The sequence below is a fragment of the Papio anubis genome, chromosome 11 (genome assembly GCF_008728515.1).
Source record: "Papio anubis isolate 15944 chromosome 11, Panubis1.0, whole genome shotgun sequence".
Taxonomy (NCBI): domain Eukaryota; kingdom Metazoa; phylum Chordata; class Mammalia; order Primates; family Cercopithecidae; genus Papio; species Papio anubis.
In genome coordinates, this window is record NC_044986.1 from 116,110,264 (window position 1) to 116,171,211 (window position 60,948).

At 38.2% G+C, this 60,948-nt stretch overlaps 1 long non-coding RNA gene across 1 annotated transcript; it reads left to right on the forward strand.

Annotated features, from left to right (window-relative positions):
- Positions 1 to 23,710: 23,710 nt before the first annotated feature.
- On the forward strand, positions 23,711 to 55,733 carry LOC103887293. Its single transcript, XR_002524177.2, has 3 exons — positions 23,711 to 24,805; positions 53,211 to 53,347; positions 55,222 to 55,733. It is a non-coding gene; the product is annotated as an uncharacterized LOC103887293 (long non-coding RNA).
- Positions 55,734 to 60,948: the final 5,215 nt, after the last annotated feature.

A 60,948-nucleotide genomic window follows, 5' to 3' on the forward strand; every position in this document is an offset into this window, starting at 1 on the left:
GTTTCCTTAGCCATGTAATGTTAAGATACTCAAGTGATTCTGGTGGCACAGGTTAGTCCCATAGAACAGAGTGTGTTAAAGTAATTGGTCTTCATAGGAGCCAGCTCTTAATCTCAAAATCATTAATATAAAATTTTAACTAACTGTACATACCAAAGATTTTGGAAAAATCCTCAGTACAGTCAAATCCATGGACATTCTTTTATTATAAGTTATTTTATACATATAGAGGTACATATATAAAAATCTACATCTACCTACCCTTCTATTCATCTACCCATTTGTCTATCCACATTTTCTCATGCTAATGAACATAAACTCTTTTTTTTTTTTTTTTTTCTCTTTTGGAGACCAAGTCTTACTCTTGTTGCCCAGGCTGGAGTGCAGTGGCCTGATCTCGGCTCACTGCAACCTCTGCCTCCTGGGTTCAAGCAATTCTCCTGCCTCAGCCTCCCAAGTAGCTGGGATTACAGGTACGTGCCACAACACCTGGCTAAATTTGTTTGTAATTTTAGTAGAGACGGGGTTTCACCATGTTTGCCAGGCTGGTCTCAAACTCCTGACCTTAGGCGGTCTGCCAGCCTTGGCCTCCCAAAGTGCTGGGATTACAGACGTGAGCCACCCCGCCTGGCTGGACATAAACTCTAACAAAAGATTACATTTCTTGAAAAAGCAGTCTCTTATCCTTAAATCAAAAAGGAACTCTGATACATCTACCAATCAATATAATTTGATTGAATTAGTGGAAGATTATAAAGGTATTTTGAAAACAGACATCCTCATACAATTAGGGTACCATGTACATGTAGCATTTAGATGTGGGCCATATAGTTTAATTCACAAAGTAGGAAGCTTTAAAATGGGTAGATTCTTTTATTTTTCAATGGCAGATGCTGTCTATTTTGAAAAGTAGCCATTGATTTAGTGTAACAGAAGTAACGTGAAATATTATAACGTGAAATATTTAAGTTGGGTAAGATGCATAGTCACACTGAACAATATATCTAAATAAAGTATAGAACAAAACACCAGACATATAGCCTGTTCACAACTGCATTTCATTTTCTTTTTAAATTTTGGCTAACTGAAGTCAACAAAAGTTCAGTTATTCATTACTCTTTATTTTCAAATTAAATGTGCCAAAGTATATTTTATATATTTATGCATTTTTCAAAGAGCTTAAGGTAGCTGATTTATTCATGAAATGTTGAGGGGACACAAACAAATCCCCAAAGTGATGCTAATTTGTAAATTAAATATACATAAATTAATCCACATAACTCCGGGAACAAAATAATTCTTAGAAAAATGCATGGAATTCATTATGAGCCATTAAAGAAGCATTCAGTAATTACTAGCAGTGAGAACAATTTATAATATAAACTTAGACTTTTTTCTGTTTTGTAATGATGAAGCTTACCTAGATTTAGAGAATCCAATGGCTGTTTGTCATATTTTCTTGAAAGAATCATTTCAAATTTTCTGCTCTTCTTATAGAAAAAAATAATAATACTAAATCTTCAAGATATAGGGCTTTGAATAGAAAACTTTCGACATGAATATCCTTAATGCAAGAGCTCCTTCATAGTCTCAGTCTTTTGTTAGTTGAAAAATTAGCTCTCCTTCATGTTCTTGCCTAACATTGCATTTTGCTCCATAGAGAATATTGTGTGAATGAGTTTAAACATTAATTCACTTGCCTCCATCATAATGATAGTTGCATGTAATATCTCTAACAGACTACGGACTCTCATACGCATGCTATGTTACCTTGGTTAGTCTGAGTTACTTCAAACCTATGAAATGAACTCTCTCACCTCCATTTTATAAGTGAGGAGGTACAGTAATTTTCTTTCTGTTGGGGGTCAGCAAACTATGCTCTAGGGTCCAAATTTCCCACCTTATTAGTAAATAAAGTGGTATTGGAAAACAGAGAAGTCAGTTCATTTCTATGTTGTTTATGGGCTACTTTCTCTCTATCACAGCAGAACTCAGTGTTGGCAACAGAGAACATATACTTGGCAAAGCAAAAATGCGTACTTCAGGCTCTTTATGAAATGTTTGCTGATCCCTGCTCTGCCCTAGGTCACTGACTTTCAAACCTAGGGTTTTCTTTAGCTAACACCTGCTCTTTTTACTATACCATGATACAAGTCAAAGGGAAAAAAAAGTTAAGAGGAGGAGTAAATTATGAACTTACTTATTTTTAAAACAAGACTTTTTGCCTTGATAATGTGCAATAATAGAATGAGGGTTTTAGGTTTAAATTTTTTCCTAGAAAGGTATTATCACTGTGAACCTAGACCAGGTGTGTAAATATTCATGGACTCAGACATATCACTTAAAATTGAAAATAATAATACCTGATTTTTGTGAACCCAAAGGTTTGGGACAGATAGGTTCTTTATAACTCTATTTTCTATTTTTCTTAATTCCAATTCCCAGGCCAGACCTGTGGCAAGTCTAATTCGCGTCATTGAAAATGATCTAAAATAGTTTGCAATATAGTTTTTAATTATCATTGTAAGTGAAATATGCTTAAATGAACAAAGTAATAGACCATATATTTATGACCCGTAGTAGTTCATTTTGAGTCATTAGGAAACATAAACAATAGAATTCAATTAAATACAAATAAATTCTTTTTTTAAATTTTTTCAAGCATTTCTTCATGTCCTCTAGAGGATAATAGTGATTGATATTTGTATAGCTATTAATTTAATGTTAGAATCACTTTTACATATATTGCTTCTTTTGAATTACCCACATACACAAACACACATAATATACAAACAAGTATGGCCTACTTAATCTAATTAAAATTTAATAAACAACTACAATGTATAAATTACTATCCTAGGTGTTAGACATCAAATGCATATGTTCTCAAGGGGAAGAAAGATCATGAAACACGTTTTTTTTTTTAAACGATATTAAGCAAAAAGTTTTACAAGGAAGTTAAACAGGGCACCATGACAGACACAGTTTGGAAAAACTGGAATTGCAGATTTGGGCAGGGTCAGGTGATGGAAGTGGCTCAGTGTGGCACGAAGACTACACCGCAGCACCTTGACATTATCGGCATTTTAGGCAAGAGGGTTCTTTGTGGTGCTGTCCTGGGCATTGTAGGAAACGTAGCAGCATCCCTGACTTCCACTCACTAAATGCCAACAGTAGCTGTGTGTTCCTTAATTGTGACAACCAAACCCATATCCAGATGTCAGATATCATTTGGGGGCAAAATGACCCTTTGTTAAGAATCACAACTTAATGAATGGACAAGAAAGGCCAAAAATGAATCTAGGACATGAAAATAGATTAAATGTCTATTTGAGTCATCCCGATGAGAAAGAGTAGAAGAGGAGGGAATGAGATGAGGGCATAATTTGGAGGTAGAAAGTAGAGAACCTGATGGATTGAAAGTGGGCTGTACAACAGCTGTCCAGCTTTAACGGGAAGAAAAATCACCAGGAGAGCTTGTTATGAAGTCAAAATTAGGGCAATTTTGAATCATTTGGTATAAAGAAAGGGTATAGGAATTCAGTTTTTAACATACATCACATTTTGAGAAAAAGTGGTGTAGACGTAGAAAACAATTAGAAGAAGGGCTGGGAATAATGAGAGAGTAACACAGTTTCTAGGATAACCAGAAGAGTTGACCAAGAAATCATAATAAAGTGGGATGTAGCACTTTGCGGGCTGGGAATGTATGAATAAACCTTGGTGCCTTGGTAATTAAAACCAGAGATAGTTTTGCTCAGGAGCTTACTGGGCAAGAAAACGCAAGAACATGCCTGTTTTCTTGTAAATGAAGGCATTTGCTTATTTTTCAGAAGTAAACTTCTATAAGCAATGGCTTATAAGACTATTTTCCAGAAATCTGTAAACTTATACCATCTTTAATATTGAGAGAAGGATTCTCTAGGCCTGGGTTACTCTGCTGCTTTTAACAATTCCAGGAAAAAACAAAAAAAAAACAAAAAAACAACTATTACTTAACAATTGTCAAAAAAAATATGTATGTCTCCTAAGAACATTTTAATAGGTATAAAGTGAGGTTATCTGGGGAAACATTTCATGCTCATGATTTGTAGGCTTAACATTCCTGTTTTCAAATGGCAAGAGGAGAAGAGCATTTCATATATATTTATAACATTTCTGTGGCGTGAAATTTTCCTCCAGGGAGCTAACGCCTCCAGCAGCTTCTAACTGGGTAAGCGCAGATAGCAAAGGACCTAATGAGCACATATTATACATTGGAGGGACAGAGTGGTTCTCTATTAGGTCTTTTGCTATCTGTGCTGATCCAGTTAGAAGCTTCTGGAGGCTTTAGCTCCTTGGAGGAAAGTTTCAGGACACAGATCATTGCCTCTCAGTACTTCCTGTGGTTTATTGTGCATGACTCATGTTCAAGAGTCCTGTGGTTGATGTTACTAAAATGAAATGACCCTGCAGGATGACAAAAATGATAAATACAGTCTTATAAGTCAAACACGTTACCTCCGTAACTTCAATTTTTTGATTTTAGATCTTCCTAAGCCATCCATAATGTTAGGCTTCTTATGCAGTATTTATCAGTGCTAGAATAACTATTTTGTGGGAAGGAAAGAGAAACAATTTATTCTTCTAAAATATTCACTGCAGTTTTAAGAAGGAGTCAGAGAGAAGCATTTTTAAGCATTTTGCTCAACATTTGCTAATAGCTGGTAAAATAGAAAACAAGGTTCCTGAAACTGGCATTTCCACTAGTCATGCATCTCCATTTTGCTAAAGGAAACATACTGATCCAATTATAAATATTTTATAGTGTCTGTAATTTTCTTTAAAAATTATCCTACATAGTATGCAATTTGTGCTTAAATTATGAGCTAATGGAATTAAATTAACGTGTATACTCTAATTGGATATACACATTCCAGGGCAGCAATGGTATTTTAATTAGCATGATGGCAGTTAGAAATAGCTTTTTTTATTGATGAAATGTAGTGATGTTAAAGATATGTGGACTGGATGGAAATGTTGCAGGCACTACCATCCTGGTCTGAATAGTGTATAATGATGGAAGTGATGCATTTTCTCTTCTCTTTGAAATGGAGGCCTAGGTTGGGATTCTCGTCTCCAGGATGCCTAACAGGGATTTCATTTCACTAGCATTGCCTTGCCTTGCCATGTTAATAAACGTATGTCCTTGTAGGAGAATTAGTCTGAAACTCTTTTCTTGGAGCCACATATCTTATAGCATAGATACCAAGAAGGAGAGCTAACAACATATTTCACTGGCTCTAAAATGTGCCTCTAAAAGATAATGTAATACTTCCTTAGGAACACTTTTACACTGTTGGTGGGAATGTAAATTAGTTCAACCATTGTGGAAGAAGCTGTGGTGACTCCCCAAAGATCTAGAACCAGAAATACCATTTGGCCCAGCAATCTCATTACTGGGTATGTACCCAAAGGAATATAAATCATTCTGTTACAAAGATACATGCACACAAATGTTCACTGCAACACTATTCACAATAGCAAAGACATGGAATCAACTCAAATGTCCATCAATAATAGAATGGATTAAAAAAATGTGGCACATATATACCATAGGATACTATGCAGCCATAAAAAGGAATGAGATCATGTCTTTTGGAGGGACAAGGATGGAGCTGGAAGCCATTATCTTCAGCAAACTAATGCAGGAACAGAAAACCAAACACTGTATTTTCTCATGTATAAGTGGGAGCTGAACAATGAGAACACATGGACACAGGGAGGGGAACAACACACACTGGGGTCTGTTGGTGGGTGGAGTTGGGGGAGGGAGAGCATTAGGAAAAACAGTGCATGCCAAGCTTAATACTTAGGTGATGGGTTGATAGGTGCAGCAAACCACCATGGCACACATTTACCTTTGTAACAAACCTGCACATCCCACACATGTATCCCAGAACTTAAAATAAAAATAAAAACTAAACAAAAATACATCAGGTGATAAGTCATGCAGTTCTAAAGGCTATGATTCATTCTGTATATCTGAGTTACAGTGTTTGTAAATTCCTGAGTTATCTGTAATTATTAACAATAAGCGTGGGTATTCCTTAACGTTAAGTGAGAAAGTAAGTTTGACATATCAGAAACTCACTGGGAAAAGCACTGGGGTCTGAAGAGCATTCTTTAAAGGAAATTAAACTCTGAACACTAAAACAGAGTCCAGCAGAGGAAGTCAAAATAAGGCATTGCAAGTTCTTAGCAGAATGGCTGATTTCCGGGATTACTTTACTCTCTTTCATAGAGAAACAAAGAATTTGGAAATCAAATGTGCATAAAGGAAAACTACATACTTGAATTTTTTGGTCAACCAAAACACACTACATGTAGATAAAACTAATGGTGAGGAAGCTTATGAAAATCAAAGTAGTAAATAATTTAGTTCTCACCAGAGATAGTCTTGAATTGACTTGTTTAGGATGTTTCTTAAGAAGTTATTTCATTCTCCAAACTCCTCAAGATGAAAACATAAAGAGGAAAATAACAAATTTAAAAATATATAACATTTCTTAAATCAGGACATATACAATCTCTGTTCTCTAGATAGTAGTCAGGAAATATGTGTTATTGTCAATACATTCTGGCAAGATAAAAAAGTGCCAGCAGTTTAGTCTTGAAATAAGAGATAACAATGTGGACTCATTGAAGAAATATTGCAGCAAGAACCTTGATGGAACAGGGGATTATTTTGCAAGGGCAAATGGGGAAGACCCCTGACATTGATGCTTTTGGTTCCCAACTTGATTTAAAAGAGAGAAATTTTGAATGCGAAGATATTTTAAGAACACATTAACTAATATACTTTCCATATATTTTTCATTTTATATATACAAAAGAATAATGTACAATAATTTTTAAAAACTTATGTCTACATCAAATAGCTCTTTGACCAAGCATAAAAAGATTATAAGTGGTAATAAAGATGTGTTCCACAGTTTAGCAGCAAATTATTTTCTTAGTTTTGAATAAAACAACAGTTTGTCTTAAAATGGATGGCATTTTAGTCTGGGCATGGTGTCTCACACCTGTAATCCCAACACTTTGGGAGGCTAAGGCAGGTGAATCACTTGAGGTCAGGGGTTCGAGACCAGCCTGGCCAACAAGGTGAAACCCAGTTTCTACTAAAATTACAAAAAACTTAGCTGAGTGTAGTGGTACATGCTTGTAATCCCGGCTACTTGGGAGGCTGAGGCAGGATAATCACTTGAAGCCGGGAGGCGGAGGTTGCAGTGAACTGAGATCGTGCCACTGCACTCTGGCCTGGGTGACAGAGGGAGACTCTGTATCAAAAAAAAAGAGAAAAAAAAAATCACAAAAGGATGGCATTTTAGAATTTATGAAATATGGTAATTTTGAATGATGGACATGTCTCAGTTTACTTCTTACAACACCCTGGCCGAGTTGAACACTTCCTCCCAGATCCAGACAACTAGATCGAAGGGTGTCACTCACTCTTGGGAGCTCACAAACTCTAATTCCAAAGCCACTTGGAAATAGTCTCAATTTTTTTTTTTCATATCCTCCCCTCATTCCCATACCGGTGCATCTGTGCAAATTCAGCCCCAGAAATAGCAATAGCTCCTCAAGGTAAATATCCAAATGAACTATAATAATGATCCTGGGCTGTGCTTCAAATTACTTGATTACTTTACAATTCTTCAAATTACTTTAGGGTATGCTTTCAAACATAAACTATACCCGGCAGGGGGTTATAACATTAAATGGCACAATAACTGAATTATTCTGTGCTTTAACAAATTACAAAAATAGTCAAGTTTAAGACACTATGAAATGAATGAATCCAAGCTACTAGCCCAACAATTAATGCTTTGCTATCTCTTGTCTGAATAGACAACATGGGATCATTTTGTGCCTATCAACGTATCAAAGTTTTAAATTTAGGACCCCACTTTCCCAACACAAGGAAACCAAATCCTGTTGCCATGGGGTTTTGTTTTAGTATAAGGTTTTTCTTTCTCTTTTCTTTACCCCTTCCCTCAGATGTTTAGATTTTGCATAGTCGGGGATGATTAAAATATCAAAATACAAGCTCAAAGGAGAAAAAGACCTAAAAACTTCCAACACTTAATGCACATTTTATTCATTCTAAAAATAATACAAAGTCATAAAATATTGTATCGAGTCAAAATGTTGTAAAGAACACAGGTGTATATTTCAAGAAATTCTGTGGGAATTTTTTTTAAAAAAACCTCCCCAAGAGAAAGTATGCTGAAACTAGAAGAAACCCCAAACATCAATAAGGGTGAACGTACATCAATTAAAGTTGGCTGCATTTTAAGTTAAAATAACATGGGGAAATTATAAACGAATAAAGAAATTACGGAAGGGGCTTTTAAAATAAAGTCTTCACTATGTAATTCTCTGTATAATTTTTCACGTGCTACCCCTGTAAAGCGTAGTGTCGCTATAGCGGAAGAACGTTCCCACCAGAGGGTCACTCTGGGAACGTCAACCGGGTGGAGGGCCTTTGCAGAAAAACCTGAGTGCTATCAAAGTCTCCAATGGGCATTGAGAGTAACTCTTTGGATTTCACAGGAAAAATAAATAAATAAATAAAAATAAAAAGGAAGTAAAGGGGTATGAAGCTGGTACAGGAGAGATTTAAAAAAAAAAAACTAAAATAAAACTCCCTCTCATTTACCCAGCTGGAGGTGCCTTGCATAGGATGTGTGAGTTTCTCAAACAAGACAAAGCAAATTGCTAGGGGCAACAACTTCATGGTTGGTGGATTCCTGCGTAAGTCCCTGCATTCCTCCTTTGCCATCTCTTCACCGGCAGAATCGCTTCCACCAAGAACGGTCGGGAGTAAAAGAAGGGCTGCCTACCATCAATGAGGTCGTCACTAGGGCATAGACTATCAATATTCACTAAAGTGTGCATAAATGTGGGCTTTAAGAAGTAAGCACCAGCCGGGCATGGTGGCTCACGCCTGTAATCCCAGCACTTTGGGAGGCCGAGGCAGGCGGATCAAAAAGTCAGGAGATCGAGACTATCCTGGCTAACACGGTGAAACCCCGTCTCTACTAAAAAAAAATACAAAAAAAAAAAAAAAATTAGCTGGGCGTCGTGGCAGGTGCCTGTAGTCCCAGCTACTTGGGAGGCTGAGGCAGAAGAATGACGTCAACCTGGGAGGCTGAGATCAGGCCTCAGTGAGCTGAGATTGCACCACTGCGCTCCAGCATGGGCGACAGAGCGAGACTCCGTCTCAGAAAAAAAGAAGTAAGCATCTTACTCAAGGAGATCTGGAATTTACCATGAAGAAAACAAGAACTCCAGATGTAAACATACGAATATCAGGTTCAAAGGAATAAGAAGTATTACATATGTCTTGGTCATATTGAATCCCATCAACCAAAGAGCACTAGGAACATACTTGTAGCCACGCAAAGTTAAAAGTTACACTTTTTTGCTGTTGCACTTCTTTGGCTGCTGCGGCATGGAGAATACACTTCACTGCAGTTTTCGGAGATCTCAGGAAGAGAAAGGTGGGAAGTTTTCCTTATGGGAAGGAAGGGTTTGGATTTGTGCTAGCTGATTCTAATGAAGGTCTAGGGAAAGGGACCTTATGAAGGTTTAGAAGCTGTCAAGGAGCAAGTAGAATTCAGAAATTGGATATTGCAATAATGTTTGTCCTTGGGGTGTAAAGATGACAGTGGAGCTAGGATTGAAATTGGCGAAGAAGCAGCAATATTTCAAAATAAGGTAAATTAGTTGTTTGGAGGCATGCAGTGCGGTCTGATCTAATTCCACCAGTCTTTTTGGAACCATTGTTACACTATGTTGGGAACACTGTAGCTTGATAAGCAACTGGACATGTGTTTCATTTCCTCAGTAGGGTTGACCAGAAAACATAATGAGTCGAAAGGTTTACCAAAAAGCTCTGTACATTGCTTTCTTATTGACTCTTGACATCTACAAAATAAAAAAGTCAAAATGAATGAAAGTGGATTGATTGATTATCCTGATAATGCTATGAAATAGCAATAAGTAGATACATATGTGGCCCAGGTTGGACCTCATTGTATCACAGGCAGAGTGTACTTTGGCCACCATGAGCTAGGTAGAAGATCCCCCTCACTGAGTCATGCAAGTAAGGCAGCCACCATCACAAAGGATTTGGAACAAAAGAAGAAGAGAAGGGGAAGTTTGGTAGCTTCTGAATATTGCCAGCCACTGATCTCATGTGAAATACCTAGAGTTCTGTGTTCTACAATCCTGTGAACGTAAATGGTGTGATCACCACTTCTTTGAATGAGAAGCGTCCCATGTGTTACATATATGAAATTAAGAAGAATGTTCATAAAATCTTTGTTCTGGTTCCATTGAGCCCTTAAAGGGAATTGCAGGATAATTAAGTGGAAAAAGTCTAGGTGCTAGGAATTTCTTCTTCTTTTTTTCTGATAAGTCCATTTTTTGGAAGACACTAGGATTTGAATCGCATATATCATGGAAGTGACCTTCAAAAGGAATTTAACTTCTCTGAGCTTTGGTTTCCTCGTTGTAAAATACAGATGGTAATATAGAACTTTTAAGTGTTGCTAATACTGTTAATCAAAATTTGCAAAAATGATCCACACAAAGCGGATCCATGAAATCAGTGTGAGTAAAATATAAATATGAATCTGATTCCTCGCATTCCAAAATTTACTTGCAAATGTTCAAATATCTCTTGGTTAATCAAGAAATACCTATCATAAGTTATTTGTGGTTGGAAGTTTTCAAGTAATGCAAAGGGCCATAAATTAGCCTTGACCAAAAAAAATAAATAAATAAAGTAAAAAGGAATAAGAAAGAGGGGGAGGAGGAGAAGAAGAAGGAGAAAGAGAAGGAAAAGGAGAAGGAGAATGAAAACAAGGGCTGTAGGTGGGGTGGGATTGTTTATATAAAGCATAGCACTTTGTTTCTGGGCATCCAGGAGGCACGGAAAGATCCAGAAGTAGGGATCAGCAAAGCCATGTGTAACACAGACTACAGAAATATTCTCTGCATTTCTTGTTTTCACTTCCCCCTCATTTTCTACCTCATTGATCTCTCTTTGCAGCTCAGATTTCTCAACGCTTCACACACATGTGTACCCATCAATTAAGAGACTTCCTATTCACCATTCAAGGGGCCACAAAGACTAAGTGGTGATCACTCATTTCAGCTCCTCCGGGAAGAAAATCTGATGTCACAGAGGGTGATGCAGATCTTGAGATTTAAATATAGCTGTCAGAGGCTCAGTTGCTTTTGAATAAAGGCTGTCAATAAGTCATTGGCAGTTGGGAAGATGCAGTAAAAGATATTTGCCACAAATATCTAATAATGAATATTCAATATTTTTCTAGGTCATGGTGGCAAGAGTAGTATTCAAATTTGTTTGCATTTAAAGATTAATGTGACTGAAATAATACTAATTCTCATGGGGGAAGCATTTTCACTGCTACTGTTTCACTAATCCCCACAAATCCATGGGTAAGTCATGTTATTATCCTCAATTACTAATAAGGACCTTAGGCCTAGAGAGGGTGTTCAAATGTGCATGCTTTTAAGGTCTATAATTGAGAGGAGAATGACTTTATGCCTATTGAATAGTACAAAATAGATTTGGGATCTAAAAAGCAGAAATACGCCAGTACTCTACTTAAAAAAGGAAGACATTTCTAATGAATGTTAGGCACATTTTGAGACAAGAAAGGTAAGAGCAAATTACCCGACTTTAGCATAACAGATGTTTTGAAAGTAATCACACACAAAAAAATGTTTTACTTCAATGACTGTGATCAACCTAAAAGTTTAAAAAAATCAAGAAAGAAATTTCAATTTGTGATTTCAAAGAATCTATTTTACACCGTTTAAATTTTTAAGTTCTGAGACACATAATTTGAACTGTATCTTTAAATAACACAAAGATGCAAAGAAGCTGATGTGCAGTGGTACTAATCCTTAACTTTATAAATTACAGCAGTTTAGCTAATGCACCTGATCAGGAAATTGGTCAGGCATGCGTCAGCCATACTTAGACAATCACTTGATTTAGAATTAAAGCCAATTCTGTACTTAAGAAAACGTGGAATAAAAACTAGCTTTCCAGAGGGAAAAGAACTATGTGAGAGAAGAGATGAAGAATAAAGGTGACAGGGCAAAGTCAAAAATAGTAATTATAACCTCTTGTGGGAGGGATAACTTTGAGGGTTAAAACTTGTCTTACAATTTTGTGAACATGGAATATTAACCTGATAAAAAGGGAGGCAGTATGTCAACTTCCACCTTACAATTCAAACACACACAGATTTTCAGCAAACACATCTTCATACAAGAAATAAAAGAGCCCAGTTTTATACAGGTTGCAGCGCCTAAGCCAATTTTCTATAAATAACCCATGGCTGTCAAGGGAATTGCAGTTTTCTCCAGTTAAGAAAGCTGTAGGCAAACCCAGAAGCCTATTAAGAAGGAAATGACAGACTTTGGGCATTTAATTGTGTTAGTTCATCACCAAGAAGACACCAGAAGTCTACAACTAACCTGACTGGAGTCTGAGTGGAGTTGAATCTACTCATGAGTGTTTCTCCATCTTTAAAACCTTTCGAGTTTAAAGAGAATATACTGATTTGGTCAAAAGCAATTTTGTTTTCTCTTGTAGTCAGTGAGATAAATGTATATGTTTTGGTTACTTTTACTAAAAGCTATAAGAATAAGAGTATACAATATTAGCCAGGTGTGGCAGTGAGCACCTGTAGTCCCAGCTGCTCGGGAGGCTGAGGTTGGGGGATTGCTTGAGCCCAGGAGTTCAAGGCTGCAGCGAGCTATAAGTGTGACACGGTACTCCAGCCTTGGTGACAGAGACCCTATCTCTTAAAACAATATATATAGAGAGAGTATATTATGTTTTTTATATATATATATACACACACACACACATATATAGCATATTATATTATGTATTGCATATTGCATACCTATATTGCATATTTTTAAAAAAACACCAAAGTCTGTATTTACTATATACTGATGAGTCTTTGGTTACTGTTACCAAGTGTGTAACTGGTATATCAGTATACATTAATTCTTCCCAAAGACCTTTCTTTCCCTACCTTCACTCTGTCAAAACACCTCCCTGTCTTGTCTATTGTTCACACTGGGCTACCTACACTATCTAATCTGTTTCTTTTTTTGTTATCAAGTAGCTATTGCCACTTGTAGCAGATATAATCCACATTCTGCTCAGATCTTTCAGAATCACTTACTTATTCAATAAGCTTCTTTCTGGTATCCTTGTGCCTTAGTTTCAAATTGTCTACACCTGAAACTCTGTTAGGTGGCCTTCCCTTGAGCTACAGAAAGCACCTAGCCTCTATACAAAGATCTGGCCACATTGGAGTTTACATCCCCGGTCCCTACCCCTTGGAGGGCACAGGTATAGGAGTTAGAGTCTGAAAGCCTAGTACCCTTGCCTCCAGTCAGAAAAAAATCCCACTTTTTTCTGACTTATGCTCCAGGTCTCCCTGCAGTCAGGCTGAGACTGAGACTTTGATGAAATCTCACCCTGGCTGGACTCTTCTTCTCCTGACTTGTTTCTCCCACTCCCTTATGAGTTTCCCTAAGAGTGCTTCCTTCATAAGTCACTTAAAGATGCATCCACCTCTCAGGGTCTGCTTTGGGGAAATGGGAAACTTGACCTCAGATACCATTCTTTTCTCCTTTCTTGGTTTCTTTTTTTTTTTTTTTTTTGAGATGGAGTTTCGCTCTTATTGACCAGGCTGGAGTGCAATGGCGCAATCTCAGCTCACCACAACCTCAAGCGATTCTCCTTCCTCAGCCTCCCGAGTAGCCAGGATTACAGGCATGTGCCACCACACCCAGCTAATTTTTTGTATTTTTAGTAGAATCAGGGTTTCGCCATGTTTGTCAGGCTGGTCTTCAACTCCTGACCTCAGGTGATCTGCTGGCCTCGGCCTCCCAAAGTGCCGGGATTACAGGCATGAGCCACCGTGCCCGGCCTCTTGGTTTCTTTATGAATAATCCCACTGATAAATGTATCCATTCAATTAACATTCATTCTAGACATTTCTTAAATACCTATGGTGGGCCAGGTTCTAAGTTCCTAGGCCCTAGACACATACAGTTTATTGAGATAGAAAGGAAAAAAAGATGGTGTCTTGTTTTTACCCAGCCACCAAACAACTGTCACCTACATTCCCATACCCCAGGTCCTCTTCTTAGAATGTGTTACATTTGATTTATAAATGTGCTAAGCAAGGAGGAGGATGGGGTTGGAAAATCTTGACCTCTGCAGAAGTTGTAAGCTGATCAATTCTAAAAACATTTTTTCATACATTAAGTCTGAACCAGAAGACACATAAAGGCCCCTGGAAAAATCTAATACAATACCGAGTACCTTTCAGTGTATTGATTAGCTAAATAAATAGAAATGACGGCTTGGTACATCAAGTGGTTACATACATTAAATTATATAGTTATAATTGGGCTGTATTCTAAGTGTTTGTTAACAACAGATCACAATAAGAACCATTGCTATATAGGTAAATTAGAGAACTGATTTCTTTTTTATTTTTATTTTTATTTATTTATTTATTTTTGAGACAGAGTCTTGCTCTGTCGCCCAGGCTGGAGTGCAGTGGTGAGATCTCGGCTCACTGCAAGCTCTGCCTCCCGAGTTCATGCCATTCTCCTGCCTCAGCCTCCTGAGTAGCTGAGACTACAGGTGCCTGCCACGACGCCCGGCTAATTTTTTTGTATTTTTAGTAGAGACGGGGTTTCACCGTGTTAGCCAGGAAGTTCTCGATCTCCTGACCTCGTGATCCACCCACCTCGGCCTCTCAAAGTGCTGGGATTACAGGCGTGAGCCACCACACCCGGCTGAGAACTGATTTCTTAACCAGTAGAAAGAGGGAAGTTAAATGGATATAATATAAATAACAAGAATCTTCATCTATGATATGAAATACAATCATACATATATAAGATAAAGATGCTAGCAATAAGGTAGTGGACTGGATGTTATACCATAAGCTTCCCTGGTTCTGAGGTCTTTGAACTCAGAATGACCACACCCGCTTTATTGGTGCTCCAGCTTGCAAAATGGCCAAGGATGCAGATGAGCTTCCTTGGGCTCCAAAAATCGCATGAGCCAATCCCATAATAAATCTCTTTTATCTCCTTATATATTCTACTGGTTTTGTTTCTCTGGTGAACCCAAACACAGACATGATGGCTCGGAAACCCCTACACACGGGATAAAGTAAATATGTTGGACAAATATGAAGAATGTAAAACATTTCTCTCTATGTATTTATCTTTAAATCTGTTAAAAAGGCTACTGACTAAAGTAAAAAAAAATTAAAATATGTTGTGTAAATTATTCTTAGAGAAAGGATATATGCTCATAAGAGTACAAAGTTTGGGAGACTGGTAATTAGAAGCATACTGTTGTAAGATTTTTATTTTTTAATTAAGAAGCAGAATATTCTTTGAAGATAGAATGTGATAAGTTAAAGATCATATTATACTCTCTAGAGCAACCACTATGAAATAACAAGAAAGCCTTAATGGGAAAGTGGATAGAGGGATTTCCAGTTCTGTCTAAGTAGGGGTAGACTCATTCCAAGCTATTTCTCTCTGTTATAACTGAAAAACCCTGGTCATACTACAGGAAACAAACACAGGAACATTGAAACGTGGAGAGAAAAAAATCAGCCTGGCTAGGAACTTCAAGACATTAGAAATAACACAATATGTACCACATGGTGCACTGGAAAAACCTGTAACCTAGAACCCCCAGCAGGTGACTGGAAATAAGTGTCAAAGCCCCAAGAAAACCTTGATTCCTGGAGTGAAGGGACTGGTACAAGGTTGGTGTAGGAGAACAGAACATCAATTTGGTGATATCATCTCCTGCATTGTGATGTTGTCAATGGGATCTAAGGAGAAGCTGAACTTCTCTTCTCTCCCAGGAGCAATGAGGTGCTACAAGTAACTCCTCCCTTGACCCTTCCTTGGTGTTGACTTGGTCCAGTGGAGAGCTGAGCTTTAGTCCTCACCTGGCAGCAGCAAATGTATGAGACAAATGTATATGTGTTGGTTACTTTTACTAATAGTTGTAAGACTAAGAGTATACAATTAGCCAGGCCTGGTATTGAGCACCTGTAGTCCCAGCTGCTTGGGAGGCTGAGGTAGGAGGATCGCTTGAGCCCAGGAGTTCAAGGCTGCAGTGAGCTATGAGCGTGACACAGTACTCCAGCCTGGGTGACAGTGAGACCCTATCTCTTAAAACATATATATAGAGAGAGCATATTACGTTATATATACACTCATGTCTCTATTTTTAAAATTGAAGAGCCAGAACATATCCATGGATTAAGAAACTCAACATAATATGTCAATTCTATTCCAAACTTATGTACTGGTTTAATACAATTCCTGTCATCTTTCCAGCAAAGCTGTTTTTTTAGATATAGGCAAGCTTATTTGAAAAAAAAAAAATTAGAACTAATTAGAATTAGTTATTAGAATAATTAGATTAGTAATTAGAATAACTAATTAGAATAACAATTTTGGAAAAAGAAGAAAGTGAGAGGAATTGACCAGATGTCAAAACTTAATATATGGTTACATTAATCAAAACAATGTAGTACTATAGACCCATAGATCAATGAAATACAGAATCCATAAAGAGACTGACACAAATATGATCAATTAACTGACATTTGTCAAATGTGCAAAAGCAATTCCATGGAAGGAGGACAATGTTTTCCAAAAATGATACGAGAACAACTGGACATCCATGGGCCCAGAGGAAGGAAGCCTGGATCTAAGTTTCCCATCTTGCACAAAAATTAACTCTCAATAGATTATAGTTTAATTGTAAAGCATTAAAAATATCAAACCTTTAGAACAAAACATAGGAGAAAATCTTTGGGACCTAAGGTTTGGTAAAGAGTTCTTAAATATGACACCAAACCCTGAGGCATAAATTAAATCAAGTAACTACATGTTATCAAAAATAAAACTTCACTTCTAGAACATATTGTGTTATGAGAATAAAAAGACTACAAACTACAGAATAAAATATTTGCTAACTGCATATCTGACAAATAACTTACACTTAAAATATGTAAAGAATTCTCAAAATGCAACAGTAAGATATTATTTAAAAGGCCCAATTAGAAAATAGGTGAAATGAACAGACGTTTTGCCAAAGAGGATATTTAAATGGAAATTCAGCACGTGAAAATATTTTCAACATAATTGGCCATTAGATAAATGCAAATTAAGACCACGATGAGGTATCACAATACAGCTATTGGAACAGCTAAAAAATTTTTTTTAAGTTACATTACCAAATGCTGGTAAACCTATGAAAAATCTAATTTCTTATACATTGCTGGTAGGAATGTAAAATGGCTCAGCTACTTTGGAAAATAGCAGGTTTTTTAAAAAATTAACTAAACATGTACTTTCCATGAAATCCAACAATTTTACTCCTAGGCATTTTTTACAGAGAAATAAAACTTATGTCTATATAAAAGTTGTGTATTAGCCAAAAGCTAAAAACTGTCCAAAGACCTTCAGAGTGAATCATTTAAACAATTTTGGTACACCCATACAATAGAATATCACTCAAAAATTTTTTAAAAGTTGGCTAGTAACAACACAAAAATTTGAATGAATCGTAAGGAAATTATTCTGAATTTAAAAAGCTAATCCAAAAAGGTTATCTACTGAATGACTTAATTTATATACCATTCTTGAAAGGGCAAATTATTGAGATGTAGGACACAGTAGTGATGGCCAGGGCTTGGAGATTTGGGGAAAAGGAGACAGGTCTGACTGTAAACAGGTAGCATGGAGGATCTTTGTGGTAATGGAGAAATTTCTCTACTGAATGTAATGGGTTACATGAACGTACACATGTGATAAAGTTGCACAAGACTACATACACACACGTGTACACACACAAAGTGCATGTAAAACTGGTAAGATCCAGATAAGGTCTATGGATTGTACCAATGTTGACATTGTGGATTGGATATCATACTCTAGTTACATAAAGATATTCTCATTGGGAGGAGCGAGGTTACTGTTACAGGGAATCTATTTATTACTTTTGCAACTTCCCATGAATCTATAATTATTTCAAAATTTTTAGAAAGTCAAAAGAGGACATAAAGTAAAATATTAAAACAAGCAACAAAACTTCAATTCATCTATGGCAAGTGAGAAAAGAGAGAACACAGGAACAAATAGCAGATAGAACAAACTGAAACCAAACAAAATGGTAGACTTAAAGACAAGAACGGCAATAACAGATGTATTACCAAGTTGTGACGTATCGTGGAATACTATCCAGCAACAGGAGGAGCAACATTTGATATCTCTGACAACAGCAACGGATGGATCTCAAAAGATTTGTGCTGTGTGAAAAAAATTAACTACAAGATACACAGAGCACTGAGACTATGATAGCCCTTATTTGAGGTCTGAATCCAGACCAAACAAATCCAGGGTAATACAAGTTAGAAAGTGGCTGCCTGGGGAAGGGTATATTTGGCTGGAAATGGGCAAAAGGGAGCTCTCTAGAATGATGGAAATAATCAGTGCTTTTGGGAGGTGTGTGGGTTACACAAGTGTACACTTTGGTCAAAACTTATCAAACTGTACACTAAATATGAGCTCATTTCTATGGATACAAAATTAATCCTTAATTTTAAAATGTCTTTTTTTTTTTTTTGAGATGGAGTATCACTCTGTTGCCCAGGCTGGAGTGCCGCAGGGCGATCTTGGCTCACTGCCACCTTTGCCTCTTGGGTTCAAGCAATTCTCCTGCCTCAGCCACCTGAGTAGCTGGGACTACAGACACCCACCACCATGCCTGGATAATTTTTTGTATTTTTAGTAGAGATAAGGTTTCACTGTGTTACCAGGATGGTCTTGATCTCCTGACCTTGTGATCTGCCAGCCTCAGCCTCCCAAAGTGTTGGGATTACAGGCATGAGCCACTGCGCCTGGCCTCAATTTATTATTTTTTTGAGACAGAGTCTCCCTCTGTCTGCCAGGCTGGAGTGTAGTGGTCATCACGGCTCACTGCAGCCTCCAACTCCTGGGCTCAAAGGATCTTCCCACCTGTGCCTCCCAAGTAGCTAGGAGTACAGGTGTGCACCCATGCCTGGCTAAATTTTTTTTTTTTTACAGATGGGGTCTTGTTATGTTGCCTAGGCTGGACTCAAACTCCTGGCCTTAAGTCATGCTCCCGCTTTGGTCTCTCAATGTGCTGGGATTACAGGCATGAGCCACCATGCCCAGCCCCAACATTTTAAAGAAAAGATACAAAATGGAATCCCTAAACTGTATTTAACCAAAGGAATGGAGATTTTACGTTCATTTGGAGGAGGGGTATATGGAGAATGCTGACAAATTCTTCTCCATCAACTTACCAGGAAAAAATATCATAGAAGAGTGTCAGATCACTGCACTGAAAGCTTCAGTTCAATTTTAGGAAACATTTGACTCATCTACAAGAATAAAAATCTAGTTAAAAACATATATCTATGAAAATAAGCAAATATACTTTACACAAAACTTATAAATTTACACATATCTGGTGAAAGACATCCTCTCAGCTACCACCTTTTAATGCCTTGAGATTTGTTTTCCATCATTTTAACAGTCGGGCCTGCACAATATTTTACACTGACCTAGTGTGAACTGTTCTTTGAACGTGATCTTGATGGTAAACATTGGTGGCGATATTCCGTTTCTCCCCTCCAATATGTTTTCATTGGACCTGATTTGGAAGGCTAGAAACAAGTTCAACCAAACACTAAAGTGGGCACAGTGTAATGTCACCGGCAGCATTGATAGAGATATTTCGAAAGAGTCTTGTTTTCTGAGAATGTTTAAAAATCAATCAAATGTGGCCGGGAGCAGTGGCTCATGCCTGTAATCCCAGCACTTTGGGAGGCCAAGATGGGCAGATCACCTGAGATCAGGAGTTCGAGACCAGCATGGCCAACATGGCGAAACCCCATCTCTACTAAAAATACAAAACTAGCCGGGTGTGCTGGCACATGCCTGTAATCCCAGCTGCTCAGGAGGCTGAGGCAGGAGGATTGCTTGAAACCAGGAGGTGGAGGTTGCAATGAGCTGAGACTATACCATTGCACTCCAGCCTGGGTGACAGAGTGAGACTCTGTCTCAGAAAAAAATTGAAATCAAAATTAAAAAAAAAAAATCAATTCCAGAGGCTGAGGCAGGAGACTTGCTAGAACCTGGGAAGTGGAGGTTGCAGTGAGTCAAGATCACGCCACTGTACTCCAGCCTGGGCAACAGAGCGAGACTGTCTTTAACAAACAAACAAACAAACAAAATCAATTAAATGTGGAAAACAAAGTAGTCCCAGAAATGTCATTCTACCTGACTCATATTACATCATAGAAGCAGTAACTATGTCAAGAAGCAGTTTAAATCAAGCTCAGAATAAAATATGCCTAAGATTTAAAAAAACAGAAATATGGCAATTTAGGTGTGTGTCACCATACTTCCACAGGTTTTGTCAAACCCTGGGCATTTTTAGGGTGTCAGCTTTCCATTCATCGCTATCTTCTTTGTCTTGGGAATAAGAATCAGTGTTATACTCTTTTTTTGAATGTCTTTTTCCACATCATGGTCAGTTGTGGTAATTGTCCCTAGTCTATTAAAGTGAATAAATAACCAAGCATGCAAGTACATTTATTGAACAGATGTGCATAATCCAGCAACAATGCTCTGCTGACGAATCTAAAATGAAAACACAGATCCTGCCTTCATGGAGATTAACGTCTTGCAGGAGTTTAGTACATGTTGATTGCAAGTGAGTAAATAAGAACTAGGTCCACCGGGCATGGTGGCTCACACCTGTAATCCCAGCACTTTGGGAGGCCGAGGTGGGTGGATCACCTGAGGTCAGGAATTTGAGACCAGCCTGGCCAACATGGTGAAACCTCATCTCTATTAAAAATACAAAAATTAGCTGGGCATAGTGGCAGGTGCCTGTAATCCCAGCTACTCAGGAGGCTGAGGCAGGAGAATCACTTGAACCCAGGAGGTGGAGGTTTCAGTGAGCAGAGATTGCACCACTGCACTCCAGCCTGGGCGACAGAGCAAGAACCAGTCTCAAAGAACAAAAAACAAACAACAACAACAACAACAAAAAACTAGGCTTACAAAGTGGGGAAGGATGAAAGAGAACTACCACTTACTGTGTATCTATAATCCGTGTGCCCTGTACTAAAAAAACCTTTCTGCATCATCCCATTTAATCTTCTAACTTCACCCTCATCTCCACACTCCACCTCTAAGTAAAGGAACTCAGGAAATTTAAATCAGCTGTGCAAAGGCACACACCCTACACATAAAGCCACAATTCTACTAAATTAGGCTTCCACCTGATGATATTATAATTATTTTAATTATTTAGGGGTGACTACAAAAGTGGAGTAAAAGTCAAGTTGCTTGAAATGCTATTGTTTTAATTATTCATATTTGTGTGTCAATAGCTCTTTATCGTCAAGATTTCCACTAGCAAAATACAAATGTCACTTCCTCCAGGAAGCCCTCCTGACATCTCACACAGGCACAAATCCTTTGATCATATGCTCTACTCATGCCAAGTATCTTTCCCTTATGCGACTCACTCTTTGAATATTTTCTACCTCTTTCTCTAGATTATAAGAATGGGTGTGGTGCAGGAAGTACACTGCCTAACCCAATAATTTTAATTATGAACAGCTGATTTAATAATTTTGACTGGCTCATTTAAATTCTTGAGTTTCTTTAATCAAAAGTGAAGGCTGGAGATGAGGGTGGTGTTGAAGATTAAATGTGTGAGGATATATAAAGGCTTTAGCACAAGACACAGGGATTATAGATACATAGTAACCCAGTACATTCAGGCTTACTCTTGAGTGGGTGGTCAATAGTAAGCTTGGAATTATTCAATGAATAAATATTTTACAGGGCCCTCAGTGGGATAATGAAGTGTCATAGGCCCAAAGCTGATGGCAAATTGTGAGTAAAATCCCCTAAGGAGGATTATTTAACAGAGAAAGGGGTTCAGGAGATGAAAGACGCTTTCTTTTCATATTCAATGGAGCTGAATATTTGTGGATATTAATCTATGTTTACTTTTGCCATCGTGGAGACAAAAGCGACTTCATCTTGGATGCTAATCTACCATGTTAACCTCTGATGAGCGCCAGTCCCATGAATGCCTCCTGATTCCTACTTTATTTACTGTCTCTAGGGTAAGAACATGGATCAGAGTAACCCTGATGTTATTGCATAAATTATAGACAATGACACAGATAGTATTCTCACCTGTTCTGGAAGGTGGCCTTTTATTGTCTTGCTGGAGCACATGAACCCTTTCCCTACCGTAGTTAAGCCCTGAGTGTGGGAAGGAACACTGCAGAAATCTGCCTGTCTTACAACTATCCAAGACCATGCTTCTGTCTGTAAGTTCCCTTCATAAATCACCCAATAGCAACACACGAGATTTGTCTGCCTCCTTCTTTGCTTTTTCAGCTCCTTTAGCATTTGCTGGTTGCTGTGCGTATATGAGCCTTTCATAATAAATAAGTCATATGTTTCTTATTCCCTTTCTCCCAAGTCAAGAGGTAACAGTGGTGTCAAACAGTTTCTCCATAGCTTGGAGGAGATAAGAAGCAGGACCCAATGCAGAAATTTACTCTAATACTTCCTGGATTTTGTTTTGCAAAAATCCCTTTGAGCCATGTAAGGTAGAGGAAGGAGACAGCAACAATTGAGCAAAGTATGAAGAAGAGAGAAGCTGCCTCCTGTTCACATAGGGAGAGGTCTGTCGGTCTTAACCTGTGGGGCCTAGCAAACCTGACCTTGCTCCTTGAAAAGGCTGAAAAGAAGAATCACCATGAGATCCTCTAAAGAGAGGGAATCCCAGGACCCCCAGGTTCCCCAGAGAGTTCTAGTTCTCAGAAGAGCACACCCAGCTCCAAGGTTACATTGTAGGGATAGACAATGAAGGTGCTTTGTCAACGGAACACTTGTTTTCTTAACAGCCCCCTGTCCTCCAAAAGAAATGTTTCCCTCGGTATTCCCAATGTTGCCACCTGCTCAGTAACAATGAAAATCTAGGAGTCATTCTGGATTCCCCTCTTCAGGCCAACATTGGCCACTCGCCAATCACCTGGGAAGTGGCCCTATCTTGTTGCCCTGTCCATTGCATTTCTGTTCACTTTTGTCATCTTCACTGCTTCTGCCCTGGACAAACCACTCTCTATCTTCTCTACTGTCGCTTCTTATCTTCTTCCATGCTGGCCTTCCTTCAGTCTTTTCTATGTAATAGATATGACTGGTTTTTTGTTGGTTTTTGTTTGTTTTTAAGAGACAGGATCTTGCTGTGTCACCCAGGCTGGAGTACAGTCGCACAATCATAGCTCACTATAGCCTTAAACATCTGGACTCAAGCCATCCTCTCGACTCAGCCTCCTGAGAGCCTCAAACATCTGGACTCAAGCCATCCTCTCGACTCAGCCTCCTGAGTAGCTGGGACCACAGGCACACACTCTCACGTCCACTAATGTATTTTTATTTTTTACGGTGATGGGATCTCACTGTGTTGCCCAGGATGGTCTTGAACTCTTGGCCTCAAGTGATCCTCCCACCTCAGCCTCCTGAAGAACTAGGATTATAGGTGTTAGCCACTGTGTCTGGCCTATGTTATTGCTTAATTTAAATCAAGTCAAAGTCAGCCCCATTTTAAAACTTCTTCTCACTTCCATCCCCTGCCTGCTTCTCCACACTCGCCCTGGGGTCTTGTTGCTCTCATCCTATTTTCATCCCTGTTTTTCATTCAGGCTGCATCATGTTCTTTCCTCTCTGTCTGAGATGAGTTGCCTTTCATCTCTCTCCTCATGCAGCATCCATCTCTAACTTAGCATCTTCAGAGAGCTTTTTCCTAGCTGTCCCAGGAAAGCCAGTCCCCGTTCCACTTGACAAGACACGAGTGTACCACATCTGCTGTTTATAGAGTTTCATGATGTGCCGTTTGGGCCATCTGAACTAAAACTGAGAAAACAGAAATTGAGTGACTCTCCTAAAGTTAACCAGTTATTTGGTGCCAGAAGTTAGATTCACTGTCTAGGAAAATTTGCAATCTAAAGTTCTATGTTATATGCTACTGGGTTCTAAAATGACTTGTTGAAAAAATAAAACATATGAATGTCAGCAGAAAGCATGGTGAACTGGAAATTTCATCCATTGCCCCAAAAATGGGCTCCATACTGACTTCCTAGAGCCTGACCTTTTATAGGGAGAGTCAGCCACAATAGTATCCAAGAAAAGAGGTCCATGGAAAATGGTATGATATGTTGTCAGAGTCATGTAAACTTTATGTAAAGTAAATAACAAAAGTAATGTATTTTTTCAAAAAAGACTTGAGTTTGTGGGCTGAGATTCCAATCATTTCCTAATGCATTTTCTGGCAATATCTTATTCATTATTAGTCATTGGGATTCCCAAGTTACACCCATGCTATTATTCTTCATTTACCTCCCAAGTTTGTCCACATTTTTGTCATTTTTCAGATGCCTGATGTTAGACAGTTTAAATATGTGAATAAACAGAAAAGTACATTTCTGACAAAGTTGAACAGAATAATGGATTGAAAAATCCTCTTATCCCAAAGCTGCAGAATCTTGTGCAGTTTGGTAAAGAAGTCCTGCATGGTCTGGTAAGTGGTGTGCAAGTGCTTTTTCGATGTTTTTTATTTCTCTAGAATCTTCTTTGAAGTGGTGCTCTAGGGATCATAAATAACTTCCACTGTCCCTGCAAAGGGCAGGATTAAGGCTCCATTATTAGCAGGAAATGAAGGCTTAGGCAGTTGCAGCAAATTATACGAGGCTTTGGGCAAGTGGCAGTGAAAATTACTTTGTCTGGTTTATAGTGGTTTTTCTTGGGCATGAAAATAATTGGGAATGGCTAAAAGTACCTAATAGTATGACAAAGTTTCTTTCTAGGAAACTAATTCAACTCTCAAGCCACATCATATTCTTCAAGAGCCTCTATTTCTGGTTACAATCCAATTCCTGCCTCAAGAGTCGACACAATGTTCCAGAAATCAATTTCATTATCATAATGCCTGCTCGTTGTATAGTTGCAATCGTAGATAAATGGCATATATTGGCAGTCTGGACACTTTCTGGTGTCATTTACACATCCTCGCTGAGTTCCACGTGTCAACACAACTTTTATTGAACAAAGCATTCATGATTTTTTCCCTTCATTTTTGTCTCCCTCTGCTCCACTTGAGAAATAATCGGGGTAGCTGGGAGCATGTCCAGGCAAATTAGCTAATGTTGCAGTTAATTTCCAATCATAAAGTCGATAATTTTCCTTTTCATTCCGGTTGAAGTAATTCAGGATGAACATGAATTCTCTCATGAGTCTTTTTTAAAAGCCATGTTGCTGTTCGGTCCCTGTGTGAAGGGGGATGGTGGTGGTGGTGACGTCAGGATTCTAATGGTTGTAGAAAGTTACCTTTATGCTTCCTTAGTGCTCCAACAAACGTATGTTATTTGCCCATTGGATTTTGTCACTTCTTTGTCTACATCTGATTTTTCTTTGACTAGGCAAGCACATCTTGGGACTTACTCCATGAATCACCAATATTTCTGCCCATTTTGCAGTGAACCTTATGATACTTATGAACTGAGGAATTCAATTGCTGATCAAGAAATTGCATCCGATTAATCATTCATAGAAGGCCTTCTTATATAATCACTATTATTTTCCAGGTGGAAGATAGCCCTCTTTTGTGGAACCCTTCTGCCCTATACAGACTCCTGTCTCTCCCATTATTGATTTTAAAAGTTTACACAGCTATAATTCACTATTGTCTTTGGTCAAAGGAAAAATAATGTACTGTTACAATAATTGTTGAAAGGCACTTGTTAAAATTTGTAAGTCATTCTTATTTTTTTTTTTAAGAAACAGTTTCTGCTCTATGACCCAAGCTAGACTGCAGTGGCATGATCATAACTCACTGTAGCCTCAAACTGTCAGGCTCAAGTGCTTCTCCTACCCCAGCCTTCTGAGTAGCTAGGACTATAGGTATAGGCCACCTTGCCCAGTTAATTGTTTTATATTTTTGTAAAGATGGGGTCTTGCTATGTTGCCCAGACTGGTCTGTGAACTCCTAGCCTCCAGTGATCCTCCCACCGTGGCCTCCCAAACATCGTGATTTCAAGTGTGAACCACTGCACCCAGGCTCATTCTTAATTTTAAGAAGTGTTACATATGAAAATAGTGGTAGTTTATCTTAAGGTGATTCCTTAAAAAGTTATCAAGTACAATAAGTATTGAGTATATTTACTGATATCATTTTATTTACACTTGGGAGCTAGAACCAAAGATTTGTATTTTACACTATCATTTCTGGTGATTTGGGGCAGTGAATTAAAAAAGATGGGAAGAAAAATAGACAAATTTGCCATCATGTTCAAAGGATGTCTTGATACTGAAAACATGCAAGGCAATCTCCTAAAAAAGCAACTAGAATGTATAAAAGTTCTATAAGGTGATTAAATTGCTTCAAGATAATAAGGCCAAATCAATACTTTATCTACATTAATAAACTAATCAGTAGGAAAATACAATGCAAAAATAACCAATCTGCAATAGAAAAACTAATTCCAGAATTAAGTGGAGCTAATTCTCCTTTTTCTTTTTCGCCGTTTGTTGATGGACAACTTTTCAAAGTTTGATGCACAGTTTGAGGTGATTTTGTTGACTAGACTTCAAGTTCGAGGATCTTCATATTTATATCGGCCATACCGCACCAAGAAAAGTATTTTGACATTTTATTTGCTTGCAAGAGCTCTTACTGATTTGGGGCAAAATGGATGGGTTACAGTAGGCAGATACAGGCAACTGAAAATGATAGAGTCTACAAAACTATGAGTCTTAAACATATGTTCATGCATATATTCAAAGCCAGTTTATTCTTGCAATTTCTTCTTTGTCTTGAGTGAATATATGATTTTCGTGCTGTTCTTTAGTTTTTTTTTCTTGTAAGTCAACTTCTGATGCACAATTCTTTGAAATATAAGACATATTAGAACAAATTTCCAAAGGACCCTATGTGACATGCCAGAGCCACGGAGCCTGATTAGAACTGGAGTTGGAATCATTTGTGGCACTGGATATAATTTAAGACACCATGTTGTTCCTTAGGAGGAAGCCTTATTTATAACAGCAGTACCATGCTGCACAACAGATGCCAGTGGAAAGAGAAATGATGATGAAATTAATTTGACCTTTCTCAAGCCTGCAGAACATAAATCAGATATATTTAATAAAGATCAAGTTCGCAAGAAATAGCTTCAACTGCAGACGTGTAAATGCTTCAATGAAAGAAATGATGGCAACATTTTGTACAGTTCTGAATGTAGCTTAAATGAGACAAAAATGATGAAAAATGGAGTTCAGTAGTTCAGAGATGTGCAGCTTTTCTTCATTAAATGTATGCGGCATACTAAGAAATTTGGTCATTTCACTGCACTTTTCAGACCATTAAGCACAGTACAGGTATCAATCTGTTGTGTATCTAACAAAAACTTAATTTTTGATGCTTAACTGGGATAACTGCATTAAGTAGTTTTTTGATATTTATTAGGGATGATTTGGTTATCAAATCCCCTTTAAAGTCTATGATCTAATCTTTCATAAGTTCCTGGGGGTTTAGAAATCTTTATATATAAGAAACGATTGAGCAATTCTTCCTCAAAATAAAAGCAAGATGATTGAAGTTTCTCTGACTAGGACAGAGGGCAAGAGTTTATTCTGAAGACAGAGATTTTTAAGATTAAAGTCAGGTTTGGCAGGAAGCCTGCTTTATTTTAATAAAAGAATGGACAGGGGCCAAATTCATTACTGTTGGAATACCTAGCAGCCCCTGAGCACATAAGTAAAAGTAGAAAGAGAACACATGCAGTTTAGTTTGCCAAGATCAGGATAGAAAGGAACTTCATTCATTCATTCCAATATCAATCCCTACTATGTGACAGGTTCTGGGAAAGTGAAATGAGTCAGAAGCAAATATTGCTTTCAGAGTGCTCTCATCAGATTGATTGCAATGATTTTTTTGCATCCAATCTCTTTCAAATGGCTAAATGCTGTGATCATGGTATGTACAAAATTCCAGGGAGCACAATACTGCCCCAGGAGTATCAGGAATAGCTGTTTTGGGGACCTGAGTAGAGTCTTCGAATACAGACAGGAATTCAAAAGGCTGAGCAGGGGAGAATGCACGTTTCAGGCCAAGGAAAAAGAATGAGCTAAAGGTGCAGAACAGAGGAATGTCGATGCCATGCAGTGGAGATCGAATTCTATCCCAAGTAATGAAGTTTTTTTTTTTTAATGAATTAAGCCAGAATAGTAATAGGGCTATGATTACCTAACAGAAAGATAAGTCTGATTGGAATGGGATTCTCAAGACGGCATGGGGTGGGGGCAAGCGTGTGAGTCTTCGAATCAGGAAGGCTGTTGTAGGGAATCAGAAGGACTGAGGCATCTGGATTAGGACAGTGGCAATGGCAGTCAAGAGGGAAATACGGATTCAAGTGACATCCAGGAGATGTGATTAATAGGATTTGTCTCTTTATATCAGAAATCAAGACAGAATTAAATACCATTTATATTAAAATATTTGGGTTAGGGATGCCTGAAGGAAATCTATTACAATGTCCAGGAGGCTTCAGAGAAATAAAGGACTTGAAACCAGCCTGAGCAATATAGCAAGACCCCGTTTCTACAAAAAATACAAAAATTAGCCTGGTGTGGTGGCACATGCCTGTAGTCCCAGCTACTCAGGAAGCCGAAGTGGGAGGGTCACCTGAGCTTGGGGAGGTCAAGGCTGCAGCCATGATTGCACCACTGCTTTCCAGCCTGGAAGACAGACTGAGACCCAGTCTCAAAAATAAAATAAAATAAAATAAAATAAAATGAAAAGAGAAGAGAAAAAAGAAAAGATAAGACTGATTGGAAAATATGTGATCCAGAGATACAATTTATAACTCATTGGCTGTATTAGTCTGTTCTCACACTGCTAATAAAGACATACCCAAGACTGGGTAATTTATAAAGGAAAGAGGTTTAACGGACTCACAGTTCCACATGGCTGGGGAGGCCTCACAATTACGGTGGAAGGCAAAGGAGAAGCAAAAGCATGTCTTAAACAGTGGCCAGCAAGAGAACTTGTGCAGGGGAACTCCCATTTATGAAACCATCAGCTCTCGTGAGACTTATTCTCTACCATGAGAACGGTATGAAGGAAACAGCTCCCATGATTCAATTATGTCCACCTGACCCCACCCTTGACACCTGGGGATTATTACAATTCAAGGTGAGTTTTTGTGGGGCCACAAAGCCAAACCATATTATTGGCATAATAACCTTGTTGAAGCCCACAGAGTAGATAAAGTGACCAAAAAATGGACACAGTACAGTAAAAGAGGAGTACAAAGAAGCCATAAGGAGCAACATAAAGATTTGGTTGGAGAGGCTGAGAAGTCTGGCTGCAAGGAAAGGTTAGCATGGCAGTGAAAGAAGGAACTCACAGGACAGAACAAACTCACAGCGCACCTCCCTTGCATCAGGCACGGGCTAGGCATTTTCAGAGTCTCTCATCATTATTCCCAGCCTTTCATATAATCTTCACAACATTATGCCCACTTTACAGATGATGAGAGTGAAACCCAGAGGGCCTAAGTAACTGCCCCAGCTCACGAAACTATTAAGTGGCAGAAGCTGGATTTGAACCCAGATCATTTTGGTTTGAAAAGACTGTTGTTCTTTGGGAGTAAAATTAAATGTAGTATGCATGTTTGTGGGATGGGTGAAAAATGGTCCATCTTCTCTAATGGGGTGTGATTTTGTGATAGGACATGTTGCCTGTGTGAAATACATTTTGTGATGCTCAAGTATGATCGTTATAGATGGAGATGCTCCTAAAATACTCTAGCTGTTTTTCCCTCTGCCACACTCACATTTAGTCTTCAAAATTGGTCTTGAATTACGTGTCTTGGTATGACCTAAATTACTTCTTTTGTAACTGTATAGTGGCAAAATCCATGGGGCTATGAACATATTACTGGGAAATAAGAAGATGATTTTAAAGGATAGAGGAAGTTCCAACCATGAAGGACATTCCTAGGAGAGGAGGGAAGCAGCTAGTGACTTTGTTGACAAGGGAAAATGAGGGAATGTCAGAGTATAGCCCACCTGAACACTGCCCAAACTGTCACCCACCATCATGCAGAGGGCCTGGCCTTCCACTCCTCATTGAGTCAGTGGGTCTTCCAGGAAACTCCTAGGAACAGAGAGAGTAGCCCGCACAAACCTCTCTGCAGTCTCTTGCACAGCTCTTAGATCAGTCTCCAGTGAGGCAGCCATTCTCTCTAAATTTGTTTCTACCACTGGAAATCGGGGAGATAGAGAGGTCTTGCTCCCCACTGCAGTAATCTCCAGAATGCTGGGGAAACTAGAACAACTAACTAATAATCCAAATTAACCTGAATCCAGATTTCAAAACCCAACTGTCAGCAGTGAACACCTTTTGGATATTGGGAACAACTCAAATAATTTTGGGTACATATGTTATATTAACTGTGACCTGAGAACTGTTTACTATGTGGTTCAGATTTCACCACAATATGTACACAGCCAAGTCACCATTTGGCTGGACCTTGGTTTCATAGCAGCTGGATCCTCCTCTGAAGCTGAGCAGTTTTGCTTCTAATACCATGTCCTCTTAACACTGTTGTGTATATCTTAGGTCCTTCAGGTTATAACAAGAAACTGGGTAGTTTACAAACCTAGACGAGACCATTAAGATGATGGGGAAAGAGACTTTCCGACGCAGTTTACAACTAACGCTTCTACGCTTCTGATTTTTAAATGTCCAAGTCCACATTCTAGTTTATGGGATAGGAGGTTACTATAAATCTTCCTCTTGAAGAGTCTGAGTTTGGTATTTTATTTGATAAAACATCACCTGAAAATGCCTGTGCTACTTACTGGAGCTACTTCAAAAACAAACAAAATAAAAGTTAATTATTATTGTGATTTTACCTGATATTTTTCATAACCAATTGTCTTTGATAGTTTGTTCTGTTATATAAGTGCCACAAATAGCAGAGAAGCTAAAATATTGGTGTCAACAATAATATGATCAATTTCTCAAACACTGTATACTAAAACTCCATTATTCCAGGCATTATTAGCTGGCACTGTTGATGACAATGTCAAATATTGCACTTTTTAAAAAATATAAAGTATGTGGTAACGCTCCTATCCCTGTTCATTTTTCTTTCAATATCTTCATCATTTTGGAAGGATCACGCTTTGAACAAGCAGCAGATGTTAATATGGGAATATAGAACATCTCAATTTTCTCACTGCTAACTCAGCTTACTGAGCCAATTTCACAGTTCTCACATTCCTGAGTCCTAGGAGAAAATGCTAATTTAGATTGTTAAAATTGACATGGGTTAGGGTATAAAGGGTAATTAGCATAAAATCCCACACAAAGTGTTCTTAGCACCATTAATCAACACCCACCTAGGCATACACTTTTTTAGTCAGTGCTGATGTTTAACGGAGCTGAAGAATATCTAAAATATTCTCTTCTAGTTAAGTAATAAGAAATGCAGAGTTTGTCCTCGAATTGAGTGTGAGGGTTTTTAGGGAAAAAATACCTAACATGCAGTTCAAGCACAACTTGCATTTCACACTTAAGAATTATTTAAAGCATATAAAAGGATTCTCTTGAGGAATACGCCTCTTAAACACTTGTGTTTCTGACATACTTATCTCCGCGCTGTGCTATACATGTGTTGTTGTTGCTAAAGACGCTGATCTGTTTTCTTTTTCCTCCCTCGCCACTTGCAAAGACTGTTGCCTTTGGCAACATTGTTCCCACTCTCAGCACAGGACCCTGGAGGTGTCAATGCTGCTTTCTTTCACCACCCCTAAACCCAGATAAGCCACGCAGGTCTAAATCTGCTCAAGACAGAGGTGTTCTTAGTACCTACTGTATTAAAGCTTCTTTTTGTTTTTTCCTCTCCTTGCTAATGAACTAGAGGCAAGGCATCTGTCTTCTACTTAGATGAATGATTCAAAGTCACTCAACTTTTTGTCTGCTTCTTAGTTTCCTCATTGGCAAAAGAGAAAAATGGCATAAATAACAAAGATGATAAGTATAACAAAAATAATGTTTAAATCACAGGGGCGTAAGGGTCATACATTCCTAGGAGCCCGTCCATATATGTCTCTGGGGAGACCATCTTTGGAAAATCTATCTTGGAAGCCTTATGGAGGGAACAAGACGGAAAACATGTTATATTACCCCTGGAGGCCATTTATTCTGCATAAGAGAATGCTGCTTTGTATAAGACATGGGTTAGTCACAGGAGATAGAAGCTGAGCAGAACAGTCTCAAGAGAGAGATTGTTTTTAAAAAAATCCATAACCACAAGATAAGTGTTGTAATAAATGCTGGTGCTGTGAGAACATGCAGCAGGACATCTAATTAAAATAGGGAAAAGGAACTAAGGGGAAGGACGTGTAGGCTTTGCCTGGGTAAGGAGGAAAGAAAAGAGAATGTTCCTGACACAGCATGTTTGGGAAGAAAAAGCAGCATGGCAAATTCTAGAAGCAGAAATTTCAGTACAGTGGAGGCAGGCAGAATAAAGTGGAGGTGACCTGAGTTGAACCTGGGATGGTAGGCAAGAGCCATGAGCTGAAGATTCTTTTGCACCGTGGTAAGGAACTGCATGGATCTGAAAACCAATAAGAAGTCACTGAAGGGTAGGAAGTTTGGAAGAGCACATTATCTTTCCATTTTTGAAAGGACCACTTCAACTGCAGTGAGAGGACAGATTGGATCTCGGAGGAGACTCAAGGCAGGAGATCAATGGGAAGGCTCTTACAGTGACCCCGTGAGAAAAGCCTGCAGATGGAGGGAAAGACTGGGGTAGGATGGAGAATAGGAATTAGTCATAAGAATAGCTCGCATGTATGTTTTCCGTGTAGGGTCTTGTTATGCATACAAAATTCTATAAATATAAGTATTATTTTATTATGTAAAAAATGAGGAAATGCAAGTTTAAAGAGAAGAGCAGCTCAAACTCAGGAGTTCCAAAAAGGCAAAAAGCTGGGATTTAAAGCCAGGAAGTTCTAAGAGCTCCAGAGCTCTGTCTTGGATCTGCTTTACAGATAAACTTAGGAGGAAGAGTTGACAGTGGTCTGTGATCTACCGGTAGAACTGGTAAAAGGTAAAGGAGAAGGAGGTCACCTGTGTTGTGAGGTGCAGTAAGGGAGGCTGTTCACTTGGATACTGCATCCAAGAATAAATGCATGATTGGGGAAGGGCAGAAAAAAGGAGCAATTTGACCAGATTAGTGGACACCTTGAGTTTGAGGTGGCTGCAGGATATCAGAGTGGATGAGCAGCTGGTAGGGTGGATCTAAGTCTGGAGAAATGGAGTGCACTGGCCGCCGAGGCTTTGGGGTTAGCAGCCTATCAGTATATTCCTTGGGTGTGAAGTTGTAGAGAAAGAATCCATGGAGAAAGAGGATACAAAGCATGAGAAGGAGCAGTCATAGAGTTAGGAGCAAAATTGGGAGACTGTGTTGTCAGAAAAGCCAAGGAAATTGATGCTTCCTGACCAGGGGGGCAAATAAAAACATCAAGCACTGCTGGGAGGTTAATAGGATACGGACTGAAAAAGAAGCTAGTTCATTTTGTAACAAAAGGGCTTTTTCCTGAAGATTCAGGACTTGGTGAAAACACGGTACAGTGCCCATACAGAGGCCTTCAATGCCACTATTCTTCTAGAGATGATACAATGACACCATTCTACAGATTACACATGCAGACAAGGGGACTGCTACTGGGTGTATTCATCTGTTCTCACCCCAGGATTGCATAATTTATAAAGGAAAGATGTTTAATGGATTCCCAGTTCCACATGGCTGGGGAGGCCTCACAATCATGGTGGAAGGTGAAGGAAGACCAAAGTCATGTCTTACATGGTGGCAGGCAAGAGACCTTCTGCAGGGAAACTCCCAATTACAAAACCATCAGATCCTGTGAAACTCATTGACTACCATGAGAACAGTATGGAAGAAACTGCCCTCCATGATTCAATTATCTCCCATTGGGTCCCTCCCATAACATGTGAGAAATATGGGAGCTACAATTCAAGATGAGATTTGGGTGGGGACACAGCCAAACCATATCACTAGGCTATCTACTGCTTCTGTGGTCTCTCATGTTCTCCTTATTTGTGCATCTGATTTGACTTAGCTAAACAAATTCCAGTGCCCTTGAACTTGAGCTTAAATAGTTGGTGAAGTCATGTCCTAAATCCTTTATGATTTACCAAAGTTGAACACTTAAGGTTAGAAATTTATTATAAAAGTGATGCCTCCTGTCCTATCCAACAGCATGCTTTTTCTAAAGGCGAAATTGTGACTAGAAGCTTTCTTTAACAGAGAACCCCTCCCAAGATAACTAATTTCATTTCTAGAAACCATGATAAGCTTTTCTTTTATAATCATACCATATTTAGAAATGGATATTAAGAAGGTTTTTTGCTTATTCTGTACCTTATATTTTTCACGTTTTCACACCGCTAATGTCTTGCTCTAAGATGGTCCATAGGGCAGAATCTGGAGGTGGAGGAAAGAAACAGTAAGGAAAAACCATGATTTATACAAAACACTACTGTAAAATAGTCTGATTTTTTTTAAATATCTGATTTTTAAAAAATTGATTATAAGACAAATAAAACTCTATAGCAGCCTTCATGTACTTGGCTCTCAATAACTAATAACTTATACAAAGTTCCGTGAGGTTCATTAGTAATATTTACTTACTAACAGGAAATTATGCATTTGTATGACTTACTTCAGGTCACTTAAAACGTCAGTAGCATAGCCAGAAAGGAAATCAGAATGAATGTATTTCCAGCCACTGGAATTACAGTTTCTCTCAGTCTGAATCTTTCCATTTAACTCTGTTGCACAGAGGATTAACCATTTTACTTCTCTCAGAATAGGGAAGATAAGATTCATCTTATTTCTGCTGTATTTGAAATTATACAACCAAATTCAGTTTCACAGAATATTATTAAGAAGGAAACCAACCCTATTTGCTATATAAGGAAGTCTCTCTGCTTGCAAATGTTCACAAGATGAATGTACAGATGAAAGACAAGCAATTTATTTGTATTTGATACTGAGAATGGCAATTTAAACTTCAGTGACTTTGTCCTTTGAAGAAAATGCAAAATATAGGTCAAATATCTTTAGAACTGTATCAACATAAATAAGTAAATTGTGATCAGACCAATTTTGAGTTATAGGACAAGTGTAGTAATCATACATTTCATCGTAATGTTAGTATTAGTGTGTGTAGTATATACGTGTATATATACATATGAGATTCAGAAACTGCCTTTCAGTTTCCATTATTGATTGAATGAGTTATACCTGGAATACCATTACATTGCAAATCAGTCAGGCCTTAATCCTTCTAAATGGAGCGTGAACAAGCTGAAACTCTAGATTTGGAACTATCCACCACACTATTTTATGTCATAAATGAATAAAAGCAATAGTTTTTTTTTTTTTTTTTAAGGGTAGAAAGAAAAAGAAGTAAGTATCATATTATTTTCGAGCTGGAAGGGAACTTAGATAAAACATAATCAAAATCCTCCATTTTACAGACAAGTCAAAGAGGTCCCCAAGTAGTGATTTCCTGTATTTACCATTTACTGTTTACTACACATTGGGTACAATGTACACTGCTCAGGTGATGGGTGCACCAAAATCTCAGAAATCACCACATCAGTGTTCCCCCAAAACTATTGAAACAAAAATTTAAAAAAGAAACAGATAGAAAAAAGACGACTTCCCAAGTAGCATTTTCCTGTATTTACCACTTACTATTTACTACACATTGGATACAGTGTATGCCGCTCAGGTAAGTGATGGGTACGCTCAAATCTCAGAAATCACCACGAAAGCACTTTCCTATGCAATCAAACATCACCCGTTCCCCCTAAAACTCTGGCAACAAACAAACAAAAAAATTAAAAGAGAAATTATAAAAGAAAGAAACAGACATCCTCAAGTAGTGGTTTCCTACAAATATGATGATTCCTAAGTGTCACGGAAATTCCAATAAAGGAAAACAACTATGGAAAGCACACTGAATCGAAACAAATAATCAGTAAAGAAATATAGGGCAAATAAAGTAATGTGCTATTGAATGATGCTAAAAAAACAAAGTATGCAGTTTTTCAAAATTCAGGACTCCATTTCCAACTTGGAAACCTGAGAAGAAGAGAGACGTGAATGCGTGGTTGAGACAGTTTTGATAATACCACAATGAGGTGCACAGCCTGAAGCACTGCTCTTTACTACTAATCAACTAGATATATCTTGTAACAGCTAACCTCAGAAGCTTTTTGCTATAATTATCATAAAGACTTTACAGTCTAATTTATTACAGCGGTATTTAAAACAATTTTTCGATTTCCATTTTAGACAGGATATATTTTAAAATATCTTCTGTTTTTCAAGTGCTTGGCAAAAAACTGTTAGTCTGCATCTCCATCCCATCCAAGTATCTCAATTACTTTATTCACTAAAGACCCTCTCCCTAAATACCATAACTACCAACGTGGGGAGGTGTGGACCCTGTGTAGAATTGAAAGCCATCTGTTTGCTTTTCAACTTTGGCCTCCATCAAGGATAATAGACACATTCTTTAGAAGAAATTATCGTATTCTAGCTTTCCTTGTTGGAAAACAAATGTTGCTGTATCCCTTACCCCATTTTATTTTATTTTTCTTTATAATTAATGTACTTAGAGTAAAATAAGTCCCCTCCCTCAATTTCTTTATCTCCTCCTCCTTCTCTTCTTTCTCCTCTTTGCCTTCTCTTTCTCCTCTTCTCTTCCTCCTTCATAGTGGAAATCACAATCTCCATTTGCCAATAATTTTGAACAGCAGAAAGAATTTTACATGGAAAAACACATGATAAAAATTTTTATATTAACTTTCCTCTGATATTTGCATATTAACCTGACCTGGTGATATATGTACATTTATCTTATGATTTTAGGATCCATAGAACAAACATACTCCCTTCTACTGCTTAATTTCATAGTCCACTCTCATAGGATGTCCCCATTACTTGAGCTTGTGTCCGCTAGAACCTTTCCTTGAAGTTGAATATGAGAATTTACCCAACCTACTGTGCAAAAATAGTCTGTCTTTAATACCAAAAGAAAAATAATGAAAGGAAAAGAGAGGATTCCTACCAGAATTAAATTACTATCTATCTATTTCGGGGTTTTTTTTTTTTTTGAGATGGAGTCTTGCTCTTGTCACCCAGGCTGGAGGGCAATGGCACAATCTTGGCTCACTGCAACCTCCGCCTCCCAGGTTCAGGCGATTCTCCTGTCTCAGCCTCCTGAGTAGCTGGGATTACAGGTGCCTGCTCCAACGCCTGGCTAATATTTTGTACTTTTAGTAGAGACAGGGTTTCACAGGCTGGTCTTGAACTCCTGACCTCGGGTGATCACCTCGGCCTCCCAAAGTGTAGGGATTACAGGCATGAGCCACAGCACCTGGCCTCATGTACCATCTTAAAAGAATGTGTGATGCATAGTAAGTACTAACTAAATATTAGCAATTTATCGTTTTCAGAGAGTAAAGATTTATACCATGGTTCAATTAAAACCAATCTCAGAGGCGTATATGGGCTAAACGATAATAAATGTGGGTAATCACTTAGGCTTGCTTAGTTCCTCAGGGAAGAAACATTAGTAGACTGTGCAAACTTAGCCATGCACTGATTTGGCAATAACATTCCAATGATTATATAACCCTATATTTAGAAAAAAAAATAGAACAACTTTTAACCTAGCAATTGCACTTCCAGAAATGTGGCTCAGGGACATAATCATATTCATAAAGACATGGCTGCAGGGGTGGTCATTATGAGATTGTTTATAGTAGCAAAAATGTTGGAATGGCCAGCAATATGAAATACATTTAATAAACTATGGTAGAACTCTGCTAGAAAAATATTTAACAACATGGAAGTATCTTCACAAGTTTATTGTAAAATGGAAAAGCAAATTATAAAACTTTATGAATATAAGATATCAGGTTATTCTTCAGATGTCTCAATCTTTCTCCTACCTGACTTATACCACCTTATTCAACAGGCAGGTCACCTTCAGTCCTCATCTTACCTGATTTCATAGTAGCAACTGACACTATGAACTGTCTCTTGAATATCACTTACTTATGTTGGTTGTCTAAACACATGTTCCTGGCCTTGTCTCCTACTATTCTGAGCACTCTTTCTTCTTACCTTTGTCAAGCTTTGCCTTCACCACCCACATAAAATGCTTGCATGCTCCCAGTCATAGTACTGGGCTCTCCTAGTTTCTGATTTCATTTCCCATCTTTCAGTGTTATCTTTTACATCATTGGTTTTCATTTCTATCTATATATAGAGATGATATTTATATATAAACTTCATTTCAGACATTCTGTTGAAGCTTAGATCATATGTCCAACAATGCAGCTGTGTTACTTTGATTATTTAAAAAGCAAATCAAACTCAAACTCAGCACATCTAAAATGAGACACATTATTACTCCTGGAATCACCCACTTCAACCTGGTTGTGACCTGGTCCCCTTTCAAAGATTCCTAAAGGGAACTGCTCTAAATGGAACTGCTATTTATTAACTTATGCAAGACACAATAATTGACGCTATTTTTAATATCACCCTTACCTCCAATAATAAGGTAGCACAAGTCCTATCTATTTTCTCTTCTGACAATCTATCCAGTGGGTCCATCTCTTTCCAGCATTGTCTTCTCCCTTGTCTAGGTAACCACAAATCTCACCTGAACTGCAATCAGAGATTCTTAAATGTCCTCACAATTTCTGCTCCTCCTTATCTCCAACTCATTTGTACAGAGGTCATTAAGTCACTTCCTCCTTAATTACTACAGTGACTTTTTATTGCACTTAGCTAAAGACAAATTATTGATTCGTAGCGTACTAAGTGCAGTCCCGGTCCCATGTTCTCCCTCTTTCTTTTCCAGCAACTCTGGCCTTCTTTTACCCTCCTATATTCACCAATTCTACAGAACTTTTGAACAGGGGACAATTATAATCCCCAGAGATGCAATACTAGAGCCATAATCTCAAAGGTTGAAATCCTGAAAGAACAAAATCCTGAAAATATAATTCTGGAAAAAATAATGAAAGAATTCTTTAAAATATACTTATTTGTACTTGTGTAGGGGGATTTATTTGAGAAACATATAAAAACATGGGCCACTTTGCACAGTAGAATAGGTGATAATAACATAGACAGTTTTTCGTGTATAAGTACTCAGGTCAACAATAGTCACATGAGTATAACAGGTATGAACAGATTAATCATATCCATAAAGAAATAGGCCAGAAAGGAAAATGTATAAATACATGTCACTATGGCTGGTAGTTGGGTGCATCCAGCTTTATAACTGCGGTCATCTAAAATACCATGAGGAACAACTTGCTTTTTGATGAGATCAATCAAAAAGCGTGATAGATCATCATCACATATGCAGTCATCCAAAAAGCTGAGATCTTGAGAAATCTTATTTTTCACAAATGCTGATGTACAAAAAGGACATCTCTTTATTTGTTGAGGAAGTTTCAACATTTTTAGATACATGCACAAGGCTTACACCCAAAGTAAATGTTGTAAGAATGCACTTTTATGGAGTCAGATTTGCAAAAAAATGCACAAAACAAATTAGAACGCACTAAAAGACTCTACACAATTGATATCTCCAGTAATAGAAATGATGTGAACATGAAATACACAGGATAGGATGATGGAATACACCGCAAAAATTAATAATGACAATTAAAAATACTGTGGAAAAATACTGAAAAAAGAAAAGAAAAAAGGAAAATTTTACATACGAAGAAGCGTGTTACAGGGATTAAAACAGACTATGAATAATTGCACAGAGGTACTGACTGACGTGGATGATCATTAATAAGATTTTGAATTCTTGCATCTTGATGAATATCTCCTTTTTTTTTTTAAATTTTAGGGCATGGCTCTCCTCAGAGGATATGTTCACATCATTTTCTATATGGCACAGCTCATTCTGAACTTCTGTAATTTGAGATACACGGACGTGAGCAATCAGTACTACATGTTACCATTTTTTCTGCCATACTTTCATGCTGTTTGGGCACATGGAAATCCATTTTTCATGCCCTCACATAGAGGCCACCAATTTGGCAGAACCAGTAACGTCTTCTTATCCTGCCATGCACGTAGTTATTTCTGAACCAGTCAGTAACTTTTCTGGCTTCTTCAGGTAAATTTGTCTCTAATTTACTAAAACTTCTGGAATTTCATCAGCTGAGAGAAATGCCAGTGCAGGCAAATGACACATTTTTAAACTGAAGCTTTCATTGTTACTATACAGTGTGGTCAATCTGCTCATCTGAATTTTCCATCAAATGCATTGGGTTGAATGGAAAAAGCAAACTTTATTGGTAACAGCTTGAAATTCAATTCGTGAAGCCTTGATCTCACTTGATTCCAAATCTATCATTATGGCTTAGCGATTCAATTAAAATCCATTTTTCTTCTGCAAAGTCCACCAAACCTTCAAATAAGCTTCTAAAAAGTGCTTCACTTTTTCCAGTCATTAATACATAAAGGAGGGGAGCTTTATAAGATTTTTTGATCCATTAGGATCATGAACTGTACATAGTTGAGAAGAAACAGTGGGGATGGTTTTGAAAGTACCAATCCATTAGGCAAAGTGAAGCATATGCTAATTTTGTTTTTGTTTTGTTGTTGTTGTTGTTGTTGTTTTTGAGATGGAGTCTCGCTCTGTCACCCAGGCTGGAGTGCAATAGCATGATCTCTGCTCACTGTAGCCTTCGCCTCCCAGTTTCAAGTGATTCTCCTGCCTCAGCCTCCTGAGTAGCTGGGATTACAGGCATCCACTACCATGCCCAGCTAATTTAGTTTTGCATTTTTAGTAGAGACAGGGTTGCACTATGTTGTCCAGACTGGTCTCGAACTCCTAACCTCAGGTGATCTGCCCACCTCGGCCTCCCAAAGTGCTGTGATTATAGGCGTGAGTCACTGTGCCCAGCCAGCATGTGCTAGTTTTTTAACATTAGCTTTAGTGGTAAATACAAGAAGTTTATCTTCTTCGACAGTTAAATTCCTAATCAAGAAGAGTTCACCATTTAATGTGTTTTGCAATCCTGAAGAAACCTCAATATCAGTAAGTGTCTTTGGTTCAGAAGATCACTGAGTATATCTAATTATTTCTATTCTCTGGGGGAGGTATTTTTTGAAGGCAAGCATGGTGCCCTGTGTGGAGGGTCAGAAGTTGCATGTGATTAAATAATTTGGCAGGAGAGATATCTTATGTTTTTCACCTGCATTTTTCCCTCTTCCCATGGTCTTCAAAACACCCAAGGCACTTGTGTTTGGAGAGTGGTTACAATCTAGAAATTTTGTAAGCATATGCTGTCCATTTCAAGGTATTATTGCTAGGTCATCACAATGAAGAGATTTTTTGTTTTCACAGCATCAGGCATAACTAACTTTTAAACTTTTATCTTTCACCATTAAGTAGCCTTGTACACTTAACTTACCACAGCCTTCTTACAAGAGACTAAATTCACAGATCTCTTCCATTGTGTTGTAAGAAATACAGTAAGAAAGAATGCTATTCCACTTCCCCAATACCAAGTCTGTATAGTCAGGTGTCTCCAGGAAGACAGAACCAATAAGCTGTTGAAGCGGCGTTATTGTCTGGGATAAATAACTGAGGTTTAACTTCTCATACCAAGGAAATCGAGGACCCAGACATACAAGAAGTGAGTTTAAGAATGGAGGTTTGGCTGGGCGTGATGGCTCATGCTTGTAATTCCAGCACTTTGGGACGCTGAGTAGGGTGGATCACAAGGTCAGGAGTTCGACACCGGCCTGGCTAACATACTGAAACCCCATCTCTACTAAAAATACAAAAATTAGCTGGGCGTGGTGGCAGGCGCCTGTAATCCCAGCTACTCAGGAGGCTGAGGCAGGAGAATCGCTTGAACCCGGGAGGTGGAGTCTGCAGTGATTGGAGGTCATGCCACTACACTCCAGCCCAGGCCACAGGGCAAGACTATGTCTCAAAAAAAAAAAAAAAGGGTGGAGATTTAATAGGCAAGAGAAAGAGATGGGCTCTCTCTCATGCAGAGAGAGAGGGGGGCTCTCTCATGGGGTTTCTAGTTCCCTGGTGAATTGCAGGGGGTTTTACAGAAGAGCTTGAGGAGGTGGTGCCTGATTTACCTAGGGCTCAAAAAATTGGTTGGACCAGGAGTGTCATTTACATAGCGCTTGAAGAAGCTGGCCACTCCACCCTAATCGTTTATTATGCAAATAGATTCTCTACCCAGCCTGCACCGTGTTGCCTGTTTCTTTGTGGTTGACAAAGAAAAGGGAAGAGAAAACCTCCTTGAACATGCCTGGCCCCCAGGTAGCCTCTTCCTATTGGCTCAGCTGCTGGCATTCACCCATGCAAGCTTCCAGCTGACTTTACAGGCTGCTGTTGGTTAGAAAAGAATTTGGGAGCTGCTTATGTTAATAGGGAAACCTTATCAAGGACTCTCTTACCCTGACGAGCTACCCAAATAATTTCTTTCTAGCTCCTGTATCACTATGTGTACAAAAAATATGAGAGAGGATTTATTAAAGGAGTTGGCTCATGAAATTACAGTGGCTGAGAAGTCCCACGACAGGCCATCCGCCAGCTGGAGACCCTGGGATGCCAAAAGCTGCAGGACCCTGGGGGCCCCTGGTGCAAGTCCTAGACTTCAAAGGGTGGTAAGCCTGGAGTTCTGATGTCCAAGTTAGCAGAAGAAATGTCTGCCCCACCTCTCAGAGAGAGACCAGTTCACCTTCTGTATTTGTTCTCTCCCAGCCAACAGCCAGTAGGATGGTACCCAAGAACACTGAGGGGACACCTTCCCGACTTAATCCACTTGGATCCATGCACTGATCTCCCCTGGAAACACGCTGTGATGGTGAATATTGAGTGTCAACTTGATTGGATTGAAGGATGCAAAATATCCTTCCTAGGTGTGCCTGTGAAGGTGCTGCCAAATGAGATTGACATATGAGTCAGTGGACTGGGCGAAGCAGACCTACCCTAAATCTAGGTGGGCACCATCTACTCAGCTGCCTGTGAGGCTAGAATAAAGCAGGCAGGAGAAGATGGAAGAGCAGACTTCTGGCCTTCATCCTTTTCTCCCGTGCTGGATGCTTCCTCCCTCAAACATCAGACTCCAAGTTCTTCAGCTTTTGGACTGTTGGACTTACACCAGTAGTTTGTCAGGGCCTTTCAGGCTTTTGGCCACAAACTGAAGGCTGCACTGTTGGCTTCCCTACTTTTGAGGTTTTGGGACTTGGACTGATCTGCCACTGGCTTTATTGTTCCTCAACTTGCAGACAGCCTATGGTGGGACGTTACCTTGTGATTGCGTGAGTGAATTCTTCTTAATAAACTCCCTTTCATATATGCAGATACCCTGTTAGTTGTGTCTCTCTAAGAGAACTCTGACGAATACACACCTTCACAGACACTCCAAACAATGCTTTCTGAGGTTTCTAGACATTTCTTAATCCAGTCAAGTTGACACCTCAAATTAAGTCCACAAGTCTACACTTTGTCAACTTGGCACCCAGAGGCATCTTTTTAAACCATACTTAATTTACGTAAATAATAACCAAAGGAATAATTCCACGTAACATGATGCAACTATTCTGTGCTTGTGATTTTTGAGATTTTAGATGTTAGGAATTTTAGACTTTAGGGATTTAGATCTTTTGGAATTTCAACATTTAGGATTACAGAGTTTGAGATTGTGTATTTTAGCATTATGATCCAAACCTCATGTCCTGAACCCCATCAGTCATGAGATAAAATAAAACATTTATAAAAAGTTTAAAGTTTCTATCAGATAATGACTACTTAATAGCTATTTTTAATAGCTGAATATTATTTTGAAATTATTTTTATGCATTCTACCAATTTAGATGTTTGTAGTCATTTGGCATATTTTTATTAGAAATCTAATAAAATTAACATATTATATTTTTAAAAATTTTAAAGACAGATTATGTGTAATCATATTAAATAACAGAATCTGGTCATTTCCAATATTAATAATTATTTTTTATGTGGGCCAAAGATGTGATTTGGTTGTCAGAGGTCTTAGTGGGAGTTATCGTGAGGAAAATGGGACCGAAAAAAAGAGGAGTAAATCAGCTCAATTTCAAATGTTCCCGGGGCACAAAATTGATCATTAGATCATAAATTCAAAGTGAAAGAAAATAATGACAAGATCAATCATATTGGACATATTGCCAGGCGGTTCAAAAACAGAAGACATTCAAAATCCCAGTACATAAAGTTGAATGAGTAATTGCGCCAAGTGTCATATGAGTGAGATTCCCAGAGGTACAAATAAATAAATCCAAAAAATCAATATGCCATGAGGTTGACATTTCACATACTGATTTCCCTTGCTCCCTTTCCCCATCTTTGCTACGTAGAAAGGGATAAAAAATGTCCTCCAACAGATGTCCACATAAGTAGGGATGGACTCTCTGCCAGTCGAATTGGAGACACCAGATACTGTCAGTGTGGCTGGACTAACTAGATGCCAACCATATATGCATACAATTGGAAAGAGGGGACATGGGAAGACATCTGGTTAATAAGAAACAGAAACCCAACTGAATAAATGTTAGTATTTTTTAATGAATAACAGTGGTAAGAATATTTTAAAACTCTCAATTTTCCAAGACTCTACTTTATGTATTCACTTCTTAACATTCAGGTTGTCTCAACAGCTCTCAATCTGATTGGTCTCGCCCACTTTTATTCTCTACAAAAGAATGCCCTCCTTTCCTAAAATAGCTGCGGTATTTCTCAGTGGCTGCATGACTCTAAAAATTCTCTTTTCATGTTTCATAACTACTCTGGATGTTTTCTTCTGCATTTTGTTTCCTCTAACAGCCCTCTTTGGTAGCATCTTCTCCTCTCCTCACCCTGCCCCCTCGAACCTCTCTATCCATTCCATCTCATGATAGAATGTCACTATGACCCAGGGGTGCTGGGCCAGTGTGGTGACTTGGGTGGCAAAGGGAAAAACACATAAAGAGATTTTTCCCTATTTTATTTTCCCTCTTTACCCTCAGTATAGAAATCCTTGATAATAGTAACTAGTAATTGGGATGTGTGTCCCCGCCCAAATCTCATATTGAAATGCAATCCCCAGCGTTGGAGGTAGAGCCTGGTAGAAGGTGATTGGATAATGGCGAATGGATTTCTCATAAATAGTTAGCCCCATGTCCCTTGGTACTGTCTTTGTGATAGTGAGTGAGTTCTTTGGAGATCTGGTAGTTTAAGAGTGTGTGGCACCTTCCCCCTTTCTCTGGCTCCTGCTCCCACCGTGTGAGCCAGCTGCTCCCCACTGGCCTTCTGCCATAATTGGAAGCTTCCTGAAGCCTCTCCAGAAGCCAAGCAGATGTCAGCACCACGCTTCCTGTAAAGCCTCCAGAACCATGAGCAAGTTAAATCTCTTTTCTTTGTAAATTCATCAGCTTCAGGTCTTTCTTCATAGCAATGGGAGAAAGGACTAATAGAGAAACACCACCCCCTCTACCACCTTCCTCCTCTTTATTTGAAAGCTTTTGCTGACACTTCCTTGCCAGCATTTGGTATCCATGATAAAATGCTAATGAATCTTATCTTAATCCTTTGTGTGACCTAAGCCCATTTTTAGGGAGAACAAACATTCTTTTCCACCTAGGGTTGTTCTGGTTTACGTCCACTGGCCCAGTGCAAGTATGTAGCCCCTCCTTTAAGTTTAAAAAGTGACCTGTTTTGGAAGATAAGTCATATGAACTTTGTGCTTCTAGGGGAGAAGTGAAAAAAATTCACAGGGAGGAATGAGCATAGGAAACAATGATCATTTGTATCCATTGTCTGATTTGCATTGTTAGCAGGAAACAACTCCATCACTTAAAAAAGGCAAGAAGGGCCAGGCGTGGTGGCTCATGCCTGCAATCCTAGCACTTTGGGAGGCTGAGGCCAGTGGATTTTTGCCTGAGCTCAGGAGTTCGAGACCAGCCTGGGCAACACAGTGAAACCCCGTCTCTACTAAAATATAAAAAATTAGCCGGGCATGGTGGGGGGGCACCTGTAATCCCAGCTACTCAGGGGGCCAAGACAGGAGAATCACTTGAACCTGGGAGGTGGAGGGTGCAGTGAGCTGAGATCACACCACTTCACTCCAGCATGGGTGACAGAGCGAGAATCTGTCTCAAAAAACAAACAAACAAAAAAAGGCAAGAAGGAAGATTAGAGTAGAAAACAAACAAACAACTCCCCCACCACCCATCCACCATACACATTAAGAGAATTAGGTGCTATGTCTGTATCCAGACAAGGAAGGGACTTCTGTCCAGTAGTAATAGTTGCAGCAGTGGAATGAAGCCTGGCAGGTTAATTTTAACCTGGTGGGGGAAAAACAGGGGCACTGGAAACACACTATTCAGGACCCTCAAACCCCCTAGATGACTACAAGGAGAGGCAGGTGTGTGTGGTGGTGGCAGGGACACAATAGAGGGAACAGGAGAGCAGCAATTTTTGGCTGGGCTGTAGGCAGTGATCCTTTTTCTATTCTTCCCTCTCGCCATTAGAATTCTGGGTCTGCTGTTGCAGAAACATTGTTATACATGGTGATTATGTTCTATAATTCCATTAGCAGAGTACTAAGCTTCAGATACATTGGGCTTAATTAAGCTTTTATGGAAAGGCCTGGGGAATTAAACACCATGTATAACATTGTTCATTTGAAAAAATGTATTCCCAAATGTAAACAACTGCTCAACAAAGAAACTTCTGGAATATGATTTCTTTGAAAGTTATAGATTAGAAAAAGCCTGATCAATTATTTTCAAACCAAGCTGCACATTAGAACTATCAAAGAGTTTTTTAAAAAATGCTGTGACATGGGCTCCACACCTGGAGATTCTAATTTAATTTGCCTCGGGTGAGGTCTGCAGATAAGTAACTTTACAGAGTTCCATGCAGAAAGGTTGAGAACCACTGGACTAATAAATGGGTCTTGGATTTAAATTTAAATAAGTAGGTCAGGAGGATTTGTTTTCATTACAAAGGGGCATTTTTTTCCTAATGTAATTCACTTTTAGTTTCTTAAATATTATTCAACCTAAGCAACCATTTTAGTTAGGCCTTTTCAAAAAAGACACACACGGTGTAAAAATAAATACACCTCCAAAAGAACAAACAAATAAATAAATACACCCTCTTACCAAACATACAGTTACCACTGACTCTTTTAGAAACTTACTGTACACTATTAAAAAGGAAATAATTCTCAACATATTGACAACAGAAAATTTCATAAGAAATTAATTCCATGTATTTGAAAGATTTCATGCTTTCTCAGTCCCATCCTGCAGTATCCTAGCAAAATTTTGGTGTAGATTTGAGTTATAAAACCCTCCCTGAAAGTCCCCTGAGCAAGGTTTTGCTGCTCCATTGGAGACCAGTGTTGTGGAGATGAAGTTTATTAAGCATATGAACTCCTCCAAGTTCAAAATGAAGGGCCAATTATAAGAACCAGACTTGTGCATAGACAGGATTAACGGTGTTATCTCCATTGGTAACATTCAGGCAATTCACGAAATCCTGTGGTCTCCCCTAGTCCTCTACTTGCCATAAATGAGGGGCCACTAGAGCAGTCTCACAACCCTACAGGGAAGTCCTCCAGCCCACTGCTCTTGTTACACTGTCATGCATTCTTCTTCTGTCTTCCTTGTTAGCTCACTCTCTCATTCTTCACCAAACAAGTGTATTTGAATATCTTTTGAAAATTTTGCCAAGAAAGTAAAATTTCATGTAATGAAGCCTATGTTCCTTCCCCATCTCCACTGACTTCCATTCAGTGAATGCAAAAGTATGTATGTACATTTTTGAGGACTCTAAAATAAGAGGAATGTGTCACCACTATGAATAGTAAAAACCTTGATCAGATTTCTTTATCCTCCACACTCAGCCCTAGGCAAGGTAGGGAATAAGTGAACACATTCATTTTCCTTGTGTATAAACAACCACGGTATGTATGCACATTTTATATATCAAGTTATGAAATTTATTACCTTTACATACATAAATTATATTTTAACCAAACTCTAAGAAAAAATGCTATGTGCTCAGTGGTCCTTATTTGCAGTTCATTATTAATATGACTATAAATTATAAATAATACATAGATAATACACAGAAAAATAGTTTAATTTCTATTACCCCTAAAACAAAGCAATAGTTAATTAGTGGTATTTTCAAAGACATAATAAACTGAAACTCATGTATGCAATGTTTTGGTTTCAGTTAGGCAGGTGATTAAGAAAAATGATTCATTCATTTACAAATTTCTGGCCAGGCACAGTGACTCATGCCTATAATCCTCGCACTTTGGGAGGCCAAGGTGGGTGGATCAATTGAGACCAGACCAGCCTGGCCATATGGTGAAATCCCGTCTCTACTGAAAATACAAAATTAGCCGGGTGTGATGGCACATGCCTGTAATCCCAGCTACTCAGGTGGCTGAGACACAAGAATTGTTTGAACCCAGGGGGCAGAGGTTGCAGTGAGCCAAGAGCATACCACTGCACTCCGGCCTGGGCAACAGAGTGAGACTCTGTCTCAAAAAAATAAAATAAAATAAAAAATAAATACAATACTTTCTATTGCACAACTACTATGTGGCAGGCAAGATTTCATGAATTAAGAGTAGAGAGGTGAATAAATCAGACAAAAATCTTTGCCCTCTCAGAGCTTATATTCTAGTGGGAACTTACAATTTTGTGTGTGACATATAATGTACTCTTGAAAAACTATGTCTAAATTTTTTTTCTTGAGCATTTTCTTCAACATTCATCCAAGCTAAATTTGTATCCTTTCAACTGTAGATATTGAAAAGAATGAGACGGCAGTAAAGGGTTTGGTCAATGAAAATAGAGGAATTTATATGGGATGGAACATTAGAAGGAGTAGAAAGTCAATGGATTAAGAAACCATTCTCACTATACAAAATTCTCTGATCTGAAGGGTTGCCGGGATCAAAGTTGTCTGCTCAGAATTAAAACAATTAAAATCCTGCATATTTTTAAAATGTGTTTGCTCATTTTTTATCCATGTGCATGCTTTTAAGAGTTCTACAGTACAAGTACCAGTGCCGCACTCTGCCTTGCATGCTAAATTATAACAAGAATAATGGGATGGGGAGAATAAATCTTTCCAAACAGACAAATATAGGCTGGATCGGTGAATATGAAGAAGGTTTTGAAGGGGAAACAAATGGAAAATTAGATGGGAAGGAGCCTGCAGAGAGTAGCACACAGCAGTCAAAGATGAACTGAAATAACCTTGCCTAAAAGATCAAAGGGTAAGAGCTGACTGCTGCCAAGGGCCAGGCTGAGGTGCAGGTACTGCCAGCCAGAACCAAAGACAGCGGAGCCATCAAGCCAAGGAGAATAAAATGGTTTTGTGTGATTCTGAAGGAGAGAGGAAGGTGGTGATTATGAAATGCAAACCCTAATGAGATTTCCAAATGTAATTGTATTTCCATAACTTTAAACTTGCCACCACCTGCCAATATCAGCCTTGAAGACATCAACCAAGAAGCTAAGAGAGACCATCATCCCCCAATTTTAAGCCATGTGTGACTTACCACTCATTATGATAACCCTACTCCTGGAAAGCGACATCTATATAAAATAAAATAGACTTTTTGAGTTTCCTTGCAAAAATGGAGAGATATATGTATATATATTTTTCATGCTTCTCAGTAGCTTAAAAAGTTTAAATTGTAAAACATATCAAAGTTTGTGAGAGGCCTTCAGTAGAGCGAGTAAAACTTTCTCAGAGATAAAACACCTTTCTCCCCAAGACACTTAATACTGGTTTCCTAGTCAAAAGGGATAGAAAATATATTTAAGATTCCACTAGTGTATGCAATTAATACTACCTGTATTTGATTGTTGGGATATCATGGACCTGGATGTTTTAAACAAGTGGGTAATTCGACACCATTGAGGAGAACAAACTGATTATGTCCTCTATTGGTTCTCAGTATTTCCTATGAGCCCATATCTCCTACTGAAATAGAATAGTCAGACTTGCAGGCCCAGGGTGGTGGCTCACATTTGTAATCCCAGCACTTTGAGAGACTGAGATGGGTGAATCATCTGAGGTCAGGAATTCGAGACCAGTCTGGACAACATGATGTAATGCCCTCTCTACTAAAAATAGAAAAAAATCAGTCAGGTCTGGTGGCAGGCACCTGTAATCCCAGCTACTCAGGAGGCTGAGGCAGGAGAATCACTTGAACCCAGGAGGTGGAGGTTGCAGTGAGCTGAGATTGCACCACTGCACTCCAGCCTGGGCAACAAGAGAAAAACTCCACCTCAAAATAAATAATAAATAAATAAATAAATAAATAAATAAATAAGAAAGGCATTCAATGAGATTTTAGCCAAAGAGTCAACATTCTTCTCAATGACAAAGAGATAGAAGAAACATTTCCATGTATCAAATAGAAACTTAGAAAGATCTGTGGGGTTTTCTCAAAGATATGTCAGTAACAGTGTGATGGGAACTTCCGCACAAGGTCATGATTTGCCTTCACTTGTTCAATTTTTTTCTCTATGACTTCCAAGGTGTTCCAATGTGAGTTATGTATTCCTTTTATAACCCTGATCTCATTAGCTATGGCTCCTTAGGAGCTGGGACTGCCAGCCATTTCAGACTCAAAGAATCCTGGATTCACTCTCCCACTTACTACTTTCGTAAATTTGAGCCATGTCCTTTAAGCTCTCAAAATCGTACTTTCCCCTTCTGTGAAATGGAGATAATCATAGTTACTAACTCAAAGTATTGTTACAAATATTCACTGAATGTGGCCTGCACAGTGCTTGGGATACTCAATAAACTTTAGCAATAATAATTAATAATAGTAATACTCATTATTCTTATTGGTTGCCTTAGCACTTATTATAATATCTTGCACTGAAAGTTAATGTGTAAAATGGTAGTATCTCCAGCAGTTCACAGGTTTCCTACTGCCCATAGAAAACCTAGAATAGATATATTAATAAAATGATAAACCAAATAGTTGGATCCTTGGTTGATTTTCTTCCAGAGGATTCTTTCCCAACCCTCTTCTTCATAAATTAATAACTGGGCTCAAGCTTAGTTAACTCAGTGTATTGCATTTGCTACTAAATATATACACAATAAATGCATTTCAAATAAATCTATTCTGTTGAGCACAAGACTAAAATTATATTGCATCAATCTACTAAAATCAAAAAAACAAATCACAAATGACTCCATAATTAAACAAAGCAAAAACTACTTTAGTGTTAATGGTGCATCAATTATTTGTGCATCTATTATTTGTGATAAATAATAGAACCCTGTTTATACTCAGTTAATCTAGACATCTATATTGACGCAAAACTATTTGCAATTTCTTGATTAATTTTGACCTCTCAGAATCTGTGATTCCTAGTTCCTGATTTGGATGTGAATAAAGCCTAACTAAAAAGTCTAAAGAAATATCTTTTGTCTCCCAGCATAGCTGAGTATTAGAGCTATTTGCAACTGAGCTGCTTATTGCAAAATTTTGACACAGTTCGTTTTCTTAATCTTTGTAGTTTGGCTGCTCCCCAAAATTATGCTCCTTATTAACCATCTCTGCACATGTTATAGTTTTTAAAAGCATATCATGTTTTTATTCCTTGCTTTCCATAGTTGAATGTGGTGTTATATACCCTCTAAAATATAGTTTTCCTTCAGTTAGGGTAGGAATGTTTACTAACATACTTTGATGGTCAGGAAACTGAAACACAGTTTCTTCCAACACATAATGATTTGAGGAACAGAACATGTGAAGATTAGTACCACTATAGAGACATATTTTTTCAAATTAAATGGCAAGGATTACATATTAATTACATTGATGGAAGTAATTTTCTGCTCTATGTTAATTTGCTGTGACTCTACAGTTTATAAGGAATATATAGTTATCTTATATATTGCCATAATTAAAGTCTCTCAATAGAATATGGAAATATAATAAATATTTAGATTTTATTTTTTATTCTGCTGACAAGATCATGTCACATTATTAACTTTTTTTCTCCAGTCAAATAAATGCACAGAAATTGCACAAGGTTCTTACCCACTTACCCTTCCTGATTTTTACACCCAAGACTCATTTCATGACGATTAAGTTCTTGAAACACAGATTGACTCTTTATAGAGTAGAGGCAGCTGTGGCAAATATAGGCTGTAGTACTTTAAAGCTTATAGATTTAACAATGGACTACTCAATCAAGAAGAAGGAATTTCATGTATGAAGGTCTGACTGCATCACAGATCTCTTAATTGGGCCAATTCTTGTCCTATGGAAAATACACCTTCATATGAAGATTAGTTCGAAGCTACCAAGGTCATCAAATAATGATGCTTGGCTGGATTTTCTTGTGATTAAATACTACGTTAAACAAATGCAAAATAACCTTGAATCCTTCTCAGCTGATGAAGAGTGATAGATGGTTTTGAAGGTGTCAGGTTCAAGACTGTGGTGATAGGTTCATTTCTCCAAAGTGTTGATTTGGTTCTTTTCTCTCGTTAGAATGTATAGAATGATAACCCAGCTGTGCCCTAACCATATGTTCAGACTCACACAAAAGTCAAATCAGCTTTCTTTTTCTAAATTACTTCCTCCCTTGATGTATGGACCTTATTTATAACCTCCCTTTGTGTAGTCATAACACTATCACATAGGGCTTAGTTTCTGAAAACCATAGCAATTGCCTGAAAATTGATTTGATGTCTTTTGCCCATCCCTCCCTTAGGTCCCTGAAGACATTTTAATATGAGCCATGACATTATGATGGATGAAATCTGGCATTTTACTGTAGCAATGCTACTCCCATGTGGAAAATAACAGCTTGTTCAAAAGCTGGTCTTTCAGCCAGATTTAGAATATACAGTAAGCCACATTTCCAATCTTTTCTCTTTTCTTTGCCTTCAAAATTTCTTTCCTAAGCCTCTTTGTGTTGATTATCAAATTATCCAAGTATCACAGGTTGAAGCTAACTGAAGTTCACATAATAATAACAATAAACGTCACCAAAAGACAAGGTTAATTGTGAATAAGAAGTAACCTGAATATTTGAACATAGAGTAAAATAATTATTCAATACAAATGCCCATCTGCAAAATCACCAACCTTCTGTTGATTTGTGAAGCAATTTTATATTTTTAAGAGATAATGTAAGACTTACAAGAAACTGCCTCCCTAATGCCAGGTAGGACAGATGCAAAAAAAGAAAAATCATTAAGTTTATTCTTTAATAAACCCTATGTTCTTATTTGTAAATTATAACTTTTTTTTCTAAATTTATATTAACTACCACAGTCAGCTCTTTAAAAGCTAATAAATACAAATGTATTTACCGATTTCCTAATTAAAAGGGAAAGAAAATACATTTAAGATTCCTCTAATGTATGCAATTAATATTACTTATATTTGATTGTTGGGATATCATGGACCCGGATGTTTTAAATATAGTGAGTAGTTCTGATACCGTTGAGGGGAACCAACTGTGACTATGTTCTTTATTTGTTCTCAGTATTTCCTATGGGCCCATATCTCCTGCTGAAATAGAATAGTTGGACTTGCAGGCCTGGGGTGGTGGCTCATGCCTGTAATCCCAGCACTTGGGGAGGCCAAGGTGAGCAGATCATCTGAGGTCAGAAGTTCGACCTCAGCCTGGTCAACATGGTGAAACCCATCTCTACCAAAAAATACAAAAATTAGCTGGTTGTGGTGGTGTCGTGGCGGGCACCTGTAATCCCAGCTATACAGGAGGTTGAGGCAGGAGAATCGCTTGAACACAGTAGGTGGAGGTTGCAGTGAGCCGAGATCGTGCCACTGAGCTCCAGCCTGGGTGACAGAGCGAGACTCCGTCTCCTAAAAAAGAGAACAGTTGGACTTGCAGAAAAGATGGAAATATATCGTAATAAAAACATTAGTATTTGGATACAGGTAATCAATGTTGATGCACTTCACCCATATAACTCAATATTTATTTAATGACCTACTAGAAGCAGGTGATTGATTATTAATGTGGAGAAAGTGATACTGGTTAATGAGTATTGAATTCAGAGATCCAAACTTCCAGAGTGCAGCCCTGTTGTAGATCTGTTTCATGTCAACAGAGGATAGAATAGCATTTACATTCCCCACACTCATTCATGATTCAATGATAAAATGAGGCAAGCATTGTCAATAAACATATACCTTGTGAATTATTTAGCCACCTGCATAATTTCAACATTCAGAGGAGATTGAACTGAAGGTGAAATGTGGTTCATGCCATGGGCATTTTATATTGGTCCAGTTTACTTTGTGTGCATTAATTTGACTTAATTTACTTTTCAGTTTTACTTTTATTTTGTTCACTTTTTGTAGCTACCTCCTTCAAATTCCTTTGACAACCTGAGAATGTCTTGCAGTTGAACGCAATATTAATTACATTCCAAAGCAAACCTTTATTCATTTGGGGGCAATCTGTGAAACAGAAATCTGTGACTGAAGCTGCTGCCAAGCCAATTACTGCAAAATAACTCAAATATGTCTTGACAGATTGCATTCTTCCTATTGTTAGATTGTTTATTTTGTAGACCAAAAGGCTACATTCACTTTAATTAAAATGATCTTACTCACATAGCTAAATATATCAGCCCTTTCCTGGGTCTATATATGGGTTTATGTATAGACAGGGTGTGCAAATGAAAATCTCTGGGATTTTATTTTAACTGCATAATTCTTTTTTTTTTTTTTTTTCTATGTGTTTCTAGGCTTTCTTTATGTCAAGGCATCCTTTGTATGAACAAGTTGAAGGAGAAAGAACTAATCAGCACTGAAGACCAAAGTGCAAAGAAATTATTCAGTGCTCAAATAAATCCACCCTAGGCACAATCACATTGCATCGCACAGGCAGAAGAGAGTCGTGAATTGCAACAAGTTAAGTTGGAATAAGCACTTGATATTCAGATGCTTATCAGAACGATTCAGACTTCTTAGTACAACAAGACTGAGAATTTTTATTTTTATTTTATTTTTTTCTGAAGTTCCTGAAACACTGTTGTATGAGGTTTCATAAATATCCTTTTCTCTTCAGTATGAAATAACATCGGTCAATATATTGATTTACAGAAGAAAGAAGAAATGTTAACCGCTGTGAGCTGTATCTTTTGAACATATAATGAAGCGTCATCACATATTTGTGTTTTTGTAGTTTTGCGATTCAAAATAAAAAAGATGGTTTTGGCCAGGCGCTGTGGCTCACGCCTGTAATCCCAGCACTTTGGAAGGCCGAGGCAGGTGGATCACCAGGTCAGGAGATCGAGACCATCCTGGCCAACACGGTGAAACCCTGTCCCTACTAAAAACACAAACATTAGCTGGGTGTGGTGGCAGGCACCTGTAATCCCAGCTACTCAGGAGGCTGAGGCAGGAGAATCCCTTGAATCCGGGAGGCAGAGGTTGCAGTGAACCGAGATCATGCCACTGCACACCAGCCTGGAGACAGAGGAAGACTCTGTCTCAGAAAACAAAACCAAAAATGTCTCATAGCCCCAAGTATCACCATCTTTTAAGTTTTTCTAAGAATATATTTAGCTTTAAACATATGAAAAACACATTTAAACTCATAGTCTGTAAAAAAAAAATTACTTTATGCCAAAAGACCCCCTTTGTCTTTAATAGCTACTAAATGATTATTTAATCTTTCACTTCAGGGGGTTTTGATAACATTTAAGGAGAAATTCTGCACAGTTAATTTGGCAGGGAAAGGAATCTCAATGGTACATGTTCAGGGAAGTTCAAGTTTTAAACAAGTGTGATACCAGTCAGGGGAAGCATGATGGCAAATGTGTGAATAACACAAAGCAGCCAAGAAAAACATGAACTCAGCAAACTTTTCCCACTCCAGTTACACTTGCTGGAACCTTCGCTCATAGTCAGGCTCCCCTTTTCTTCAGTAGAGTGGGTGAGAAGTCTCAATGCATATTGCCAGGGCTTTCAGCACTGTTGACGAATGCAGTCCCCAAGTTCCCCGCCTTGAGTGAATTTCGACAATGCTGCACCTGCTTGCTACATGCTATGGTTTGAATATTTGTCCCCTCCAAAATTCGTGGTGAAACTGAATCCCCAACATGGCAGTATGGAGAGTCTTTAAGAGGCGATTGGGTCAGGAAGGCTTTGTCTCATGAATGGATTAATACATTTGTCAATCAGTGGATGAATGGGTTATCATGGGAGTGGGACTGGTGGCTTTATATAAAGAAGAGAGACCTGAGCCAGCACACCAGCATGTTCAGTCCCCTTGCCGTGTGATACCCTGTGCTTCCTTGGGATGTCCAGGGAGTCCCTACCAGCAAGAAGGCTCTTAGCACAGACGCCTCTAGAGCTTGGACTTCTCAGGCTCCAGAACTGTAAGAAGTAAATTTTGTTTCCTTATAAATTACCCAGTTTCACATCTTCTGTTATAAGCAACAGAAAACACACTAAGATAGTAAATTGTCTATCCGTCTTCCATTGCTATAGATTTGGGTGGTGTTACTGGTCTACAAAGCCTTGGGGTTCTATGACATTTTTCTGCTCTGGGCTTTTTCCTACTCCTGGCAGAGTGTCAGACTCAGGGAGCTTATGTATCTCCATTTCTGCAGGAGATGAGGTGAATCACTCACAAACAGAAATGACTGACATCTCATTCCCTCCCTTGCTTTTATCACATGGGGCCAGGGTTGCGGGGAAGGTATTAGTCAGCTGGGGCTACCTTAAGAAAATAACACAGATTGGGTGGCTTAATAACAAATACTGATTTTTCACAGTTCTGGAAGCTGGAAATCCATGATCAAGGAGCCCACCAATTCGGTTTCTGGAGAGAGTTCCCTTCCTAGCTTGCAGAAAGCTGCTGTTTTCAGTGTGTCCTCATGTTGTGGACAGCATGCCAGCTCCAGTATCTTTCCTTTCTTTTCTTTTTTCTTTTTCGAGATGGAGTCTCACTCTGTCACCCAGGCTGGAGTGCAGTGGCACTATCTTTGCTCACTGCAGCCTCCGCCTTCTGGGCTCAAGCAACTCTCCTGCCTCAGCTCCCCGAGTAGCTGGGATTACAGGCACCCACCACGACGCCCAGTTAATTTTTGTATTTTTAGTAGAGACGGGGTTTCACCATGTTGGCCAGGCTGGTTTCGAATTCCTGACCTCAACTGATCTGCCAGCGTCAGCCTCCCAGAGTGCCGGGATTACAGGTGTGAGCCACCTCGCCAGGCAGTATAGTGTCTTTCTCTCCATATCAGCACACTAATCTCATCATGGGGGCCCCACCCTCATGAAATAATTTAGACCTAATTATCTACCAAAGGTCTCACCTTCAAATACCAGTATACTGGGAACTGGGGCTTCAACATAATGTATTTGTGGGAGGGCACAAGATTTAGTCCGTAACAAGCACAGTTTTTATCCTGCTTCCTTCTGCCTCTTCATGTAAAGCTATCCTGCAAGGGATGTGCATATCTTAGATCTGACACTAGACAAATTTATCTGCTGGTTCTCTCTTTGGAGCTAGAGAATTGGAGGGAAGCTTTGAATCGCAAGTAAGTCACTTGGATTTTTGAAATCTATAACTGTGATCTAAGCCTTTCTGACCACAGGCCCCCAAGAGCGCACCTTTGTGTTTCTGGTGGTCAGTGGAATAAAAGCAACATTCAGTCATATAAAACAGGATTCCAAAAATAATCCCTCTATGTGGCAAAAGAAATGTTGGAACTACCAGCCAACTTGGAAATAGGTCAATATACTAAATAAAACAACCCCTATTTTATACACATTGCTGAAGAATGTGAGGTATTTATAGCTATACCTAGCATCTCCCTTCAAAATGTATGGCACTCTTTGAAAATCCATGTAATCATTTCAGAATCCCAGGGAAGAAGTACAAAAATTGGGAGGGTCATAAATAATCAATCTTCGCCTCAGAATGACGGAGCAATGACTAATCTAAAATATATCTATTTACATATGCATGTGCATGGCAGCCTTGAGCTTGCAGGATTCAAATGTCCTTTCAGGAGAAGACCAGCTGCAAGGGTGGACTTAGCAGACAGCATCCAGCAGCCGCACCTGTAGAAACCACCACAGGGTTAGGGCCAAAGCCTCAGCCATCACAAGGACTGGACATAGAAGGAATAGTAGAATCAGCCATGCAGAACTCTTGCCATTGTTACTCTGGGGCTCACCATCAGCCTGGCTGACAAATCCTCAGAACTGCAACATAGTCTGAGATTATTTTACCCTCTCCACTCTGTCCTTCTCTCTCTTCGTGCTGATGTCACACTAGCATTGCAGAGGGAAGGTTCTCTCTTGCCTATTCCTGCTTTTTCTTCCCTGTATTATTTATAGATGTTTACTTACCCTGAAGAATTTCTTACATTGCCAATTCCACCTAGGCAAAGGTTTCCCAGAGGACCAGAGTTGACAGTGCATATTGCACCCACATATAGAGAGATACATGTATGTACACATTGATACCAATGTATACATTTACATATGTTTATGTGCATTTTTGTAGACATACATATGCATGTGCACATATGTTCACAAACACACCCATAAACACACACTTATTCAACCCAGAATCCTTGGGAGGAATGACATTCTGAAAGTTGGAACAACTAACCTTCTCACAGAGATATGTATGTTAAAGAAAACACAATATTTTTTTCACTGTCTTGATAAATACTATTATTGATAGGTAAGAACACAAGTACTTATGTGTGGGATGGCATACCATGACATTTATTAATGACATTGTTATTTAAAGCCATTATTAAAAAGGTAAAGTGAAAATGAAACTAAAACCCAATAGGTAAATAACCAATAGATCTAGTCTATTCCATTATATGAAAGAGTCTTATTTGGGGTTTAGTAGGTAGGACTTCCTGGAGTATATGAATTTTTCAGTTTTTTCATTGACATTTGTTGATGTTATTTGGATTCAACTTCTACGAATAATCTCTTCTAAGTAGGTAACCAAGGATTAAGCCTGACCTAGAATAAGAATGACTATCTTCACTCAAATAGAAGTTCACATTTATCAAATTATTTTAAGAATCTTTTGATACATTGTCCTTGAACATGGATAGATTTCAGGCTAGTCATGACATTTACAGTAAGTTTTGTCTGATGGTATGTTGATGACCATCAACCTTTTGATTAAAAGTTTATTATTTTGAAATTATATTATGTTGAAAACTCCTGAAACCACACAAAAACATTTTGCCCAAACAGGATATTTGGGGGATGGTCTTTAAATATAACATAATTCCATATAATATTTATCTCTGCATTTTGGAGTGAAGTTTATTCTCATCCTAATCTAAAATAGTCTTATAAATTGAGTATTAATGTGAGAAACAATTTTGATAATATTTTTAAAGGTACCCTTGTAGAAATGCAATGGGTTGATACTTCTCATATTTTTACATCAATTACTTTTTATATAAAATATGTTTACTTTTTATCTTATGCAAATATATTTTATATACATTTAATTAATTAATATCAAATCTTGCAGTTTTTTCTTTGAAGATATCCAATTTACCTTTTTCTCTTTAACTGGTTACATGAAAGTCCAGCCACAATTATGCGATTAAAATAATTTCTATGAAGTTTGATTTTGCAGTGAATGGGTACATTAGACAGAAGCCCTTTTAAAATCTGAATTTCTCAGGGTTTTTCTCAAGCATTCTTGATTCCACACGCATGACTTGAACTTGGAAATTTCTATTACCCTTAATCAGAAAAGATGTAGCCCGTATGTTGATTGGGAAATATACTCTCTGAACAGTGTACTTTTACAAACAGAAAGAAAAACATGTTTCATGCAATTTCAAACTTTTTAAATGCCAAAACATGAAAGAAAAAAGCAATTTCAAACTTTTTAAATGCCAAAACATGAAAGAAAAAAAAAAGCCAGGGATTGTTTTCAATACCCATTGAGCGTAAATTAAAAGTTTTTGTAAAATATTTACACAAAAGCAAATTTGTTATTTTTAGGCCAAACTGATCCTGCTATGAGAGAAAAATATTATGTGTTTTTCTCATTGTATTCTATTGAAAACTAATAAAATTTAGTTTATGTCTGCACACTAGTAGATGCTAAGTTATTTTAAAGAGAAAGGAATACAAGACAGGGGATAGTATAATGAGAACTGTGCCTTCTTTCCTTGTCTCATCACTGGCCCTCAGGATTCCAACATTCTCTTTATTAGCTTTGCGAGATAGCATGGTTCAGGTTGGTTGTTCAAGGGGTAAAATAGTACATGTACATCATAAAACATTTGCAATTTTTTTTTGAGAGAGAAAGAGCATATTTTAAAAGCTGATAAAACCCTCAAACTCTCTCTTATCCTGGACTTCAAACAGTTCTTCAAAAATCCAAATGCAAAGAATGTCTAAATGAAACATAGGGCTATTACTTCTCTAAAATTTGGGGGTTTTTGAAGTTATTGATGCATAAT